Here is a 72,089-nt window from a genome sequence, read left to right on the forward strand (position 1 = left end):
CTTGGTTTCAAACAGACATTCTTCCCAATCACAACTATTTGTGGCTTGATATAAATCACACCTCAAGTGTCTTACATGCAAAGCAGGTTATTCACCAAATCACCGCCATATTTTCTGACTCAATTTACCATTTTTCAACTTAGAAGGAAGTTCTGCATCCCTGGGAGAGAATCAATAGTTCCCTAAACTTACAACATTTCCTCACTGCTCACCTTTGTGGCCCAGACGATGGCATCAGAGTTTATGGTGAACTCCTTGCCTGGGGGAGCCCTGGGATCTACTTTTCCAATTTTCATGGGCACAAAAGATTTATTGAGGAGGAAAACCCAGTTGAGAAGATCAAAATTAGCAGAACCCTGTCGATTTTCTGAAAAAGAGATTTCATCTCCAGCACTGTTGTTAAACTGAACAGCCCTCAGATAGTAAAGAATCTGAAAGAAAAGAAATTTCAGAAATTGCAAAAATTAGCTGAAAGCATCACATGAAGTATCATTGGCTTCTATCATTCATTATTGGCATCAGCTTAGGAGATAGATGTATGTCTGAAAATCTAGAGGAGTTCCATGAGTTCTGATCCATCAGGATTAAGACTTTAAAAAAAACATCTTTCTCCATGAAAGAGGGGGTTCTATTATTGGGACTTTGGATCATGGCTTCTTCCACTTCAGTTTTACCAGAATTATCTCTCATACAAAGATTTTAATGCCATATTCCAAATTTCATTGTATGTTTTTGTTCCTGTGATATTTGGCTACATGCATTTTTAAATGTGTCCTTGGGCTCCAGGTCTTGTAAATGACAGATTAGGGGTCATTAAATCATTCCTATCACAACAATGTAAAAGCCCACTAACTTTCTCTTTATTCATAGTCAAAGACAGCAGAATGCAGGAAGCAGGTCTGACCAGGTGAGGCTATGTGGAAGGAAGCAACTGTCCTCGTTTGTCACTTCACTTTTCCAGAGAGATTCAGCCTTTATCCTTTGATGCAAAAAACCCTCGGATGAATCTCAACCCAGGAGCCCATTTGGATCCCGTTGAGTCCTACTGTGTGTGCTGAGGTTGACAGAGGCTGTTTTCACACAACAAGTTGAACAATACAACAAATAGCAGACTAAACAAATGGGGTGAGGTCAAATGGGACGATAAGCCGTAGAAACATAAACCAGAGTTAAGAGGAATAGAGTCCAGTCGGCTCTTACAGGTGGGATTCAGGCAATGTACTGAGGGAAACAGAGTCAGTTCTGCAAATATACCCATTAGGACTTCAACTGACGTCATGAAGCATCTCACACAAATGCACACTACTGAAGACTGTGTGGAACAGAGGCGCCGGAGTCAACTGAGGTACTTTTAACAGCTTTTATTAACAGAACACCAGCACAGAAGGAGAACATCAACTTCAGCACCTTGCTCTGCTTGACAGCTATTTATACAGGAGCTGTCCAGCAGAGCACCCAATAACCTTTTAAAAGCCTGCTTTCAGCCTGGCACGTCTTGACCAATAGGTGCGAGCCTTTAGTTGCCTGTCAGTCGTAAGTCAAAGACCTGTGGCCAGTCTTAGGTCAAGGACCTAAGACCAGTCACAAGTTGAGTACCTATTGGTCAAGATGTGCCATGCTGTCAGTTGTAAGTCAAGGACCTGTGGCCAGTCGTAGGTTGAGGACCTAAGAACAGTCACAAGTCAAGGACTTCACACACACATATTGTCATTTTGCTCTGGAATGACAAGTCCTCTCTGAAATGTCCACTCCTGGACACCCAAGAAAGACTTTTCAGGGTTTTATAGGGAAACTTTTCCTCCATGGGTCATTTCTCTCCTCTGCCCCCTTTCAAGAAACACTTAATTTTTTATTATAGTTTGCAAATGCTCTTTTAATCTGTACTGAGATCGCAGCACATGGAGGTTGAATCAGTGATTGAAGAAATGCATATGGGAAACTTACTGTCTAAAGATCTAGGGACGAGATAAAAAATCACAGAAATTACCTGCCATGACTGGACTTTTGAGATCCTCTTTCCAAGCCTCATCAGGGCTGGTTGTGGTCCTGAATCATACGTTGTATGTAATGCATGTGCCAGAGCATAAACTGCATTGTAAATATTGTAACTTTCTCCTGTCATGCCTGTTTCAAATACATACATTGGCAGATTCTTTATGTTCTCCTTTCCAGTACATGGATTTTGCTGGGCTGGAGAAATTCCACCTGGTTTGTAGAACTTGCATTCAAAGACCCTTTCCCACCATTGTGGGAGAAAGATGTCCCCTTGTGGGTTGAAAGGGTCTAGAGACAGGAGGAAATGGGTGAATTCTGAAATATCCCCGGTGTGATCCCTAAAATGCAAAGCTCCATGGAAGGGATTTAGACCTTTCAATATGTCTTGAGATCCCATCATACTAACTTTCCAATGGGAAGTTAAGATCCAAACTTTGCAAAATATTGTCTTTGCCCATTGTTCATGAACATTCATCACTGCCAGTATATTTGTAATGCTACTGGAGTCTCCAAAGAGAGTAATCACTTCAGCTTTTGACCAAGTCTTGAAAATATGAAGAAATTTCAACTTTGTAGAAACAAGAAAATCCAATTTTAACTTTTCAGTGAAGGCCAGGCAGATCTCCTTCTCCTTGAGCATTGGCACCAGAGTTGAAATGAAACGTTCTCCATTGTCATCTTCAGGGGCCAGAAGCCCAACCCAGTTCCACTGGAAATACAGGAGCAGCTGGACTAAACCCACATACTGAGGAGATTCCTTGGGATTAATCCGGAAGAAGGAAGGATAAACTCTTCTCTCTCCCTGAGAGAACTCAAAACCAACACCGAGCTGGAGAAAGAGAGATTCCTCTTTCAAAGACAAACTAAAGTATTATGGGGACTTTAGGAGTCACCACTGGGTGGCTTTTGCTCCAACACTCAGGCTGACACACTCTGAGTGGTAGGTTTTATATACTGCCTAACAGTGTTTTACAGAATCAGCCTCTTGCCTCCAACAATTTGGGTCCTCATTCTACCCACCTCAGAAGGATGGATGGCTGAGTCAACCTTGAGCCTCTTTGGATTTTACTGTCAAATTGCGGGGAGCCAGCAGCCAGCAGAAGTAGCCTGCGGTTCTGCACTTTAACCACTGTGCCACTGAGCTTTAAGCTTCTTCCCTTCTTAGGAAGAGCCACCAGTTACACATTATGACTGATTATGATGTCAGAAGAGGAGAAACCATCAATCTGATGTAGAGAATAAAGGTCAGTAAAAGAATGGCTACCCTTTCATGAAGCATAACCTAAGAATCACAAGATCATGATTTGTCCCCCCAAAATACCTTTAGTGTAATCTTTGCCTTCTGTGTGTGTTTCTGATCTTTGCCTACTCCATAACTATATCTAAAGAGGCTCCATTACCTGTGGGACCTCGAAGATGCTGAAGATGGAGGCCATCTGCTTTGAGGATTTGGAGTTGAGACCTCCAATGATGGACAGCAGAGTGTCCTGCAGGTCACATTTGTAACCTGGAATCACTTGGCCTCTTGTGGAGAGCAGGGAGAGGCTGATTAAGGAAATCTCCCTCTCAATCTGGTGGTTGTCATAGATGTGGAAGCCAAGAGTGATGTTGGGGAGGAGAACCAGATCCTTGTTGACTTCTGTGACTGCAAACACCAAGGCCAGAAACTGCTGGTATTTCTTGGGCCTGACTCTATGGTGAGAAAAACATTGAGGAACATTACAGGAAATTTCACATATGCTGTTGGAATTTGTCTTGTCTTTTGTGTTGTTCTTTGGAGCAACACTCAAGTTTCATTGGCTTTGGATTTTTAAAAAGAATTTTCCTTAATTAACCTGTCCATCACAATCACAGATAATTTAATACACTTCATTCCTCCCTTCCTTACATTGCTCCAGTGACTGTAATCCTTCACAATTTGTCCTTTAGCAGATTTTGTTCTCTCCTGGACAAGTTTCTTCAGGACAAGTAACCATTGCTGAGGCCAAACCTCTGGGATAGTGGTGGTGTCACAGCATAGAATTCTTAAAAGCCATTGTTTATGAGCACTACTGATTCCAAAACTGAGTTTTGCTTTTGTATTTTTTATTATTTTATTTTATTTAGGAAATTTATTTGCCAACCCTCTTGTATCCAATGACTCGTATCTCATACTGGATAAGGATTTTTATTTGACTTTTCCACCATAACTTTCTATCCAAATTAATAACTAGACCATCACAATTTCTAAGGTGTTGTCCATCCTCACTTTTTATGCTTCATCCCTTTCATCAGGTGGGATTCTGGAAAGATTAAGGATTCTATCCTCTTTTATGAACTTGGTTCTTTATTGAAAAAAGTGCAAAGATTTATCTAGGACATTGCAAACCTTATCAGGACCAGTATTTTTAAAAGGAGTTCCTGAATCCCAAAGAAAGCAAACATTCATTCTGTATCTTTTGCCTCCATGTAAAACTTACAGAATTGGTAAACGATGCTGGAATGGGTCTTTCTGAAAATGTAGGCTGTTAAAGGATAAAACAATGGTTGCCAGGGGCAAATTCCCACCAATAATGAGATCCCCAGGCCTGTAATAGTCCTTCAGAATCTGCAGAGGCCTTGTCAACACACATATGCTTTGCATCCTCTTAGCAGAAGTTGGAAGCAGGAGCCAGAAGAGCAGGAGGAAGAGGAGGAGAGGCAGCCCAGTCATTCTTCTCACCTTCCCTCCTAGAGCAGAAATCTAGGTTTGTGCAAAAGGTGAATTCCAGATAGCACTTGAAATCTCATCACAGCTTTAGCACAAAAGAGACAGGTCATTCCACCTGGATGGCTTTGTGGCAAATTTATATCAACCATCCTTCCCCTTATAAGTGTTTGGGCTGTGATAAAGGCAAAGATAAGGGCAGCTGAGTCGCATCAAGCCCAGGAGTGAGTTCTTTGCAAGAGAAGGTGAGGTGACACATCCAGTTTTTTAAAGCCGTTGTTCTCTCAGAAGGTTTTTGTGAATAGAAACCCACAGGGAATAAGAATTGTGGCTTCATGGATGATTGCAAAGAAGAGCAATTGTCCTACCCAATTATTCCTAGATTGGTTTGCATACCAGAAAGGGAAAAACATGTTTGTGTGACTCTGAGTTTTTCATTGGAGTTGGGGTTTTCAGGAACGCTGACATAAAGTTTCCTGAGCTGTATTTTTAAGGGCCACTCAGTCTTTCAACCAGATCAAACAATAAGGATCAAAATACGGTTTTAAACCTGTTTACTCAAACCTCCACTTTCTTTAGCATCTTGTAATAATTTAATTTTTGTTTTCCTTGCCATATAAGCTGAAAAATATCATTTTGCTATTGCTTCAATGAAATATCAGTCATCAGTATTGGTAGTTCCTGGAATAAAAACAACATTTTGGTAATACCTTCATTGTAATTACAGAAATTGTACTCAAAAAGGATAATCACAATTTATTCCACCTTCAGAAGTCTTTTTGAATTTCATTCAAAAGAGGCACAAAATTGTTTTGGAACAGGTTAGAGTTTGCATTTGTTAGTGTCACCTCAAGGTATTTGACTTTTTACTTCACCTTAAAACCTGACCATCAAAATTTCATAAGTACTCATATTTTAAAGCAGCATTTTCTTTCTGTTTATTTACCTTAAAACTGGCTAAGTCCCAATATTGGGAGGACCAAGCATCCACGTGTCCTTTGGGTTTTTTTCTAGGATAAAATATGAGAGTTGCTTCATATCCACCAACCGTCAGGCACTAGGAGAAACTTTTGGCAGCCCTACTTGATCAGCAAAAGATATCAGAAGACATTTTCTGGGTCCAACTAGTTTAAATTAATGTAACATCTGGAGAGATCTTCCTGTCTGTTTTTAATTTCTATGGGAGCAATTAATTTCTAATTTCACCCCCTAACAAGTAAAAATAAATTATTATTTGGTATACGTTTTGGAATTATTGCTCAAATTTATTAGAATACAACTCAAATCATTTTCATAGTTTTGATATGCATATACTTGTTTTATTGGATGCATTTATAAGCTAGCATATCAAATATCAATGTACTCATCTTTGAGACAGAAATTGAATGATATTTGCACTTTTAGGGTTGAAATGAGGGGTCCTTGGTGCTCTCTGAGCTTGGCAGTTTTCTTTCAGATTTTCCATTACTCAAATTAGGTAACTTATTCTGTGTTAGGGGGGAGTGCAGTTTGTAGGGAGGAGGAGGACTGCAACATATACGTATATACAGGCTTGTGGTAAGTATTTAAAAGTCATGTTTGACAGAGAATTGGAATGACCAATAAAGGAGAACATTTGCAGTTTAGGGTTGAAATGAAGGATCCTTGGTGCTCTCTGAGCTTGTCTGATTTCTTGTAGACATTTCATTACACAAACTAGGTAACATCATCAGTTCTATGACTGATGAGCTAGCGCTGATGATGTTACCTAGTTGAGGTAATGAAATGTCTGCAAGAAAAAACAGTCAAGCTAAGAGAGTATCTAAGAAGAGGGAATCAAGCCATTCTCCAAAGCACCCGAGGGCAGGACAAGAAGCAATGGGTGTAAACTAATCAAGGAGAGAAGCAACCTAGAACTAAGGAGAAATTTCCTGACAGTTAGAACAATTAATCAGTGGAACAGCTTGCCTCCAGAAATTGTAAATGCTCCAACACTGGAAGTTTTAAAGAAGATGTTGGATAACCATTTGTGTGAAATAGTATAGGGTTTCCTGCCTAATCAGAGGGTTCGACTAGAAGACCGCCAAGGTCCCTTCCAACTCCATTATTCTATTCTATTTGATTCAATTTGATTCTATGACACCCTCAAAGGAAATAGCCAATTTAGAAGAAGCCCTTATTGGAAGAGCTACAGAACCTCTATTCCCATGACTATCTGGAGAAATTCAGTCTAAGATTAGGTGGATGAATATTTGTATCATGCTAAAGATAGAGAAAGGGTGGAAGAATTATAAAGTGTTCAAATGTGAATTTTGACCTTAGAAGGCCATGATCTACAAGCAGGCTGTCATACATTCCTATGGGATGATAAAAACAAAACGCACAAATACTTTCAAAATCATTTAATCAGAAGAGCGTTATTGCAAAAATGGCTCAAAAAAAAAAATCCACTATGTGAAAATCCCGAATTGGCTATCACTAACGGAAAGGACGACCCAAATTTTATAGATTTGAACAAAATGCTAAGATACAGAGACTTAATTGATAGACAGGGAAATTTAAAAACAATTGAAGAATTGGCAGATCAGAACATGAAAGTTGATTGGCTAACTTACCTCCAAATCAAAACTAAATACAATAAAGATACTAAATTATATGACATCAAAACAGAACCACACGAATTGGATAAAATTATTCAAAGCTCAGATTGAAAGATGATAGGGAGAATATATAAATTCCTCCTGAAGTATAAAATGGAAGAGGAAATTGTGAAAGAACAAATGATAAAATGGGCACAGAACTTTGGCTATTATATTGAATTAGACAAATGGGAAAAAATTTGGGAAACAAACTTAAAAATGACACTCTCAGTTGCATACAAGGAAAACCAGTACAAAATGTTTTATAGATGGCACCTGGCACCAACAAGCTTAGCTAAAATCTTAACAAATACCTCCCCAAAATGTTGGAAATGCGAATCAATACACGGAACATATTACCATTTATGGTGGACCTCTGAGGAGGCTAATTTTTTTTGGAAAAGGATCAAAAATTGGCTGGAGGCAATAACTGGGGTTAAAATAGAATGGAAACCTGAAGTTTTTTTTAATTAGGAATAATGTCTGCAAAATATAAAAAAGAAATCCAGTATTTAATGCCACATATAATTACAGCGGCAAGGATTGCCTTTGCCCAGAAATGGAAAAACAAATTAACTCCAAGCGAAGATGAAATAATAAGAAAGGTTATGGACTGTGCTGAAATGGACAAACTAACTAAAGAAATCCAGGGAAAAGAAGAATCAGAATTCTACCAGATATGGGATAAATGGTGTAGGTGGATGGAGGAAAGAAACAGGAATCAATGAAGGAATATAACAAAACTCAAAAAATAATAGTTATGAGTAAAATAAGGGGGTTAAGAATGGTGAAAGCCAAATGAAATACAATAGAAGGGGAAATAATATAAGGTGAGTGGTATCTATTGATAATTGCTATTAGAAAGAACAGGAAACTCCTGTTCGTATTGTATTTTGTAAATGTAGTGTACGTCTAGATTTTGTGTGTGTGTATTTTACATGTTTGTTAATACAAAAACCAAATGTGTGTAGAAACATTGTGGACAATTTGTTTTGAGGAATGAACATTGATGAAGAATCGATTAAGGGGAGACTGAGAAAGTCATGGTGTGAAGGAGATGATGATTGTCTTCCAAAAGAATCTGAAAGAAGCAAAGGCAATCATTTGGTGTTGCATGGGTTTGGTAGAAACAATCACTGTCTTGCAAAAAGCAAAGTCCTAAGTATCTTCTTATTTAACAGACTGAGCTTTTACAAAGACCTTACTTGCCATAGCCAATATATGTGCCTAAGCAGGAGCTGAGAGTCCAGGAACACTCCCAGAATACTCAGCAGTCATGACACTGCAACATCATCAACACTTAGAACAATTAATCAGTGGAACAGCTTTCCTCCAGAAGTTGTGGGTGCTCCAGTACTAGAGGTTTTAAAGAAGAGATTGGATAGACATTGGAATGGTATAGGTTTACTGCTTGAGCATCAGATTGGACTAGAAGACCTCCAAGGTCCCTTCCAACTCTGTTATTCCATTATCCAGGACCAAATAGGAAAAGTCCCAATATTGGAAGAACCAAGCATCCACTGTTGCTTTGTTTGGGTTTCTGCTAGGATTAAGTCTGAGAGTTCCTTCACCTCCAACATCCTTCAAGCACTGGGACAGAACCTTCACAGCATTCCTTGGTCAGCAAAATATAGCAGAACATATTATCCAAGTCCAACTAGTTTAAATTAATGTAACTTCTTGGGAGATCTTCCCACCCATTTTTAAGTTCTATGGGATAAGTTAATTTCTTTTCTTTTTTAAATAAATTTTATTCATAAACCCTTTTTTGAAAAACAGTGCATTGTCAGGATAACATTGACATACAAACTAATAGCAATAATACAGGTATAGTAACAATACTAATAATATAACCAAAGAGCTTTTAGCTAAATTTCTTTTCACACTAAAGTATGTATTATCATTATTTATTTTCTTACCTTCAGAACTAACATTTATGATCTTATTTTTCTCTCATTCCTACCTCTTGCTTCTATCCATTAATAGAATTTATTCCAAATCACATCATAATCTGTCTCTTCTTGATCTTTAATTTTAAAGGTTAATCTTTAAAGAAGGCAAGACGGTGACAAGCAACAGGGAGAAAACAGAACTATTTAACTCATGTTTTGCATTTGTCTTTACATAAAGGGATAAAACAGTCCAACCTATCAAAAACAGCACCACAAAAATCAGATTAGGAACACAAATTGAAATAGGGAAGAAAACGGTAAGTGAGCACCTGTCTACCCTAAACAAATTCAAATCACCAGGACTGGATGGATTATACCTAAGGTGACCAGACGTCCCAATTTCAACGGGATGGCCATGATTTCTAACAATTTGTCCCGTGTCCTGAGCCGTTTTTTAAAAGTCCCAATTTTCTGGTTTCATGTTGAAAGCCCAGTGGATTTGCTTAAGAAATCCTAACCAGGGCAAGACAAAAGACACTCTGTCTAACCTCTCTCTCTGTCTCAGTACTTTCATTGAAGATATTAAAACGTTAAAGCAACAAAATGGACCCCCCGCCCCTTTTACCTCATTTTATAAGAAAAAAATGACCTAATACCATAGAGCTCCAGAAAATACATGGCTAGAGAAGCCTCGAGTGTTACTTCCTGGATTTTCTGGAGGGGAGGGGCATGGAGGTTGGAGGTCAGCTCGTGAAAAAAATGATGGCAAAGTTTCTTTGAAAAATATTTCCCTGACTAATTTCACCATTTCAATTTGCTCAGTTCTTTGTATTAACATCTACATCATTCTTGGTTGACTTGGAGTGCAAGCCTGCTGGTAAGTGAGCTGGTTTTTTTCTTTTATTTTTTTAATTTATTTTAAAATAATATTTTATTTATTGTGCATAGGATTTTTAAAAATTCTGTGTGGATTCTTTTTTTAAATTGTCTTAGACTATTAAAAAAAAGATTCTATCCAAAATAAATTGAAGTGAAATCATGTTTAAAAATTCTATGCACAATACTTTGAAATATATTGTGCATAGAAAGAATAGTTTGAGATGTTTTACTTCAATTTATTTTATGTGGATTCTTTTTTTAAATTGTCTTAGGCTCTTTAAAAAAAGATTCTATCCAAAATACAAAATACCAGCTGCAGTTATTCACTTAAGAACTGTGGCAAGAAAGGTGGTATAATGGGCTTAGTGACCAAAGTTAAAATGGCATTGAAAAAAGTGACTGATGACCATTTTTCATACTTAGCGACCATTTTCACACTTAGTGACTGTTGCAGCATCCTCATGGTCACGTGATCAAAATTTCGATGTTTGGCAACAGTTAAAATTTATATTTGTAAATTGTAGTTATGTTGAAATTAAAAAAATATATTACAATACTATGTTTGCGTTATATGAAAATTTTTGTTGCTCCCCCCCCCCAGTCAAAGGTGTCCCTCTTTACCAATCTGAAAATCTGGTCACCTTAATTATACCCCGGGGTTCTGAAGGAACTGGCAGAGAAGATCTCAGAACCACTGAATTATATCTTTCAGAGATCCTGGAACACTGGGGAACTACCAGAGGACTGGAAAAGAGCTGATGTGGTTCCCATCTTCAAAAAAGGAAAAAAAATAGATCCAGGAAACTACAGACCTATCAGCCTGACCTCAATACCAGGAAAGATTCTGGAAAAAATAATCAAGCAACGAATTAGCGAACACCTAGAAGCAAACAAAGTAAGCCAACATGGGTTTGTCAAAAACAGATCATGCCAGACTAATCTTATTGCATTCTTTGATGATGTGACAAAATTAGTGGACCAGAGGAATGCCGTCGATATAGTTTACTTGGACTTCAGTAAGGCATTTGATAAGGTAGACAATAACCTACTACTAGATAAAGTAGAAGAAAGTGGGTTAGGCAGCATCACCACCAGATGGATTCGTAACTGGCTGACCAACCACACTCAACGTGTAGTCCTCAATGGAACTGCATCTTCATGGAGGGAAGTATACAGTGGAGTACCCCAAGGTTCTGTTTTGGGCCCAGTACTCTTCAACATCTTCATCAATGATTTGGATGAGGGAATAAATGGGGAACACATCAAATTTGCAGATGAGACCAAGCTGGCAGGAATAGCCAACACTCCAGAAGTGAGGCTTACAGAAGGATCTGGACAAACTTGAAAATTGGGCCCTATCTAATAAAATGACATTCAATGGTGAAAAGAATAAAGTCCTACATTTAGGCATGAAAAACAAAATGCACAAGTACAGTATAGGTGGTACCTTGCTCAATAGTAGTAACTGTGAAAGAGATATTGGAGTCCTAGTGGACAATCATTTAAATAGGAGCGTGCAGCAGTTGTCAAAAAAGCCAACACAGTTCTAGGCTGCATAAACAGAGGGATAGAATCAAGATCACATGAAGGGTTAATACCACTTTATTATGCCTTGGTAAGCCCACACTTGGAATACTGCATTCAGTTTTGGTCGCCATGATGTAGAAAAGATGTGGAGACTCTAAAAAGAGTGCAGAGAAGAGCAACAAAGATGATTAGGGGACTGAAGACTAAAACGTATGAAGAATGGTTGCAGGAACTTAGTATGTCTAGTTTAATAAAAAGAAGGACTAGGGGAGACATGATAGTAGTGTTCCAATATCTCAGGGGTTACCACAAAGAAGAGGTAGTCAAAGTATTCTCCAAGGCACCTGAATGTAGAACAAGAAGCAATGGGTGGAAACTAATCAAGGAGAGAAGCAACTTAGAACTGAGAATGAGTGTAGGACGAGAGAGATTTGTTCTCTAAGTTTGTGGGTTGGTTTACGAACATTTCTTTACCAGGCTAAGTAACATCATCACATCTTCAGTGGAATGATATATCTGGGAACCAACCCACACGCTTGGAGAATGAACCTCCACCCTCAGGACTATATGAGCCAGTAAATCTGAGTCAGACTGAGCACTGATGAGAGCCTTTATCAGAGCCTATCTCGTGGCAATATGGGTGGCGAAATGTTCGCATTTTGCCGCCCTTATTGCATCCGCTGAATCATGCCCAGCCGCCTTGTTTAGAATAACCCGCTCCCTCTTGAAAGGGAGGGATGCAGATGACCCTTTACAAGGTAGAGCTGAGGAATTTGTTCAGTATTTAACGGATAAAGTCACTCGGATTCGGACAGAGCTGGACTCCAATTGCACGGTACCAGCTGAGGTACCGAGGGAAGGTCTTGAGCATACTTTATGGATTGAGTTTCAACTTGCTTCTCCTGAGGAAGTGGACAAGGCCATGGGAGCGGTGAGTGCCTCCACTTGTATACTGGACACGCGGCTGGAACCAGACGATAGCTAACATCTCTCTCCGGGAGGGAACTTTCCTGCTCCTCCTAAAGGATGCAGTGGTGAGACCCCTCCTGAAGAAACCGTCTCTGGACCAGCCATTTTGAGCAACTATCGTCCCGTCTCCAACCTGCCCTTTGTTGGGAAGGTTGTTGAGAAAGTGGTGGCCTCTCAACTCCGACGGTCCTTGGATGAAACTGATTATCTTGACTCCTTTCAGTCGGGTTTCAGGCCTGGTTACAGCACGGAAACTGCTTTGGTCGCGCTGATTGATGATCTCTGGTGAGCCAGGGATAGGGGTCACCCCTCTATCCTTGTGCTCCTTGACCTCTCAGTGGCCTTCGATACCATCGACCATAGTATCCTTCTGCGACGGTTGCGAGAGGTGGGAGTGGGAGTCACCGTCCTCCGGTGGTTCTTCTCCTACCTCTCGGACAGGTCGCAGTCGGTGTTGGTTGGAGGGCAGAGGTCGACCCCAAGGCCCCTCAATTATGGGGTGCCGCAGGGTTCGGTCCTGTCCCCCCTCCTATTTAACATCTACATGAAGCCGCTGGGTGAGATCATACGCCGGCACGGGATTAAGTACCACCAATATGCGGACAATACGCAGCTGTATCTGTCCGCCCCGTGCCAACTCAGCAAAGCGGTAGAAGTGATGTGCCACTGCCTGGAGGCTGTTAGGGTCTGGATGGGAGTAAATAAGTTGGCACTCAATCCAGACAAGACCAAGTGGCTACTGATGTTCCCTCCCAAAGATTGGCCAAATATTCCATCTCTCAGGCTGGGAGGTGAAATTATACACCCCTCAGAGAGGGTTCGCAATTTGGGAGTCCTCCTGGATCCTCAGCTGACCTTAGAACACCATTTGTCAGCTGTGACCAGGGGGACCTTTGCCCAGGTTCGCCTGGTGCACCAATTGCGACCCTACCTGGATCGGGAGGCTCTTCAGACAGTCACTCACGCCCCCGTGACCTCAAGACTGGATTCCTGTAATGCGCTCTACGTGGGGCTGCCCTTGAAGAGTGTTCAAAGACTCCAGATGGTCCAGAATGCAGCCGCGCGAGCGATTGTGGGTGCACCCAGGTACACCCACGTCACACCTATCCTCCACGAGCTGCACTGGTTACCCATTAGTCTCCGGATCCGCTTCAAGGCACTGGTCGTTACCTATAAAGCCCTTCATGGCATCGGACCTGGGTACCTGAGAGACCGCCTCCTGCCGATCACCTCCCATAAACCGATTAGATCACACAGGTTAGGCCTTCTCCGGATCCCATCTGCCAGCCAATGTCGGCTGGCGACTCCCCGCGGGAGAACCTTGTCTGTTGCAGCTCCAGCCCTCTGCAACGATCTCCCCATGAAGATCCAGACCCTCACTACCCTCCCGGCCTTCCGCAAAGCCGTTAAGTCCTAGCTGCTCCAGCAGGCCGGGGAGCTTTCGAAATATCCAGGCCCTCGGAAATTGTGACTGTTGTATATTTTAATATGTTGTCTTGTGTATTATCCCCCTCCCTTGTTTTATTGTAAGCTGCCCGGAGTCCTTCGGGAGTGGGCGGCATACAAGCTCAATAAAACAATTAAACAAACAATGTGTCCAGTATTGTCAGCTGGTATAGGAAGGATTCCATCACCCATGGTAAACCCTTGACTGATGGTGGTAATAAGAATGGGTGCAATGTGTTTGTTATGTGCTTCTTTCCTTTCTCTGAAGATGGTTCCAGTCAGTGTTGCTTGGAATGGAGAGTTTGAGCCCAAACTGTGGATTGTTTAGGTTTAGGTGGCTCAGTGAGACCTTCTCAGTTCCAGCTCAGAGGTCAACTGTAGGTTGATGATGTTTAGTTCTACAAGCATTGACTGACAAAGCAATGCAGTCAATGTTTTCTCCAGGTGGTTGAAGTCTGTTGGAAGGGGAGGAAAAATCTCAGTTTGAATCCTAGCAAAACTAAGCAGCTGTGGATGATTGGTCCATTCAGGACTTTCTCTCTTTGGTCCTGCATGATGCTACACTGCCTTGTGGTGTGATATGGTGTGTGTGTGTGTGTGTGTGTGTGTGTGTGTGTCCCACTTGACTCTCAGCTCCTGCTCAAGAATCTGATTCTTTTCTGCTGCTGCCCCTGTTCTCTGGAGGTTTTGTTTTGTCTACTTATTTAAAATATTTATAGAGCCTCCCACCTTCCAGGACACTGTCAGCTTTGCCTGAGAAACTAGATCTGCTTCTTGTGTCCCACAAGCTATTAAAAATAGAATTATTCTGGAATATATTTGGTGTTTAATGCCTTGCCCTCAATCTATACTAGTCTCTATTTATTTCTTTGTTAGTAAAACATAAATTCAACACAAAAATAGTTTGTCATGAAAGCAACTGTCTGTGAAGGCTCCTGGATTGGGGCTGAAAGGCAAAAATAAAAATGGAAGTGGTATGCTCAATCCCATAATTGGGTAGACCAGGTTGCCCTGACAAAAAACATTTAATGTTTCCCCAGGTATAGCCGACAAAGGGAGGATAGCCCATAGCTTAGAGGTTAATACATCTACCTAATATGCAAGTAGCCCGGGTTCAAATCCCAGAAGGGTATGGCTAGCTGATGAGAGCTAAATAGCTTGAAATAGATCTGTACTAGTTTCCCTTTATATCTTTGTTAGTAAAACATAAATTCAACACAAAAATGCTTTGTCCCAAAATCGACTGCCTGAGAAGGATCCTGGATTGGTGCTGAAAGACAAAAATGAAAATGGAAGCAGTACACTCCATCCCATAAATGGGTAGACCAGGTTGCCCTGGCAAAAAAAAATCCTTGCTCTCAATTTCATTGGTTTTATAGGAAATATGGCTAAACTCAGCATAGCTCTTCATACATTTCCCTTCCTTCAGGCCACCATAGTTTCCACCAAATCTGTACAGCACAAAATCATTGCCCTTCCTTCTTTCAGGTTCTTTTGGGAGTCTCCGCTCAATTCCCCCCATCCATGACCTTTTTTTTCCGGATGGCAAATGGGAACTAAGGTTCTGCAACAGTCTGGCAAGGGCTTCTTCTGAATAGTTCACTCCAGAGGTGGTATTCAGCCAGTTCTGACCGCTTCCGGCAAACAAGTAGTGAAAAATTTGAGTAGTTTGGAGAACGAGCAAATACCACCTCTGGCTTGCCCTGCCCTCAACTATCCTCTGCCTCCCAAATCCCAGATGATCTGAGTTCCAGCTGATTGGCTGGGTCTTCTTATGTTGCCTTGCACCAGAGAATGGAGCTGGAAAGCAGGTTAGTGGAGTGGGGAGGGAATGGGGATTTTACAGTATCCTTCCCCCGGAATTGGGTGGAAATGGAGATTTTACAGTATCCTTGCCCTGGAGTGGTGTTGGAATGGATATTTTACAGTATTCTTAGCCTGGGGTGGTGTTGGAATGGATATTTTACAGTATTCTTCCCCTGGGGTGGTATTGCAATGGAGATTTTACAGTATCCTTCCCCTGGAGTTGGGCTGAAATGGAGATTTGACATTATCTTTGCCCTGAAGTGGGATGGAAATGGAGATTTTGCAGTATCCTTTTCCTGCCACACCCACTAAGCCATGCCCACCAAGCCACACACACAGAACTGCTAGTAAAAAAAATTGAATTCCACCATTGGTTCGCTCAATTCCTCTGCCAAATACAACTGTTTTGGTATTTGATATATTAATTTGCAAATACATTCAACAAGTATGTATTTCAAATCTAGGAAACAATTATTTTGACTTCTGAGAAAACATTTATTGTCATTCATGCTTCTTTCCTTTCTTCCATTCATCTCTTCGTCCTTCCTTCTTCATGAATAAAAAGTAGCAACAATTAGCAGGGACATAAAAATATTGTTAATATCTACCTTTAATATCTACTATTGTTATTATCTTATATCTTCATAAAGTATTTTTCAATTAATAGAGAGAAAAACAATGTGGATTATTTGAATTCTATAATTTATTTTAAAAGAACTAGTAATCAGTTGAATGAAAAAAATAAGAAGAAATTCAGCAAACTTTCAGTGATCTATGGAAACAAACGTGCTTAAAAATAATGATAGTAAATCCATCCCAACATATTTTCTTTAACACTTTTGATTCAAATAAATCCATCATTTTGGAAAGGAATGTTTACATATTTAACATCCAGATTTATTTCCAAGATGATCAACTCAAGGGGATCGACTCAGAAGAGAACTGGCATAAGTAAAAAATAAAAGGTGAGGGATTGTTTAAGATTAACAGGTACTTTGTAATGGTTTGCATCATCTGATTATTTCATGGAAAAGCCCTTTCCTCATTTCATATTTTAAAGAAAGCTGATAAAATAAAGAAGTCCAAAAATCAAATAAAAGTTCTCAAAAACTACATTAGTCAGAGATTCTTGGGTCTCATTATGTTTTCTCTACAATTTAGATCAGGTCTCAGTAGAATAATATAACATTTGGGGAAAAAGATGCAAGCCAAGAGACCAGCCCCAGATGCCAAGATGGAGAAGATCTCCACGGCCACCATGGACTTCCCTTTGGTGCTCAGATAAGTGGGGATGAAGGTGATCCAAACACTGCAGAAGACCAGCATGCTGAAAGTAATGAACTTGGCTTCGTTAAAGCTGTCAGGCAATTTCCTAGCCAGAAAGGCAACAGTGAAACTCACAAGGGCCAGAAAAGCCAGGTAAGCCAGGACAGTGTAAAACATTAAAGCTGAGCCTTCATTACATTCCAAGATGGCCTCTCCAGTCAAGGAGTGGAAATCAAAATTGGGAAATGGGGGAGTGGTTATTAGCCAGGTGGCACAAAGAATTGCCTGGATCAGGGGACAGCCTAATACAATGGAGTTGGTCAGTGGTTTTCCTAAGAATTTCCTTGCCCTGTTTCCTGGCTTGGTGGCCATGAAAGCCAGAACCACCATGACAGTTTTTGCCAAGACAGAGGAAACCGCAAGGGAAAACAGAATGGCAAAGGCTGTTTGTCGGAAGAGACAGGTGAGCATCCGAGGTTGCCCAATGAAAAGGAAGGAGCAGAGGAAGCAGAGCAGGAGAGAGACTAGGAGGATATAGGTGAGATCTCGGTTGCTGGCCTTGACAATTGGTGTGTCATGATGTTTATGGAAAACCACCAGGACTGCAGATGTGGTCACAGAGAGAAAAAGAGCAAGAGAAACTAAGATGTATCCCAGAGTCTCTTGATAGGAGAGGAAGTGGAGCATCTTGGCAATGCAGTGGTCCTTGTCCTTGTTGGGATACTGGTCTTCTGGACAGGGGTCACAGTGAGCTGCATCTGAAATCAGGAGTCATTTTGTATTTCATGATGGATCAAAAAGGGTTAATCATCCTTTACGGATGACCCTGATGACAGGTTAGCTAGAGGCAATGATGTTTTCACCTCTTTGGCTCAAATTCTCTGCTTTGTGTTTTGCAATTACACTTTCAGGATTTTGTTGCAGAGGAGAATACACAGATATAGCTGGATATAACTTCTCATTCCCCAACAGGTCTATCAATTATCTGGGACTGAACAATCATAATCTAGATAAGAAATATTGAACCTCACACTCCTTCATGAAAAGATTTGTAGTGGGATTTCCCAATGGGCTGTAAGAGAAGGAGTAGAAAGTCAAGGAGGTAACACATGAAGAGCACTAAGGACTCCTCAACACATGAATTGTGTCCCAACTACCTTGTGTTAAATTGATGAGCATCAGGACAGGTTGTCTCCTCAGGACAACCTCAGGACAACCCTGACTCAAGTGACCTGGGGTGGGAGGTGGGCAGGACAGTTTAGATCCATGAAATAAGAATTTCTGCTGAAAAAACATGACTATGTTGAAGAATGTCAATTTATGAAAAATAACAACAAAATTGATATTTGCTTCTACTGAATGGTTTCCTGGATCATAGAAGAGTTACATTAGAAGTGTTCTCTACCTGTCTCATTAGAAATGGTCCCTTCTGGACAAGGATCACATCGGTAGCAGCAGACTTGCTCTCCCTCTGGAACACTCCTCTTCTCTCCTGCATGGCACCTCTTCATGCCACACCTGCCAAAGGGCATTTTCTAAAAGAGAAAAGAGAGATGATTGAGATGGCATAAGCAAAGAATATGCTTCATTCATTCTTCTCCACATTTCTATATCTACCATCAGAATGTTTTCAAATGAAATGGTGAACTGGGCTCTAGCAAAAAACCTGGAAAAGACACAGGGAGATTAAGGCCAGTTCCATTCCATCTGGAATGGAAAGCTATAGCTTTTCTGAAGCAAACACTGATGGAGATCCAACTGAATGGGAATGGTCCATGGAAACCACTATTGGCTGCTCCATCTGCATCCTGGGTATCAAGTAGAATTTCTTCCTAATCTCAACCCTTTTGGATCTGTCACAAATCAGACCTCAAATATGTTTAGGTTTAGGTTTCATTTTATTTATATGCCGCGGGACTCAGGGCGGCGCACAAACCCAAGGAGGGAAAGGGAAACACAAAAACTACAAATACAGGCATTTAAAAACAACCAACAGCCACACCATTCAAGAGGGGAAGGGAACTCATCAACCCCAGGCCTGCTGACACAGCCAGGTTTCAACGGCTTTTTGGAAGGCCTGGAGAGAGGTGAGGGTCCGAATCTCTGCGGGGAGTTCGTTCCAAAGGGCCGGTGCTGCCACAGAGAAGGCCCTCCCCCGGGTAGTAGCCAGATGACATTGGCTGGTAGACGGAACCCGGAGGAGGCCTGCCCTGTGTGATCTAATGGGTCTTTGGGAGGTAATTGGCAGCAGGCGGTCTCTCAAGTACCCAGGTCCAATACCATGAAGGGCTTTATAAGTGATGACTAGCACCTTGAAGCATATCCGGAGACCAATTGGTAACCAGTGCAGCTCGCGGAGGATAGATGTAGCGTGGGTGTACTGAGATGCACCCACGATTGCTTGCGCGGCTGCATTCTGGACGAGCTGAAGTCTCCGAATGCTCTTCAAGGGCTGCCCCATGTAGAGCGCATTGCAGTAGTCCAGTCTTGAGGTCTGGGGTGGTCATCTGGCAAACTGTTACATGCAAAGTAGTTTTGTCATCAAATGGTTGCCAAAGTTTTGATTCAGTAACCTGTTCTCCAGTAAGGGAGAATCCCCAGAGGAGAATGACTCTTTTGCTGTATTTATTTTAACTTCCAGCTCACCCTTTTTGTCCAGACAATTGCATCAGAGTTAATGTTGAAATCCTGGCCTGGGGGAGCCTCAGGTTCTATCTGTCCAACTTTCCTGTGGACAAAAGATAGATTGGGGAAGAAAACCCAGTTGAGAAGATCATAACGAGCAGATCCCAGTCCACTTTCTGAGAAGGAGATTTCATCACCAGCACTATTGTTGAACTGGACTTTCCTCAAATAGGGAAGAAGCTGAATGGAAAGAAATTGGAATAATTGGTTTCTATAATTGTGTGATGGCCCTCATATTAGGGGATTGATATATATCTGAGAATCTAGAAGAGTTTCCTTGCTGAAGATCTGAACAATCCGGAATAGCATCAAATTTTTAACTACTTCCCCTCCAAAAGTTTCTCTTTTGCATTGGTCATTTGTATTATAGCTTCTTCAGCTGTAGTTTTTATCAGAATGGTATCTACGGTACGTACAAATATGTTACTGCCACTTTTCAAAATTCTTTGTATGATCTTGCTTCTGTGATACTAGGCTCTTTTTAAATGTTGACTTTGGCCCAAAGTCTTGAAAATGAGTAATGCATTTTAGGAACGATTAAATCATTTTTACCATATCAGTGTAGAATCCCAGTGACTTTCTCTAGCTGACAATCAAGGAAAGCAGAATGTGGGAACAAGATATGACCAAGTGGGGCCATGTGAAGAAATTTCCTGCCCCAGTTTGTTATTCTACTGTCCAGAAGAGGCCCAAGGTTTAGCCTTTGATGCTGAATTGTGTGTTTGCTTATTCCCTTCTTGCCATTTTCTTCCATTAATGGATCAATTGTTTCCTTGACTTTTTTCTTCTTTTTAAAATGTTGAAATAAGTTTTTTTTTAATTTTTTTTACTTTTGTAAAGGTTTTGTAAAAGGAAAAGTTCCTTTTAATATGCCAATTAGCAAACATTCCTTCTTTATTTCTGTTTTGCTAATACTCCCTTCACTCTGCTAAGGATTTGTTTTCCACACATTGCCTGCCCTAATTTGTGGCTTCACTGGCCAAAGAGATCCGTTCTTTAGCCTTTGAGGCAGAAATAAAAAACATCTGATGAATTTCAGACTAGGTTGAGTCCAGTTCTGTGTGGTAAATTTGACAAAGGTTGCTTGGACACAACAAGCTGTTCAGTACAACACGTTGCAAACTAAAGACAGGAGGAAGGTCACACAGCGTGCTAAGCCATAGAAACACAAACCAAGGTTAAAATCAACTGAGTTTACTATCTTTTTAAAAAGTAGTACAAGATTGGAGAATGACGAGCGATCTGGACCACAGAATCACCAAAAGTCAGGCATGACGGATAACATCATCATCGTCATCAAGGGCACATCCAGAAGAAAACTGAGGTGGTTCTGCAAATGTGCCCACTAGGACTGTTTAAGCATCTGGCAAAATTGCTATCTTGCTCTTTGTTCTCTCTTGCTCTGGGATGGTGCTTCCTCCCTGGAATGACCACTTTATGAAACTCAGGCAACCCTTGAAGAACTTTTAGGAAAGTCTTTCCTATATGGACCTCATGGGCAACTGGCTTGGATTATTTCTCTTCTCCCCTCCACCTCTCTCAACAAAATATTGTGTTTAATTCACTTTACTGTTGTTTTCTGCTTAAATACTGTTTCAGTCTTGTTTGATGCAGTGATATGATGCCATGCATATATTTGATAAAAGAAATACAAATTGTGAGTTTCCTATTTAAAGATGATGATGATGATTGCAGAAATTACCTTTTATGACTGGACATTGGATCACTCTTGATAATCTTCCATTTATTACTTCCTATTCTGCTCTCAGTTACTTTGTGTTTTTGTTAATAATTGCTGTTTTAATCTGGTTTGATGCAGATTTGATGCAGTGATATGATGCCATAGAATTGTTTAATTCAAGAAAAACACCTGGGGAATTTCCTCTCTAAGCATCTGTGTCCTGTATTAAAAACCTTTATCCAGTCCAAGGAATGGACTGGGCCAAAAAAAAAAAAAAACCCACAGAAATTACCTGCCATGACTGGACATTTGAGATCCTCTTTCCAATCCTCATCATGGCTGGTTGCCCTCTGGATCCATGCATGGCATGTAACACATGTGCCACAGCATAAATGGCGTTGTAGATGTTGTAACTTTCCCCTGTCATGCTTGTTTCAAACACGTAAGATGGCAGATTCCGTAAATCCTCCTTTCCTGTACATGGTTTTCTCCCCTTTGGAGGGATCCTGCCTGGTTTGTAGATCTTGCAGCCAAAGACAAATTCCCACCACGTTGGGAGAAAAACGTCCCCTTGTGGGTTCAAAGGGTCTAAAGACAGGAGAAAACGGCTGAATTCCGAGACATCCCTGGTGTGGTCCCTAAAATGCAAAGCTCCATGGAAGGGCTTTATACCTTGCAATAGATATTGAGAGTTCAGAACATTAAGTTTCCAACTGGATGTAAAGATCCAAACTTTCAGAAATGATGCATTTCTCTCTCTTTCATAAACAAAAATAACTGCCTGTACATTTGCAATAGTATTGGAATCTGCAAACAAAACAATCACTTCACCTATAGACCACGTGTTTAAAATCTGAAATAATTTTGAATCTGAAGTAGCAGTAAAACCAGATTTCATAATTTCAGTGAAGGCCAGGCAGATCTCCTTCTTCTTCAGCATTGGCACCAAAGAGGAGATGAAATGTTCTCCACTGTCATTGTCAGGGGCCACCAGCCCAATCCAGTTCCACTGGAAATACATGAGCAGCTGGGCTATACCCACGTACTGAGGAAATTCCCTGGGATTAATCCGGAAGAAGGATGGATAAAGTCTTTTGCCTCCCTGTGAGAATTCAAAGCCGACACCTAGCTGGAGAAAGTGAGAATCCTCTTTAACAGACAAAGGACATTTTAATGCTGATTTTAAGGGTCCCCATTGTGTGATTTATTGCCCCACCAGTCAAGTTTATCCACTTCAAGTGGCAGGTTTCATCTTCCTCCCTTCTTAGGAAGAGCCGCCAGTTTCCGGTTTTGACTGGTTGTGATAGATCAGAAGTCAAAGGAACAAACCCTAAATCTGACACAGAGAATAAATTGCACCGAAAGGTACAGAAATATGATAAACTTCTATGAAAGTCAGGAACTAATTCCTCTTTCAGAATTATATCAATATGGCTTTGTGGTTATATAAAAATGTATCTTGATATATAAAATCCAGAAATCAATTCAAATATGGGATGGATTATTTAAGTCATATACACCTAATATCCTCCCCTCCCCACCAAAACATTGATTTCATCCTTGCCTTCTCTATGTTTGTCTACTCCATACTGTAATCCCCACTTACCTGTGGGATCTTTAAGATGCTGAAGATGGAGGCCATCTGCCCTGAGGATTTGGGGTTTTCACCTCCAATGATGGAGAGAAGGGTGTCCTGCCTGTCACATTTATAACCTGGAACCATTTGGCCTCGTGTGGAGAGCAGGGAGAGGCTTTGTAAGGAAATGTGCCTGTGAAACTTGCTATTCTCATGGACGTGGAAGCCAAGGGTGATGTTAGGCAGGAGATCCAGATCCTTGTTCACCTCCATGACAGTAAACACCAAGGCTAGGAAGTACTGGTAGTTTGGGGATGTGAGTCTATAATGAGAAAAATATTGGGGATCATTGTATTCTGTGTTCTGTTGAAGTTGGAATTACCTTTGTTGGATGTCCTTGGAACAGAAAGTCACAAGTTTAATTGGGTTTTTTTGGGGGGTGGTGGTGGTTGTTGTTGTTTAAGGATGTTCCTTGACTCAACTTGGGTGGATTTCTGGGTAAAGAGAAAATCCAGGTCTTACTTATCTCAGATCATTTTAACCCCCCCCCCCCACTTTGTTCTCCTTCCTTCCTTCACTTGGTCTGAAATCCTCCCCAGTTGCTCTTCTTCATAGCTAATCATTTTCTTCCTCTCCCAGAGCAGCTTCTTCAGGTCTGAACAAAAGACTCCAGTGAGGGTCAAAACACAGACTCACTAAGGGCCATTATTCATGAGCTCTGCTGATTCCTAGCCTATTTCTTGAATTTGCCTCTTTATTGAGACAAGGACTAAGATCTGAAAATCCCCAGAATGAGTATTTCTTAAAAGAGGCCCTGAATCCAAAGGAAAGAAAATAATCACCTACATCTTTCCCCTTCAGGTGAAACTTACGCGACTATATTACCTAGATGGAATGGGTCCTTTTGAAAATCTGGGATTTTGAACAGCAGAGAGGTGAGCAGGGCCAAATTCCCTCCAATAATCAGATCACCAGGCCTGTAAAATTCCCATGAATATCGAAAATTAAACTGTTTTTGGGATGCACATACGGTTTGAATCTCCTTAGCAGCAATTGAGGGAAGGAGCCAGAGGAGCAGCAGCAGCAGGAGAGGCAGCCCAGTCATTCTTCTCACCTTCCCTCCTAGAGCAAAAATCAAGGTTTGTGCAGAAGCTGAATTGCAGGGAGCACTTGAAATCTCAGCAGAGTTTTAACACAATAGACAGCTTTGGTGCCTTTTAGATGGCCCCAGGGCAAATTTATATGCTGTCTCTTTCTAGTAACACATTTGTATTATGTCACTTTATTCCTTCTTATCTGTCATATTCTGAAATTAAACTATGTGCTGCATTTTATACTATTTTAATGATAAGGTTGCAAGACTAATCAATCAATAAAATACTGTATCAACCATGCTTTCTCTTACCTGTCTTTGTGCTTTGATACGAAGGCCAGCTGAGTCTCACCAAACCCTGGAGTTAGCTCTGTGGTAGACAAGGCAAGGTCTCCCAGCAGTGTGAGAATGTAGAACATATATTTGAAAGCAGAATTAACCTTGGAAATTTTTTCTGGATTGAAATCTGCAGGGGATACAATACGAATTACTGTTATTCTGATAATTGCAAGGAAAAGCCATTGTCCTACCCACTGAGCAATGGATGTTGTTTGTACATCAGATAGGAAAAAACATGTTTGTGTCCCCTGTAGCTAATCCACAGAGCAGATGGACTTGAGAATCAAAGTGAAGTAAACTTGTTGCCCTATCTGAAAGTGAACACCTGTACAGAAGATGGAGTTTGATCTGCACCATAGTATGTTCAGACCGAATGTGTGCTGATGGGGCAGGGTGGCAGTCAGCTGTACCCTAGTAAGGGTGAGCAATCATGCCAACATTTAGATGGAATAAGAGGTTTAGTTATATCCACAAGACAGGGGGCGGGATGGAATGGATGGATTGATGAAGTTTATATCTCATGCAAAGTGATTCTGAGCAGCATACAACAGTCCAGTAAAATTGTTAATAAGGAAGGCAATCATTGGTTAAAACCTTTATACAACATTTATTAAAAAGAATTGAAATTATCAGGGTCCCCAAGGCTATTGCATGACCAGCTCTGAGGGAACTTCAGAAGCTCAGGAGTGATGAGACCACCAATGCAGCTTAGCAAGCAAAGATATAATGAGACCTACCAGAAACATAACTGCTCTTGCTAATGCAGTTTGCACCAGTTGAAGTTTCTGGATACTCTTCAAGGGAAGGACCATATGGAACACATTGCAATAGTCCAACCGAGAGGTGATTAGGGCATCTTTTGTCCTAGAATGGGTGCAACTGGCATTAAAAAAAAAGTTGTGAAAAGGCCCTTCTAGCCATAACTGCCACTTGATCCTCAAGCAGGATTTGTGAGTCCAGGAAGACCACAAAGCTCTCACAGGGACTTTTGGGGGCAATGCAACACCATCCAGCACCATAGATGATATAGTCCTAGAACTAGAGATCCCCCAAACCCAAAGCCATTCAGTCTTTCTGGGGTTCCTTAGAAGCCTGTTTTTCCCCATGCAGACACTCATAGCCTCCAGATAGCAGGACAGGACATGAACAACACTGCTTAATTTATCAGAAGCACCGATGTTCAATTGGATGTCATCAGCATTTTGAGGATACCTCACCACATGGAGATGGATGAGGTTACCCTGGGGTCTCATTCTTCTGGGCCTAGAACTCTACTGTTGTTCCTGGGATCTGCTGGAGCTCCTTTACCAGTTTAGGAGTCACTGCCCAAAATATCCCTATCACTAGGACCACTTTGGCCTTGACTTTCCACATCCTCTCCAGTTCATCCATTAGACCCTGGGACTTTTCCAGTGTCCCACCCTCCTTCTTCCCGATCTTGCTGTCATTTACAGATACTGATTAACAGAGTTGGAAGGGACCTTGTAGGTCATCGAGTCCAACACACCTCCCAAGCAGACCCTACACCATTTTTGACAGATGGCAGTCCATTCTCTTCCTGAAAGCTTCCAGCGATGAAGCTCCCACAACTTCTGAAGGCAACTTGTGTTCCATTGGACACTGCTTCATCTATCCCTACCTCTGTCTACTTCTCCATGACCTCCTTGTCTGGTTCATTGGCTAGGACCTGCCTGTCTGCTTTGATCTGGAAGTCCCAAAGGATCATAGCCCTATTATTCTCCACAACTTTGTGTGGAATATCATAACTGGGGTTTAGAAGGTTTAGCCCATACGCTGTGCTTATGTTCCTGTTCCAACTACTTAGTGGTGTCATTCAGTGTATGCTGTCCCTGCCTGGATCTTATACCCTGTTACTTTATGTATTGGATTCTCTCTGAGGCTGGATGCAATATTGAGGTGTGATCTACCCAATATATAATAGGGATCCATATCCATTGAGTTGGAAATGACTCTTGGGATTCTATGGGTCAGGTCTCTCCACACCTTCTGATCCTGCACTACATTTTTGAGCTGTTTTATGCTCCAGCTGCTGTCACTTTTCTTAGTGTCCAGCCATGGCATTTTTTGGTGGCCTGTTTTTCATTTACCGCTAACTCTTCCAAATATAACTGCTTTCTCAAGTGAATTTCCCTGCATGATATGACCAAAGTAAATGAGACTCCATTTTGTAATTTCCTTCCAGCATCATGGCTGCTGTTATACGTTCCAGTGCTTGCTTGTTAGTCACAGTTACTGTCCAAAAGGTTGTTTAATGTATTATTCTAATTAGTTAAGCATATCACATCAGAATACTGAGACCTAAGGAGAAATGTTTTAATACTCTAAATTGTATTATACCAAATCTGAAATGCAAATAGAAGGAATTTCAAACACGAACTAAAATGATGTGTCTTTGGACAGAATTCATTATAAAATAAAAATAGCAATAGCACTTAGGCTTATATGTCACATCACAGTTCTTTTAGACCCTCTCTAAGAAGTTTACAGAGTCGGCTAACTGCCCCCAACAATCTGGGTCTTCATTTTACTGACCTCGGAATGAAGGAAGGCTGAATTGACCTTGAGATGCTGAAGATAGAATCCCCGGGAATCAGCAAAATTAGCCTGCAATTTTGCATTTTAACTACCGCACCATTAAATATTTGCATGATTTCCAATAATTGGAAGGACAAGCCACTCTCCTATTTAATTATTGTTAAGAAACCACATCAAATTAAAAAAGGGCTCAAGGGCAAAATAAAAGTTACAAGTTTGCATATGAATCAAAGATTCTAGTGCCCCATTATATTTTTTTCTCTGATTCAGATCTGGCTTGAAAGGATAATGTAGCATTTGGGAAAAAAGATGCAAGCCAAGAGACCAGCCCCAGAGGCCAAAATGGAGAAGATCTCCACAGCCACCATGGACTTCCCTTTGGTGCTCAGGTAGGTGGGGAAGAAGGTAATCCAAACACTGCAAAAGATAAGCATGCTAAAAGTAATGAACTTGGCTTTGTTAAAGCTGTCAGACAATTTCCTAAGGCGACAGTGAAATTGACCAGGGCCAGAAACCCCAGGTAGGCGAGGACAGCATAAAACGTTAAAGCTGACCCTTCATTACATTCCAAGATGGTCTCTCCTACTAAGGACTGGAAATCAAAGTTGGGAAATGGGGGAGAGGTTGCTAGCCAGGTGACACAAAGAACTGCTTGAATCAGGGGACAGGCTAAAACAATGGAGTTGGTCAGTGGTTTTCCTAAGAATTTCCTTGCTCTGTTCCCTGGCTTAGTGGCCATGAAGGCCAGAACCACCATGACAGTTTTTGCCAAAACAGAGGAAACTGCAGAAAAGAGAATGCCAAAGGCAGTTTTTCGGAAAAGACAGGTGAGCCTCTGGGGTCGACCAATGAAAAGGAAGGAGCAGAGGAAGCAGAGCAGGAGGGAGACCAGGAGGATATAGGTGAGATCTCAGTTGTTGGCCTTAACAATAGGTGTGTCACAATGTTTAAGAAAAATTGCCAGGACTCCCAATATGATTTCAGAGCAAGAAAGTGTGAGAGAAGCTAAAGCATATCCCAGAGGCTCTTGGTAGGCAAGGAAGTGGATCTTCTTGGCAATGCAGTGTCCTTGTCCTTGTTGGGATATTGGTCTTCTGGGCAGGGATCACAGGAAGCTGCATCTGAAATCAAGAAATCAAATCTTTGCCTGAGGATTCCAGGGACATCTGCCATGTGTTGTTTCCCCTTCATTATTCCTCCCTCCCTCTATTCTGGCATGATTTCCCCTTTCTGCTTTGGCCAGTCCACAAAGAAAGTGATGGAATGACCCTTTGTGTATTTCATCATGGATGAAACAAGTTCATTCTTTGTATATTATTGATGATGCTTTGGATAAGTTAGCCCCAGACAAGGAGGACTTCAGCTCCAGCTGGTCTGGTTTTGTGTTTGTGTTGAGAAGATCTACAATGAAACCAAAAAGGTCATGAAAATGTCTACTGAGTTTTGGGAGAGCGAACGGTCTCTTTTCCTGGTCCAAAGTAGTTTATAGAGAAAGAGGGAAGAGGAAAGAATGATGCAGAAGAACCACAGCAATGAGAGTTATTTGACTCAAGGTCTCTACTTTGTACTTCAATTCTGTTGATTATGATTGTTGCTGCTGTTGTTGTTGTGTGTTAGTAGTTCTTTTCCTCTGACATGTCTATCAACTGATCCTGGAAGATCTGCTTTTGACATTTGCTCTACCTGTCTGATTAGAAATGGTGCCTTCTGGACAAGGGACACATTGATAGCAGCAGACTTGTTGGCCCTCTGGAACTCTTCTCCTCTCTCTTGCCTGGCACCTTTTCATGCCACACCTAGCAGTTACAGTTCAACTCAGTCTACCCAGAATTCTAGGGAAGATTTACCCAGTATTTCATAGTAGCTTGTTGAAACCAGTAATTGGGTCCAGCATAAGATCATTCACCCAAGCTCCCCCTCCTCCTGTAGTGGTAGAAGGAGAAACACATTATGAGGTGAAAAAATCTTAGACTCCAGGCTGTATAGGGTCGCTTACAGTATTTAGTGCATTGGAAGGGGTACCCTTTGTCCGAAGCTACTTGGGTGAAAAGCTGGGACCTAAAGGCAGATAAGTTAGTAAAACGATTCCCTGATAAGTTTCCCGATAACCAAAGGGTGGGGAGAAGAGGTGGTTAATTTTGTTATGTTAACTTTTATGTTATTCTCTTTTCAGGAAACGTTTTTCTTCTGAGGAGAGGGCGCCTGTCAGGCCTGCAGCTGGTTCCTTTTAGGATCTTTGGCCTGCCACACTCTCTCTTATTTTACTATGTTGTTTCATTAGTGGGGAATTGGGAGGGGGAATAATAAGGGGTAGAATGTGTTGTTGTCAAAATAAAAAAATCCTTTCTAGAAAGCCAAGGTCATTCTTTGTCTCCACATCTCTGAGCCTGACCTGAACTGGATGGGTGGAAATGCCAGCAAGGCAGTGGCAGATTGGACCATGTGATGGACTTGTGGGTGTGGGGGCAAGATCATGAAATTTCAACTGGGTGGGAACCCCGGGAAGCTTTCAGATTCAGGTTTCCCACAGAAGTACCAACATGTCTCTCTTAATAAATTGGAACTCTGAGGAAAGCTCTGCCTTAGACTCTGATTTAATTTTGTATGATATTTGGAATGCTGATACTCATTTTGAAACTGTAAGTTTCCTTTCACATCTTGTAGTTTACTTATCAATTTCTTTTCTTTTTCTTTTTTCAATTTGTAGGCTAAACATCTGCCCGATTTATTAGCATTTTCAAAAAAGTTTTGTTTTGCTCTTTTGATTATTGTTGTGCCAATTCTTCCTTTTCTATTAAGTTCAGTTTGTGTTTTATTATTTCCATTCACTAGTAATTCTTACTTCATCTCAGTGGATTTCCAAAGATTAACCCTCCCTTAGCATAAAGAGGTTTGTGTCCAGTCCAAACATGTTTACTTAGCATGCTCTGAATAACATGGCTGGGTCTCTTCAGAGTTGGAGCTGAGATGAATGTTTATCTTGAAGACTTAAAACCTTACTTGAGCCCTCTGAAGTCATGAGAGCATCACACTCCCTACATCATCCTTTCTTGATTTGCTCTAGGAAGAGGGTCTCTTTTTGTGGCCAATGATTTGGCTTTTAATGTTGCTATGGTCCTTGCCTGCAGCCGTCCAGATGGTCCTGAGGCCAAACTGCTTCTGGAGGAGACCTTTCCAAGCACAAAAAGACTATTACAGACCTGGAGATCTCATTATCGGTGCAAACCTGCCTCTCTCAATTTCTGTAGTCCCATTTTTTATTTTAGATGATTGGGATGTCTATTATCTGTAAGTCTTTCCTTGATTGTCTTTTTATTCAGGGCAACATGGAAAGGGCAGTCTTGAAGATGGGGCAGATTTAAATCCCACCTAGCCTCACAATGTTTCTCCTTGATGATTCAATCTCCTTCTAATCCCTTTCTCAAGCCCTCTGACCTTTCAGTGGAGAAGAATAGCTTGTCATACAAGGTAGTCAACTTCTTCTCCATGTTTCTGTAGGTAAAGTGCACATTGCAGAGAAGCCAATTTGGACTGAATTTAGGGAGAAATAACGCCAGGATCCTTTATCTTATAGTTGGATTAAATTCATCTTCCCATCTCCTTATTCTAATGATCTGTAACACCATTCTTCATGCTTTCATTATATCAGATATAGAGAAAGCCTGTCTTTTGTCCCACCATGTCTCACTTACCATAAATCTCCTTTAAATCCTAGGCAAGCCAAGAGAGTTTCTTGGAGAATCCCCAACAGAAAGAGTTCTGCATTCTGAGGCATTAAAAGGGCTTTTTCTAAGTGGATGTCACCCAGATATATCAGCTTAATCGTTACTATCCAGCAAAAAATAATCTGGTCAGGCATTCAATTTAATTCTAATTTAATTTAATTTCAATCTCCTGTTAATCCTGGGCCCTTCTAGGTCAGCCAAGTGAGCTTCTTTGAGAATCCCCAACTGAAAGAGTTCCACCTTCTGAGACACAAAAAGTGCTTTCCAGATCAATTGGGTAAATCATTGCGGGTCAGCAAAAGTCAATCTGGTCAGACTCTAATTTATTGGATTTATGAAGCCACCAAATTGAAAAGGACTCTGATAACATGATGGGTGAAGGGTGGGAATAAGTCCCTGAGAATGCAAGTTGTCAGCCTGTAAAGATTTCCAAGACTGGATATAATAAAGTGTGTAGCTTTAGCAAGATGATCAGCCTCCTTAACTGGAGTGAGAAATACATTTTGGAAAAGTTAATACTGACTTAAACTGAGTTCATGCTGTAAATGATAATTTCTGCACCCGCTCATAGAAAGGTGCTTCAGACTGAGGGAGAGACAACTGATTGACAGCAACCCTGTTTTCTGACAGCAGTAAAATAAATTGTATTGATCTGTTTTATGATTAACTCCTAGAATCCTGATACTGCTTTCTTAACCAAAATCTCCCTCCTGCTCCTGTCTAATTTTTGTCCTCCAACACATCCTCCAACAAAGACCTGTTCCCAAGAACTACCAACATGTCCTGGCCTTGGCATTTGCCATTCAGGAGGTAAACACAGACCCACGGCTTCTCCCCAACATCACCCTGGGCTTCCGCATCTACCAAGAGAACCAGTATGCAAGCATGACTGAAGAGGTCAGCCTGTCTCGCCTCTCCAGCTGGGGAAAATTGTTTCCTAACTATAAGTGTGACACACAGGAGAGCCTTCTCTCTGTCCTTGGGGGTCTCAACTCTAGAACCTCATACCAGATGGCAACCGTGTTTAGCTGTTTCAAGACTTCTCAGGTACCTGGATACGTAACATGATGAAAGGGGGAATGCAAATGTAATGCTGTATATTCTGCCCTGTTTAGTTACTTCCAACAACCTGCAGAGCCAATTCTGTGACCTGTAGAAAACATCTCATGAAAGAGGAAGGTTGTGGGGATGAGGTCTAGAATAGGATAACCTGCTTGTCTAGATAGTAACAAAAATACAGATACTATTTTCCTTGCTTAACTTCTTCCTTTTTCTCCATCCCCAACCTCCCTTCAGCTAGGGTATCGCTTCTCTGACCCTGTTCTTAGGGATAAGATCAGTTCCCCACCTTCTACCAGATCGATCCCCAGTATCACCTGCAGAATGCAGCCTTTGTCCGACTCCTTCTGTATTTCCAGTGGAACTGGATTGGGATTGTTGTTCAGAAATCAGAGAGCAGTGACCATTTCATCCAGACTTTTGATGCCACCCTGTCCCAGTATGATATTTGCATAGAATTTGTGGAACAGATCTTGCCCGTAATCTCAATATTGAATATATTGCACAGGACTCAAATATATATGCTTCAGACAATTTTGAACAGTGATGCTCAGGTTGTGATTATTTCTGGGGACTCCAATGCTCTGCAAAGTGTTATAGTATCCCTCTATACTTATGAAGATGAGAACCAGGCTTCTTCTGGGAAGGTCTGGATCCTGACCACCCAATGGGAATTTTCAGCTATTGGCTATCACTACGATTGGGTGAAATTAAAGTCCCTCCATGGTGCTTTGTCTTTCACGGTCCACACAAACCCAGTGTCAGGATTCAAAGATTATCTCTGGGCTCTGAATCCACACGAACCTCATGGAAACGTCTTTCTCCCCGAATGGTGGGAAGTTGTATTTGACTGTGATATGATGAAGGCAGGTGTGTCCTCACCTGGTGGCCGAAGGGTTTGCACAGGGCAGGAGAACCTTGACACTCTTCCGGCTTCTGTCTTTGATGGAAAGATGACCAGTTTCAGCTACAGCATCTACAATGCTGCCTATTCTGTGGCACACGCATTACAGGCTGCGTATACATGGGAATCACGACGGGTATTGAAGAGGGGCAGAAAGAAGCCACAACTGCTCTCTATGAAGCCCTGGCAGGTAACTCTCATCTTCAGGTCTTCCCTTGACCAAGGAATCTTTCCTTCTCTTGGTCACCTTCACTTTGCACTAAGTGTTTCTTTGTCTGGTCTACCCAATTACGGGGCAGAACATACTGCTTCCATTTCTGTCTTTCAGTCCCAATCCAGGAGCCTTCATAGACAGTGACTTTCATGACAAACTATTTTTGTGTCGAATTTATGTTTTATTCCTTTATTTCTTTGTCTGTGAAACATAAATTCTTCACTTTGCACTCTTTTAGGATTTATGAACTTTTGCCTTTAATCTCCACTGTCTTGTCTAAGTACTTCCCCCACCCTCTTTTTACAAAAATCTCATATCTTGAAATTTTCAGAAATTTCCCCTGTTGTCTCCAGACAATTCGTAAGGGAAACAATAAAGTAAATAAGAATGAGAAAACTTAGAGAAACTTCCAAGCAGGAATATGCAATATTGATGGATCTCATTCATTACTTGGATTAACTGCTTAACCAATGAGATTTTACAGAGGAGTCACCTGGCTCTGCAGTTTTCCTATTAATTTACTTTTTCAAGCACTTTTCTTTCCCCTTCACAGTAGAGTTTAGGTCCAATCCTTGAAGCTGAAGATGTAGCCGCTCCAGAAATGGAACTTTCATTGTCTCAACTTCCATTTCAGTTGGGATTCTGGGGTAACAACAAGTCATAGTTTAAATGGAATTAAGTCTCAAATTTAATAGGAATATTTTGCTCCCTCCATGCTTTCATTTGACATGAAAATTGTTTTTCTTAACCTTAAAGTGAAATATATTTTCCTTATTTGTCAAACGTTATTTTCTCTATCAACTAAGAAAACACTTGCCACTCTAGTTCTGCAGCTGAGTATAATAAAGTAAAAGAAATAACAGATTGTCGCTTTTTTAAACAATTTTTATTTGTTTTTAAACAAAGACAAACAAAGATAAAAATAAAAATAAAAAACCCATCTTCCATTACAAATTGTAGAAAATATGTCAGTTGGTTACAGTATTTCCATGCATCTCTTCCATAGTCACCACCTGCTTTTCATATGAAATTGCATATTTTAAATTCACCTATATTCATGTATATCACAATTATTATATCTCAACCTGAATTTGACTATAATTGTTTTTATGTCCTTTTATATATAATATTCAAAATCTAGAATAGGATTACATAATAACATTCCATTAAATCATCCTAAAATCATCTAATCACAATACATCTTTATAATATATTCTAGATAAAGCTTTTAAACCTCCTCTCATAATCTCCATATATTGTTTATATAAAATTTCATATTATCAAACTGATATATCTATATGTGTTATTATCACTATTAATCATTATTTACCTATAGCTAGTAAACTAAATTTAGCTTAATTTTTATTATACATTTTCATTGCATCAACCTGTATCCCTCCAGTGATAGTACAATCTTATATCTCTTGCCATTTGCAGCAGTAATGTTCTAGTTACTTTCTTAATAAATCTTATATAAACCTCCCTTGGCAACATGCTGTTCCTTTCGTATCTCACAAAAGCTTGAAACCCAATATCTGCTCTGGGTTATCACTAGTTCTTCTATCAAGATTTCCCTCCTTATCTCTGTCAATTTTCTCTCTTTTCTTCTTCTGTGCTTTGAAGTCTGGGGTAGAGTTCCAATCTATCCATCTCTCCTTTCCATATTCTGCTCTTGCCATTACCAACCACGCTCACTTTGTTGTCAGTATCCACAGTTTTCTTATCTCTTTGCTTCTTTTTTCCTTCCATCTTTTGAACTCTGTCCTCCACTTTCTTCATTTGGTAAACATCCTCAATTTCTCCATCCAATTTTTCTGTTTTGTATTCCATATTCTCCATATTCTTTTCAATTCTCTCTGTTACAGCTAATAGATTTTGAATTTCAAACATAATCATTTGCAATGTTACAGTTTCTTATTCCTGCTGGGCCATTCTTTAAATTTTGCAGATAATGCCACTATAGGGTTCAAGGCTATTTAATACACTTCAAAAAGGTTATTATCTTTCAATTCAAAATGTTGTCTTCTCTCCAAAAGCTAGTGATAGAACTTCCAAAAGGCACCTGTATAAGCAACTTGTGCACTTCCTACTATCACTGTCAGTAAACAAGCTGAAAGAATCTTGAATCTCAAGTGATCAAAGAGAAAGAAGGAAAAACAATGTATCCAGCCTCCAGCCTCTAAGTGGCAGTGTAATTGTTTTTCCTCCTATAGTTACAACCCTCTTTAATCCTTCTTATTTTCTTCTTTATATTCCAAGATTAAGAAAGAAAAAACCCTTAAATTGAGATAAAAAACAATCCAATCAATCCAGTCAGGCATTATAAAAAAGAAGGGGAATTTTAACCCATAGATATAAGCAAAAGTGAAAAAAGAAAAAAATAATCCATTCAGTTTAAAAAACAGGGAGCCTCTGAAAAAGTTCCATACGTGAAAAAAAAAGAAATTAGAAACTGGATAACACACTAAGTTCAGTGCAGACCAATCTTGCCGCCTACAGTCTTTTGTCTTCAATTTTAACTTAACTTAAAAAAATTTCTTGGGTAGTCTCTTCCTCTAATAATAAAATTTCCTCACCAATTCGACACACTTTCTCTTTCTGATTTTTTCCCATTCCGGAGCTGTCCCAAATTCAGCAGCTTCATTAGCTGCATTTCTGTCGCCCGAAAAAAAGGGCTATTCCTGGATCTTTCAGGGACTTTGTGATGTCTTAATCACTGTCTCTGCAGGACAGTTTAGGTTCGAATGGACTATCCAGCAGCAGGAATTTGACTGCAATCTCGGAGCACCAAGATTGCACATCATGCCGTTGCGACATCAGCTCTCTTCCCCAGCAGATTGTCTCTTAAAGGCCTATCCAGGAAATGCTGGCTAATCCCATCTCTGTTTCATATCCTGCATTCAGAATAATATTCCTTCAACATATTGCAATTTTAAAAGAAATCTTCTGTCAGTTAGCCTGCTGTTTGCTGCCATAGAAAAGGGGGGAGGGAATCAGTGGATAATTTTCCATTGCAGCTTTGCAACTTTGGCCTGGACTTTGCATATCACTTCAAGGTCATTTCTTCTAGCTTTGGTATGCAGTATCCCTCTGGTTGACTAGCTACAAGGGGGCTGGACTGTACAGTTTGTTTCAAGTTGCTGTTTTCGTGCGCTTTGCCTCAGAGCTTGCCTGGAATTTTTTGCTTTGGGATTGTTCCTAATAAAAGTACTTTTCTCTAAATTTCTGGAGCTGAGGATTTTTCTTCCCTAGGAAACAGCCCTGACAATCTCTTTATATCAGCTCTCTTCCCTTTTATGAGCTTGTTCTTTGTTTGCTTGTTTTGCAATTTCAGATCAACGCTTTCTTGAGAAACATGGTTTTAACAACACTGCTGGGGATGAAGTCTCCTTTTCAGAAACTGGGATGAAATATGAAGGATTTGATATCCTCAACCTGGTCGTCTTTGCAAATATGACGATCCTTCGAGAGAAAGTCGGATGGGTCAATTCCGAGGCTCCTTCAGCTGAAGGTTTCAGCATCGATCCTTATGCCATTGTGTGGGTCAACCAGGTAGGGACCAGACACTGCTTCCAGGGCTAAAGAAAACTGAGAGAAGAGAAGGGGCTGTTGAGGTGGAAACTTTGATCAGAATGGAGCAAGAAGGAAGCACTTTTATGCAGATCATGTAGCCGAGCTGAATGTTTCTCACCTCTCAACACTAAAATCTCTCCTTCCAGACAAATCCTTTCTCCCGATGTGTGAAGCACTGCCTTCCAGGACAGGTCAGGAAAGTGGCAGAGGGGAGGCCCATTTGCTGCTATGAATGTGTTTCTTGCCCAGAAGGGACCATCTCTAATCAAACAGGCAAGTTGCTCAAGAAGTCCCACAAAGCCGAATGAGGAGGTCTGGCAAGGCTGGATGGAGAGGGTTGAAGGAGATCCCAAGAGAGCAAATCAGTTCAGCCAAATCAAGATGATGCAATGTAAAGAGTGGCCCATTGAACTCAGCCTTATTTAAGGGTCTTCTGCTTGAGTGTGGGTTGGACTAGAAGACCTCCGAGGTCCCTTCCAACTATGTTATTCTTTATTCTGGTGCAGAATTAAATGCAGCACTAGATCAGCAGGTCAGCGGTTCAAATCTCACCGGCTCAGGGTTGACTCAGCCTTCCATCCTTCCGAGGTGGGTAAAATGAGGACCCAGATTGTTGGGGGCAATATGCTGACTCTCTGTAAACCGCTTAGAGAGGCCTGAAAGGCCTATGAAGCGGTATATAAGTCTACTGCTATTGCTATTGCTATTAGCAGCAGTTTTTCTAGATTATGGGGGTAAATTTTCCATGTCTTTTAGGGGAATAGCCAGTCTTAGCCCTAAATGAAGGTCTGAGTGAATGAATGAACCAACAATGACATATTATCCCAAGATGAAAGGAAGAAATCTACAAATCAGAAGAATTGCATTGCTGTTCTGAGTTTTCTGCCTTACAAGCTTTCTTCGCTAAGAAAAAAGAAACAATTATAACCATCTTGAAAAAGGAGAAGTGATAGGAAAGTTTTAAACAGCTTTTGATAGTTTCTAGGGTTTCCACAGAAGGCTTTGGAAAGAACCCACAATAACTTTGGTCAAACTTAATCAACCTAGTTAATCTACTTAATCAACCTAATCAAACTTTATCAGCCTTAATCAACCTGTTCATAGGTCTCAGCAGAACTTTTAGTTGATGGTTCTGACCTTTCTTAACCCCATGGACCATCTTCCCACCTCTCAGCTATTAATGCAGGGTAGTTTCATGCCAAAATTTTAAGTTTCCCTACCAGAATTCCCATTCCTGCTGTCACATCACATTGAAAAAAATCCAACTACCCATTTTTCCTGAAGGGGTGTGGTATGGGGTTTAAGCTTTATTATTTGGTGGGGTGGGAGTTGCTTGTTCTTTCAGTATTATGAACCTGCCAGGAAATTGTTAGAACTTTTGGAGAAAACCGAAGGCCCCACTATCTATGTTTGCTGAACTTTCCTGCAAAAATCTCTGAAGGTGAAGCAGATGAGACACATATAAACAAATGAGCAGGATTGCTGGCTGACAGGACTATCGGTCTTCTGTGGGTTCCAGTAGAAACTGGGGTAAACAACAGTTGGCAATCTGTCTCGCAGTAAAAACCACAGGAATCATGGAAGTGTCTAAAGACTGGAGGGAGCTTTTATTTTCCTCCACCAAATTGACCAGCTGGAGCTGAATAGATCTCAGGGTCATCATGAATGAAGTGTAGTTTGCCCTTTATAATGCACTACAGTTAGCACAGTGGGTCATTCCATCTTTATCTTTGTGGGTTGGTCATTGCAGAGAAGGGGAAAGCATGTTCAGACAAAGACTTTTGATTTCAGATGCAGTCCAGTGTGACCCTTGCCCAGAAGACCAATATCCCCATGAGAGCAAGAACCATTGCATTGCCAAGAAGCTCCACTTCCTTGCCTATCAAGATAACTTATGATACGCTTTAGTTTCTCTCATTCTTTTTCTCTTTGTGACCACATCTACAGTCCTTGTGGTTTTCCTTAAACATCGTGACACACCAATTGTCAAGGCCAACAACCGAGACCTCACCTACATCCTCCTTGTGTCTCTGCTGCTCTGCTTCCTCTGCTCTTTCCTCTTCATTGGTCGACTTGGGAAGCTCATCTGTCTCTTTCGACAAACTTCCTTTGCCATTCTGTTTTCCCTTGCAGTTTCCTCTGTGTTGGCAAAAACTGTCATGGTAGTTTTGGCCTTCATGGCAACCAAACCAGGGAATAGAACAAATAAATTCTTAGGAAAGCCTCTGACCAACTCTATTGTCTCAGTCTGTCCCCTGGTCCAAGCAATTATTTGTGCAATCTGGTTGGTAACCTATCCCCCATTTCCCAACTTGGACTTCCACTCCTTGGTTGGAGAGGCCATCTTGGAATGTAATGAAGGCTTAGCATCAATGTTTTATGCTGTCCTTGCCTTCCTGGGTTTCCTGGCTATTATCAGTTTCATGGTGGCCTTTCTGGCTAGGAAGTTGCCCAACAGTTTTAACGAAGCCAAGTTCATTACTTTTAGTATGTTGGTCTTTTGCAGTGTTTGGATCACCTTCCTCCCCACCTACCTGAGCACCAAAGGGAAGTCCATGGTAGCTGTGGAAATCTTCTCCATCTTGGCTTCTGGGGCTGGTCTCTTGGCTTGCATCTTTTTCCCCAAATGTTATATTATCCTACTGAGACCCCATCTTAATTGTAGAGAAAATATCATGAGACACAAAAATCTCTGATTTATGCAGAGATTTGAAAATTTTAATTTGACTTTAGGTTATTTTTGTACTTGATCTGATTTCTAAAAAAAGTTGTGACATGAGAGGATAGCTAGTTCTTTAAATAATTGGAAATGAAGTGATGTAAATAATCACAGACTATTTGTTAATCAACCACATTTTTATTTTTCATTGATGTCCGTTCACCCCAGTGAGGCCCCATGAACAACTTGGAAATATGATTTGATGTTAAAGGTCTATTATCATCAAAAGTAGCTTTATAAATATGGTGGGTTTGTTTCACTATGTTGGATTGTTTTGAAGCATGTTTGTTTGCAACTTGGCTTTGCCAAGTTCCCTGCCAACTTTTTCATTCAAATGTTTATTAGAGTTCTTTTAATTCTGCAGTTTAAATGAGCTACATTTTTTGCTCTCTCTATACTTAATGGAGAACATCATTAATAGACACGATCATGTAAAATAGTTATTAATGGATATATTCCGTCTTCTACTGTTGGTAGTATTTTTTTTATCCTTTTCAAATATTGTGAAGAAGGAAGATGCTTGGTTGGAAGAGAGGGAGGAAGGATGGGGTGGGGAGAAAAAATGAAATACATTGCGACTTTTTCATGTTCAGGGAGGAAGACACCATTGTGTGATATCCTGTTGCTTGTTTAATGAACTGATAGATAAGAATAAAGGAAATGCCTAGAAATTGGTTATTGGGGAAGGCAAAATTCTGCATACTCTTATATATAGACAGTGGTATGTTGTCTAAAATCTCAAATGATTTGCAACAAATTCTCCATAGATTTGATACATACACACACACACACAGACACACACACACACACACACACATATTTGAAAAAAATCTGCATCTTTAGCTGTCATGTTTAGATACAAGGAAAGTTTTTCCCCAAACACCATCACTCTGCTAAACAAATAATTCCCTCACCACTGTCAAACCATTCACTAAGACTGCATTACTATTACTATTAGTCCTCTCATCATTGCTATCACCCATCTCCTCCCACTTATGACTGCAGGACTGTAACTTTATTGCTTATATCCTTATTGTTTATATTCATATTGATTGTTTTCTGATTGCTTATTTGTACCCTATGACTGTCATGAAGTGCCGCACCTTATGATTCTTGATGAATGTATCTTTTCATGTCTTTTGATGTACACTGAGAGCATGTGCACCAAGGACAAATTCCTTGTGTGTCCAATCACACTTGGCCAATAAAGAATTTTATTCTATTCTGTTCTGTTCTGCTCTGCTCTGCTCTGTCCTGTCCTATCCTATCCTATCCTATCCTATCCTATCCTATCCTATCCTATCCTATCCTATCCTATCCTATCCTATCCTATTCTGTCATCTAACTGTCTGACCATATGTGATATAATCACATATCAAACTTCAAGAAAGTTGTGTTTGAAAGAGAAATCTAATGAACAATTCACACGCAGCCCTTGTCAGAGAACTGCAGAACTTTTGTTCCCTGTGACCATCTGGAGCAATTCAGGCCTTAAAAGATGGACAAATGTAGAGCATCCAGTAAAGTCAGGGAATGGGGTGGAACAACGAAGACACATTCAAATGGATTTAGAGACATAGTGGACAATCTCCTCTGAGGAATAAACATTGATGAACAATCAAACATGGTTGAGAAGATACTGAGAAAGTCCTGGTTGGAGGAAGTTTATGAGAGTCCCTCAAAAGAATCTGAAAATGGGAAAGGGAACTATTTTTTGGCACAAGGGTTTGGTGGAAGAAACAACTGTCTACAAGGAGGAAAAATATGGAAAGTTTTAATAGCACTTCCTTTCTTCATTTGTAACAAAAATCAGTCTTCAGTTACTGTATAAATAATTAGACAACTAATAAAATTGAGAGGAAGAGTTCACCAAATGTGTTCCAGAATATTTATTTATAAATACCCTGGGGAACATGGAGCAGATCCAATTTCTGAAGGGAAGCTCCCTTAGGCAAAACAGGCCAGCAAGAAAAGAGCAGGGCCTGAGCACCTTCATAGGCTTCAGTTTTGGACAAAAGTGTTTGGACAAAATGGAATTGTTGGTTCCTCTGTGACAGATCATTCAGGCCTTTCAAGGATGAAACTAATGCTTTGAAAGGTAACCAGATGTTGTATTTCTAAGAAGATTCGAGATCTTGATCATTTCTGGGGTCTACAAATCCCATCCTTTAAAAAAAATATTTATTTATGTGTTTGTTTTTCTACTTTCCAATATGATTATTTTTCTAAATTCCAATGTTGTTATTCTACAGGGCACTTACATATTATTATGAACTGTTACAGGGCAAGTCTCCCCATACATTCTGAACTTGCGTTAATTTTTGAAAAGACACTCAACTCACTTCATTTTAACTTTGGTTTAGTTTCTATGGCTTAGCAGACTGCCTGACCCGCACCATGCATTTACTTTGCAATGTTTTACACTGAATACCTTGTTGTGAGAGGAGCAACTTCTATGAACTTTAGCAGAGAAGAGATTTTTTGTAGGGGAAATTCTTAGAAATTTGGTGTTACTCTAGAATATTAAATCTCTTAAAGTTGGAATTGATCCAGTTTTTTCTTTTAGTCCCACAAACTTTTTTGTTTTTCTTTTTCTGCACACAATAACAAAAATCTGTGCTTTAGCCAAGGCACCCAAACTTCTGGCAGTGGTGGGGGCAGCTTCTGGGCAGCATGATCCCCCCCTCCCTAGTCAGACAGCTCCACCTGGCCTCTTCTCTGAATCTCACCATTCTCCTGCCCCCCCTCAAGTGGCAGGAGGCTCTGTGGGACAACAGGACAGCCCATTTTTCCCATGGCGTGGCATACACTTGCTACCTCTGCTTGTCTGCTTGCAAGCAGCGATCTTCTCTCCCACCATCGTGCCACTCACCCTCACTTCCCTGAATGAAGAGTTGAGGCTGTGTGCTTGAACCCCAGCAAAGAGCCATGCGGCTGATAGTCACTCAATGCCCCACGTAGCATCACTCAGATGCCAGTGGGTACACAGCTGCCAGCTGAGCTTTGTTAGGCTGGCTGGTTGGAGCAGTTCTGCAGCCACGGCCCCCGTGCTGGAGCCGAAAGAGAAAGTGCCATGCAAAAAGATCCTTACGTTGGAATCTATGAAATGGCAGGTCAAGGCAGTGGAGTACATGGTTCAGGGGGCTGCTATCCTGAAAGTGGGCAAGATCAAAAAGGAGCTGTGGAAGGGCCTCAGAAAGCCTTCCACAGAAGTTGTCAGAGCCAACATTGGTGATTCACAGCGAGCACTACTTTAGTTGGGACATTCAAGTTGCCACTGCAGGGTCAGCCGCCTGGCACAAAACCTCACGGTTTTTCTCCTCTTCAGCATCATCCTCTCTGTGTCAGGTTTCCGAAAGATGTCCTAATTAACTTACGAGCCTCGAGCCAAGTTTCAAATGAACTCCAGTCATTTATTAGGAACACCATCTCGGCAATACCCACGTGAAGTCAGATCTGACATCAGTTAAATTATGATAGAACTTTACCCCTGTTTCTCCCTGCCCCTTAGTCTGTGTCATAAATCACATTTGCCAATGATGCAGGTTGTAAAATTTTGTGCCTCACAAGCTGCTGTAGTAATCTGGGATCTGACTCTAGCCGAAGGTATGTGTGGAATTCTCTCCCCTCTTTCCTCCAATGTCAACTTGATAACAGAGATAGAAATGCTTTATAAGTTGACACCCTGCTCAAGCAGCAGTAAAGTCCGTGGGAATCATTCCTGCCCCAGCACAGTGAACTCTGGAAGGCTGGATGAAGTTCTCAAACTGAGCAAGGAAGTACTGTGAAGCCAGGCCCTTCATACCCGCATCCAGCCCACTGGAATTTGCTGCACCTGGGTAGGAATGATTCCTGCAGACCCCACCACTGCTTTCACTGGAAGCTTTCAAAAAGAGATTGAACTTCCATCTGTCAGAAATGGTGTAGGGCCTCCTGCTTGGGCAGGAGGTTGGACTAGATGACCTACAAGGTCCCTTCTGACTCTGTTAATCTGTGATGAAGCTCCCAGAACCTCTGAAGGCAACTTCTGTTCTTTTGGTTGATTGCTCTTAATGCCAGAAAAATTCTCCTTATTTCCAATTTGAATGTCTCCTTGATCAGTTTCCACCTATTATTCCTTTTCTGGCTTTTGGGTGCTTTGTAAAATAGCTTAACTCTCTCCTCTCTGTGGCAGCCCCTGAGATATTGGAAGGCTGCTATCATGTCTCGCCTGGTCCTTCTCTTCACTAGACTAGCCATGCCCAGTTCTTTCCACTGTTCATTGACCATTTTTTGTGATGAGCCACAAAGGTCAGTGCTGTCCCCTTTCCTATTCAACATCTCCATAAGACCCCAGAGTAAGCTCATCCATCTCCATGTGGTGAGTTATCCTCAATATAGTGATGAAATCTAATTGCACATCTTTGCTTCTGGTAAATTAAGTGCATATTCTGTCCTGCTATTGGGAGGCTTTGAGTGTTTGAATGCTTAAAAACAGGCTTCTGATGAACCTCAGCAAGATTTGGGTTTTGTGGGACTCTGGTTCTAGGATTACTCCATCTATGGTGCTAGTTGAAGTTTGCAATGCCCCAAACAGATCCTGTGCACAATCTGGAGATGCTCCTACATTCATAACTCCTGCTTGAGAATCAAGGAGAAGTTCTTTTTAGGAGTCACAACTTTGCTTATGTGCTAGTTGCACCCGTTCCTGGGTGAAGGATTCTTTGGCCCCACTCTTGGTTGGATTATTGCAAGGTGTTCTGTATAGGCAGTGGTGGGATACAAATAATTTAACAACCATTTCTCTGTCCCAATGATTGGCTGGGTGGGTGTTGCCATGGTGGGCCACAGGGGGTGGGAAGGCTAGAGTGTGTGACAGGCAGTACTTGGCCTCCTGGATACCCCCAATGAGCAAAAAAAGGCCAGGGGGGGCTCCCTGCAACCCCCCTGCATCCTGTTTTGGGCCTAGCAGGCCTCCCTGCACTTATCTGGAAGTCAAAACAGGGCGTTTGGGAACTGCAGGAAGGGGCAGGGCCAGCCAGTCATTTAATAACTGGTTCACCCAAACTGGTCCAAACCGTCTGAATCCCACCACTGTGTATAGGTCTGCCCTTGAAGAGTATTGCTATACTTCATCCGGTATAAAATGCAGTAGCAAGATCAGTTATGATGTTTCTGGTAGACCATATTATGCTTCTGCTTTCTCAGCTGCATTGGTTGGCTTTGTCACTCCTGACCTTCCGAAGTTCCCTCAGACCTGGTTATGCTAGCTGGCTTGAGGACCCCAATAGGCAGTTGAAGTCATGAGTTGGTTCTATTATTATTAACATACCTCCATCTGTTAATCTTGTTTCTGTTTTAGTTCTGCTCTTATAATTTCCAATCCTTTTATTCTGTAAAGGTTTTCAACATATATGGTTTTCTCTACTTACAGTTTCATTAGATTATTGTACACTGCCCAGAGTGACTTTGCCTGAGATGGGTGATCATATAAATTGGATCACTCAACCAATATCGTATCCTGTCTTGTGGGTATAACCCAGTGGTAGGATTCAACTTTTTTAACTACTGGTTTTGTAGCCATGGCTTGGTGGGCGTGGCTTGTGGGTGTGGCAGTGGAAGGATACTGACTCGGGAGTCAGAGAATAGATGGGGAAGGGGCCAATCAGAGGTGGTATTTACCAGTTCTCTGAACTTCTCAAAATTTCCACTACCAGTTCTCTAGAACGGGTCAGAACCTGCTGAATATCACTTCTGGTATAACCAAGTCAGTCATTGTATCTAAACATTGGTATGATTTCTCACAGTCCCTAGGGTACAGCTGATGCCACCACAGCTCATTAGCACCCATTCTCTCTGAACATACTATGACTCAGGCCAAACTCCATCTCGTTTAGAGGTATTCTCCATTGACTTTATATAAGTCAAAAATTCAAAATGCATCCTGTTCACACTGGTGTAATGGGACTGGGTGTTTGTTAATATGATTTATTGGGTCAGGGATATTTTTTCTTTGTCTTCACTGTGAGTTCTATTGTCTTGGGGGGGGGGGGTTGCATTGTGGAAGCTTAACCAATCTCATTGTATATATGTTGTGCACTGACAATAAAGAATTATTATTATTATCCCAAGTCCATCTGCTCTGTGGATTAGCAACAAGAGACACAGATATGTTTTTCCCCCCCTGTCTGGTGTGTAGACAACATCTATTGCTCAATGGGTAGAACAATTGCTCTTCCTTGCCATTATCAAAAGAACAGTAATTCTTTTTTATTCCCTGTGGATTTTCACCCACCAAAATTTTCCAAGGTAAAAACCTGCTTTTAAAAATATGTTCTGAATTCTGCCAGTGGTGGAGGACGTTACCTGGCCTTGCAAAGAACTAATCCTAGGGCTTGGTGAGACTTGGTTGGCCTTCGTGTCAAAGCTCAGAGACAGGTAAGAGAATGTATGATGGATGTCATGGTAGTTTATTGATTGATAGGTTTTGCAAGCTTACCATTAAAATAATATTAAAAGATAATGTAATAAAATAAAATAGCAGAATAACAGAGTTGAAAGGCACCTTGGAGGTCTTCTATCCTAATCCTGTGCTCAAGCAGGAGATCATATACCATTCCAAATAAGTGACTGTCCAGTCTCTTCTTAAAAGCCTCCTGTGATGGAGCAATTGGAGCACTTCTGGAGGCAAGTTGTTCCACTGGTTAATTGTCCCCTCTGTCAGAAAATTTCTAGTTCTAGATTGGGACTCTCTTTGATCATCTAGAAAATGAAATACAGCACATGGTTTAATTTCAGAATAAGATAGATTGGAGGAACTAAAGTGATACAATACAAATGTGTTAGGGGAAAGAGACAGATACATTTGCCCTGAGGCCATCCAGCTGGCAAGGCAGTCTCTATTCCACTGAAACTCTGCTGAGATTTCAAGTGCTTCCTGCAATTCAGCTTCTGCCCACACCTTGATTTCTGATCTAGGAAGAAAAGTGAGAAGAATGACTGGGCTGCCTCTCCTGCTGCTGCTCTTCTGGCTCCTGCCTCCAGCTACTACTAAGAGGATGCAAAGTGTATGTGTGTCGCAAAAACATTTAAAGTTTCAGAATGGACGGGAATATTACAGGCCCAGTGATCTGATTATTGGGGGGAATTTACCTCTAGAAGCTTCTGTGCCCTTCAGTCTCCCAGATTTCCAAGGGGACCCATTCCTGGTTTTGAATCATAGAGCGTAAGTTTCACCTGGAGGGGAAGATTGTTTTCTCTATGTCTCTCAGTTTCTGTCTCTGTCCCTGCCTTCCTCCCCCTGCTCTCAGTCTCTCTGTCTGTCTGTCTGTCTCTCTGTCTCTCTGTCTGTCTGTCTGTCTTTCTCTCTCAGTCTCTCTCTCTGTCTCTGCCTCTCTATGTCTATGTCTGTCTCTCATTTTCTCTCTCCAGAGGCTACTTTCAGAGATATTTCTTCTAGTGGTCTTTACATCTTTGTCCCATTCTCAATAAAGAGGCAAAGTCAAGAAATAGTTTAGAATTCCCAGTTTTTCCCCGAACTGTTTTCCTGAGGAAGATGGCATAAAACTCAAGAAGGACAACATCTAAAAGACTCTGCTAGTCTAATGAAGAAGTTGGCATAATATTAATTTGGACATAAAGTCATAATTTAAAAAACCAACCCTCCGTTTATGAATCAGCAAAGCTCATGAAGAATGGCCCTTAGGAAGTCTGAGTTGTGGAGTCTTCTCCTCAAACCTGTAGAGGCTGCTCCGAGAGAGGAATAAACTGATGAGGGAGGAAGAGGAGCAATTGAGGAGGATTTCAGCCACTGGAGGAAAGTGAAGAAAGGACGGAAAATAGAGGGGTGTAAAATGATCTGGGATATAGACACACAGACTTGTCTCCTTTCTCAGAAATCCACCCAAGTGCAATCAAAGAACATCCTTATAAAAGCCAAGACAACCCAATGGAACTTTGTGACTTACTGCTGCAAGGACAGACACAAAAGTCAAAGCCAACTCCACCAGCAGACAAGATCTTTCCTATAATGTTCCCCAATCTTTTTCTCACTATAGATCCCTACCCAAAAACTACCAGCTCTTCCTGGCCTTGATGTTTGCTGTCACAGAGGTGAATAAGGATCCAGTTCTCCTCCCCAACATTACACTTGGATTCCACTTGCATGACAATCTGAAGATGGAGAGGAATATATTCGCATTCAGCCTCTCTCTGCTCTCCACCCAAGGCCGAATGGTCCCAGGTTATAAATGTGACAGGCAGGACACTCTGCTCTCTGTCATTGGAGGTGACAACCCCAAATCTTCAAGGCAGATGGCCTCCATCTTCAGCATCTACAAGGTCCCACAGGTAAGGAGGCTGACCTGGCTACTGTATGGAGTACTTAAATAGCAGAAACACAGAGAGAGTCTAAGAATGAAAACAAAGGTGTTGTGGGGTAAAGGACTTAGATAATCCATTCTACAGTTGAATGTCTATGGAGATTCTCAGCCATCCAGGTTCACGGTTGTCCCAAAAATGCTTTTTCAAAAGGTAACTGGACTTTGTTTTTCCTTGGAAAAGGTTTTGCTTCTCATGCAAGAATCTTCTTCAGTTTTATAGAAGTATGTACAGGAGACAAACAACAGAAAGAGACACAGAAGCCAAAGAAGGTTTTTTTTTAGGGGGGTGGGCATTTGGGGTATATGACTTGGATAATCCATGTTCTAGGTGAATTGATTTTTATATTTTATATGTTGTCAAGATATCCATAGCCATAGCAATACCACTGAGAGATATACCATTTCACAGTCCCTTACAGCCCTCTCTAAGCAGTTTACAGATCCTCAACAATTTGGGAAGGACACTCAGAAGCCAAAGATGAAGACATGAAGTGAGGGGAAGCGACACATCAGGGATATTTGACTTATATAATCCATGTTATGGATGAATTGATTTTTATATTTTATATGCTAAGAAAAGTATTGATATAACATCAAAGAGATATTGATATAAATCCCAAATGCTGCACTTGCCAAGAGGAATCACATCCTAACTTTTGTGAAAGTTTATCATCTTCTTCCACCTTTCAGTGCAGTTTATTCTCTGTATCAGATTTAGGATTTGTTCCCTTGACTTCTGATCTATCACAACTAGGGAAAACAGGTAACTGGTGGCTCTTCCTAAGAAGGGAGGAAGATGAAACCTGTCACTCATAATATAATAAAATAACAGAGTTGGAAGGGTCTTTGGACATCTCTAGTCCAACCCCTTGCCTAGGCAGGAAGCACTACACCAATTCAGGCTAGCTAAAATCTTCTTAAAGAGTTCCAGTGTTGGAGCATTCACAACTTCTGGAGGCAAGTTGTTCCACTGATTAATTGGTCTAACTGTTAGAAAATTTCTCCTTAGTTCTAAGTTGCTTCTCTCCTTGATTAGTCCTTCTTTTCATTAAACTGGACATGCCCAGTTCATAATGAGATAGGTTGACTATTCCCGGGTAAACTAGACATAATGAGACAGGCTGACTAGTGGGGCAATCAAGCACACAATGGTGATCTCTAAAGTTACCATTAAACTGTACTTTCTCTCTTAAAGAAGATTCTCCCTTTCTCCAGCTTGGTGTTGGCTTTGAGTTATCTCAGGGAGAGAGAAGAGTTTATCCTTCCTTTTTCCGGATTAATCCCAGTGAATCTGCTCAGTATGTGGGTTTAGTCCAGCTGCTCCTGTACTTCCAGTGGAACTGGGTTGGGCTGATGGCACCTGAAGCTGACAATGGAGAACATTTCGTCTCATCTCTTACACCAAGGCTGAAAGAAAGGGAGATCTGCCTGGTTTTCACTGAAATGATTAAATTGGATTTTCGTGGTTTTCGAGGGTTCTCTTATATTTTCAACCTTTGGTCTAAAGCTGAAATAATTATCTTGTTTGATGATTCCAGTATCTTTAAAGACATACAGGTGATATTGTTGGCTTATCAAAAGAAGGAAAATGCACCACTTCTCAAAGTCTGGATCTTTACATCCAATTGGAAAATTATTTCAATAAGCTCTAAATATATATTGCAAGCTATAAAGCCCTTCCATGGGGCTTTGCATTTTAGGGACCACACTGGGGATGTCTCAGAATTCAGCCGTCATCTCATGTCTTTAGACCCTTTGAACCCACAAGGAGATATGTTTCTCCCAGTATGGTGGGAACTGATATTTGACTGCAAGATCAACAAACCAGGAGTGAGATCTCAAACAGGGAGAAAACAATGTACAGGAAAGGAGAATTTACAGAATGTCCCACCTTATGTGTTTGAAACAAGCATGACAGGAGAAAGTTACAATATTTACAATGCCATTTATGCTGTGGCACACACATTGCATGTAATGCATGGATTAGGAGTGCGACCAACAATGATGAGGCTGGGAAAGAAGATCTCAAATGTCCAGTCCTGGCAGGTAATCCCTGTATATTTTTTTATCCATTTTGCAGATCTTTAGAGAGGAAGTTTCCAATGTGTATTTCTTCAATTAAATATCTGTACCATATCATATCCCTGCATCAAATCTGCATCAAACCAGATTGGAATAGTAACTTCAATACCAAAACCAAAGTGAATTAAATATAATATTATTTTGAAAAGACATGGGAGGAAGGAGTGAAGAGAAATAAACCAAACCAGTTGTCTATGGGATTCCTGTAGGTGTTCTGACCCAGGCTTCCTTTGAAAGCAAGAAGCAAAGACTTGGTCCCGACAAAACCTCTTTTATTTAGATGGCTGTGAATTCCTTTCATTCACAGCCAGCAAGGCTTAGCAAACAGTCTTTCAGAGGAACGTTTATCCATATGGACTAGTTTCCAAATTCAGGGCAAGGCAAATTTGGCACAGAGTCTCTTATAGTCACAAACAGAAGTTTCCACTCTTGAAACGACAGAATGAATTGTTTCCTGCAAAAGCTCACTCTCCCTTCGCTCCTCTTGTATTTCCCATGGGAGGGGCCAATGACCTCCAAGGTGTGGCTTTACTCTTTATACTTTATAAACTTTATTGTCATTGTACGTATATACACAGTATACAGATACTCATCTTTCTATACCTTTCAGTGCAGTTTATTCTTTGTACGAGGTTGATGATTTCTTCCTTTGACTTCTGATCTATCACAAGGCAAAATAGGTAGCTGGTGGCTCTTCCTAAGAAGGCAGGAAGATGAAGCCTGCTACTCATAGTATAATAGAATAACAGAGTTGGAAGAGACTTTGGAGGTCTTTTGGTCCAACCCACTGCCTAGGCAGGAAATCCTACACCACTTCAGGTTATCTTACTTCTTCTTAAAAACTTCCAGTGTTGGAGCTTTTCCAAGTTCTAAGTTGCTTCTCTCCTTGATGAGTTTCCACCCCTTGCTTCTTGCTCTACCCTTAGGTTCTTTGGAGAACAGCTTGACTCCCTCTTCTTTGTGGCAGCCCTGAGATATCAGAACACTGCTATCATGTCTCCCCTAGTCCTTCTTTTCAGTAAACTAGACATACCCAGTTCCTCCAACCGTTCTTCATATATTTGAGCCTATAATCATCTTTGTGGCTCTTCTCTGCACTCTTTATAGAGTCTTCACATCTTTTTTACATCGTGGTGACCAAAACTGGATGCAGTATTCCAAGTGTGGCCTTACCAAGGCCTTAGAAACTGGTATTAACACTTCACATGATCTTGATTCTTTTCCTCTGTTTATGCAGCCTAGAACTGTGTTGGCTTTTTTGGCAGCTGCGGCACATGGCTGGCTCATATTTAAAGGTTGTCCACTAGGACTCCAAGATCCCTCTCACAGTTACTACTATTGAACAATGTACCATATATACTGTACCTGTGCATTGGGACTGGAAACAATTTCTTGGGAGGAAACAATTCTTTGTGACCTCATGGCTGTAACTGGTCTACATCTCAGGAAAGCTTGTAAGATTGAAAGGCTCAACTACATCTTACACAATGTGGTAGCTTCAGGGTCCCATTGTTAACTTGACCAAACACCTCATCCTTCTTTTAATTCTCTACTTCCTTCTTCCTCCCATCTCCTGTGCTCTTCAGTGTTTCTTCACTATGGAGTTTTGGGTTTTTGCTTGCCATTTGTTGTATTGCCATTCTTCTTGTGTGAAAAGCAGATTTTGTAACCTCAGAACACGCAGCAACATTTAAAGAAATTAAACCGACTGTTCTGCATCAAAGGCTAAAATGTGGACCTCTTTGGATAGTGAAATAACAAACCAGGGCAGGGAATTCCTTCCAAATGGCCCTACTTGTTGGATATTGTTCCTGCATTCTTTTCTCCTTGACTTTTGGCTAGGGAAAATCATTGGTATTGTATGTTGTGGTGATAGAAATTACTTAATTAACATCTTAGGGAGATATTTACATGAATGAGCTTCAAACAGTTTGACACAATGGTCAGCTATGGAAGATTCCATTCTATACCCTACAATGAGTGTGTCTGCATTTGTGGAGCAGCAGAAGTAAAAGACCTGGCTCACATCCTATTTAATTGTTGCTTGTATAAGGAGGTGAGAGACACGTACCTTGGTCCATATACCAAATGAATGAACCATTGGGATCTCCATATCAAAACAACTTCCCTTATGTGCAGCCAGAATTGGAAAATAACATTTAACACAGCACAGCCCTTAAACAAAATGGTTCAGTTGAGATCTGCATATGTGGGACTGATTGGGGTTGATTGCAGGGGTGACACAGAAATATAATTTTATCATGTTTTATCTATAACTTAAATTATTATATTTGATACCAATCCCATTTTAAATCATATTTGATTCCAATTCCATTTTGAATTGTATTTTATCAAATGGAATTTGATAAAAGCAATATAAAATCCAGATTTTATATTGCTTTTATAAATTGTAGTAAGAATTTCTTTCTGGAACTTTGCATTTTTATATGGCCCAAAGACTCATCAATGTAGACTCAATGTCAATGTGTACAATGTCATTATTCCTAAATATGTCAATTTCAATACCCTGGGCCAAAGTCAAGATTTAAATATATATAGTTAAACATCACAGAGGTAAAAACCACGCACTGAATTTTGGAATGTGGCATTGGAATCTCTGTCTGTAGATATCATTCTGACAAAACCGTGGTTGATGATGCCAGGATAAAAAATGCCAAATGTAGTTAAAATTTTGTAGTATTCCTCATTGTTCAGAGCTCCACCAATAAAACTAGATTCTCAAACATAAATGCATCGCTTAAGAGAATGACAGAATGATAGAAGCCATGATGTCTCATTTGTGACTTTCAACCAATTACTCCAATTTCTGAAAATCTCTTTTCTTTCAGCTTCTTCCTTATTTTAGCCATGTGAAGTTCAACAACAGTGCTGGAGAGGAAGTCTCCTTCTCAGAAAATGGACTGGGGTCTGCTGGTTATGATCTTCTCAACTGGGTTTTCCTCCCCAATCTATCTTTAGTCCCTGTGAAAGTTGGGCAAATAGACCCCAGGGCTCCTTCAGGCCAGGATTTCACTATTAATTCTGACGCAATTGTCTGGGGGGGAAAGGTGAGCTGAAATGTTCCCTAAATTTACCCCCCCCCAAAAAAAAATCATTGTCTTCCAGGGATGCAAAATATCCTCCTAACTGGAAAACAGGCCTATTGAATCGGGGGGGGCGGGGGGGGCAGACACATTTGATGAAAAACTTGCTTTGCGTGTAACTGATTTGTGATAGATCAAAAAGGGTTGAGATCAGGAGGAAGTTCTGCTTGAAACCCAGGATGCAGTTAGAACAGCCAACAGTGGTTTCCATAGACATTCCTATTTTGTTGGACCTCATGATTGTTTCTTTTAGAAAATCAATAGCTCAATTCTAGTCATCTCATTGTTCCTATCAGAGGTGGGTTCCTACTGGTTTGGACCAGTTCAGCCGAGTAGGTAGTAACGTGGCCTGCCACGCCCCTGAAACAGTTCTATTGGCCGCGGTGCCATCTTGATTTTTGGTTCTGTGCATGCGCAGAACAATCTTCATTGCAAAAATGTATTTTTTTCCCTTTTCTAACATGGAGAGTGCATTTCACGTGCGTACAAAAAAAATAGCATGCCAAACTGCCAGTAATGCAAGCAGCAACCCATCCCTGGTTCCTATCCCCCAACTCCTCCTACTTATGACTGCATGACTGTAACTTTGTTGTTTGTATCTTTACGATTTATATTGATATTGATTGTTTCCTGATTGCTTATTTGTACCCTATGACTATCATTAAGTGCTGTACTCTATGATTCTTGATGAATATATCTTATCTTTTTATGTACACTGAGAGCATATGCACCCAAGACAAATTTCTTGTGTGTCCAATCACACTTGGCCAAGAATTCTATTCTATTCACAAGCCTTTTTGCATGCCAAGTCCCAGTTCCAATCTTCAGCACTCATTGGTAGTTTAGAGTGGGATTGACCTTAATCCCCCTAGGAGCTTTTCCTAGTTTCTAGTAGACCCTACATAACAGTAGGAAGAAACAGAAATATACAAATGAAAAAATGAAGCATATTTGTCACCGAGGCCAAATATTTCTCTCTTCTCTTTTAGAAAGTGCCCTTTGCCAGGTGTGGCATGAAGAGGTGCCAGGCAGGAGAGAGGAGAAGAGTTCCAGAGGGCAAGCAGGTTTGCTGCTATCAATGTGCCCCTTGTCCAGGAGGGACCATTTCTAATCAGACAGGTAGAACACACTTCAAAAGTAGATCTTCCAGGATCAAGGGAGCCATTCAGTAGAAACAAATATCCATTTTGTTGAATGTCTATGGAGATTCTCAGTCATCAAGGTCATGGCTGTCTCAAACATGCTTTTTCAAGAGGCAACCAGAATTTCTGTTTTTTCTTTGAAGATGTGTCACTTCTCATCCAAGAAACTTCTTCAGCTCACAAAGAAAAGCCAGAAAGTCCAGTTGTCTCTTGAAAAAGCACCTTTGGGACCATCATCTGGTCAGAGCTGACGAAGCTTCTTGGATGAGATGCAAAACATCTTGGGGACAACCATTTTTTTTTTTGTCATTTTTGGTATATTCACATTCTTCAAAATATTCACACTTTTCAGCAGAACCTCTGAGTTCATGGATCTAAACTGCCTGCCCATTCACCCCTTCCATTCTTTCCTTCTCCTCAGCAATTTAATGCAGGGCAGTTTCAGGGCATAATTTATGACTTCCCTGCAAGACTTTCTAGTCTTTCACTTAACAACCCACTGGGAAATCCAGCTACCAATCTTTTGATGAAGAAGAGGACTGTGAATGTCAAACTTTAATTTTCATTATTTCAGATGTGCTTCCTCTGTCAGCACTATCAGTCTCCCAGGAAATTGATGGAGAAATGGAAGATCAATCTAGCTATCTCTGCCTGCCCTTCTCTGCCAAAAAGGTCTGAATGGGTAGATGCAAAAGAGGAAGCAGGGAAGTTGAGCCTAAAAGCATTTTTCCCTCTGGCTAATGTATCCTCGGAGTTACCAGCATTAAGGAATGATTGACCCTTTTTGAGATACCATGTAATATAAAGTGACTATTGATTTCAGATGCAGCTTCCTGTGATCCTTGCCCAGAAGACCAATACCCCAACATGGACAAGGACCATTGCATTGCAAAGAAGATCCACTTCCTCACCTATCAGGATCCCCTGGGATACATTTTAGCTTCCCTTGCACTTTCTCTGTCTATGATCACGCTGGCAGTTCTGGCAATTTTTCTTAAACATCGTGACACACCAATCGTCAAGGCCAACAACCGAGATCTGACATACATCCTCCTGGTCTCCCTTCTGTTCTGCTTCCTCTGCTCTTTCCTCTTCATTGGTCGGCCCAGGAAGGTTACCTGTATTTTCCGACAAACTGTCTTTGCCATTCTCTTTTCCCTTGCAGTTTCCTCTGTGTTGGCAAAAACTGTCATGGTGGTTCTGGCTTTCATGGCCACCAAGCCAGGGAACAGGGCAAGGAAATTTTTAGGAAAACCACTGACCAACTCCATTGTCTTAGGCTGTCCCCTGATCCAAGCAATTCTTTGTGTTGTTTGGTTGGCAACCTCTCCCCCATTTTCCAGCTGGTTGGAGAGGCCATCTTGGAATGTAATGAAGGCTCTGTTTTAATGTTTTATGCTGTCCTCGCCTACCTGGGTTTCTTGGCCCTCATTAGTTTCACTGTGGCCTTTCTGGCTAGGAAATTGCCTGATAGTTTTAATGAAGCCAAGTTCATTACTTTCAGCATGCTGGTCTTTTGTAGTGTTTGGATCAGCTTCCTCCCCACCTACCTAAGCACCAAAGGGAAGTCCATGGTGGCTGTGGAGATCTTCTCCATTTTGGCATCTGGGGCTGGTCTCTTGGCTTGTATCTTTCTCCCCAAATGCTACATTATTCTACTGAGGCCAGATCTGAATTGTAGAGAAAATATAGTAAGGAACAAGAATGTATAACTAAGGCAGGCATAGGAAAGCTATTTATTTAGTATCTGATGACATTTCTAAAACATGATGGCAGAGAAACAGGAACATGTCCATTAAATAATGCCTTATCAGGTGCTTATTTGTTATAATAAAAGTCTCTTGTTGAGTTGGATGGTATAGAAATTCAAACAATATATCTATTGTCAGCAAGCATCATGTGGCCTTTTTCATCCCATGTCTTCCAGTTCTCCCCACTGAAGTCCAGGGCCCTATGTAGAAATAAAAGCTGTTGGTAAATATATGTTCTTTATTTCAATAGGGGTACTTTCTTATGAGAAATAACTTGTATCTTTTCCCCCAAATGATACATTATCCTACTGAGGCCCCATCTTAACTGTAGGAAAAATATGATAAGACTGATAAAATCTGGAAAGTGTGCAGAGAAGAGCAACAAAGATGATTAGGGGATTGGAGGCTAAAACATGTGAGGAACAGTTGCATGAACTGGGCATGTCTAGTTTAATGAAAAGAAGGACTGGGGGAGACATGATAGCAGTGCTCCAATATCTCAGAAGCTGCCACAAAGAAGAGGGAGTCAAGTTATTCTCCAAAGCACCTGAGGTAGGAAAAGAAGCAATGAGTGGAAATTAATCAAGGAGGGAAGAAACTTAGAACTAAAGAGAAATTTCCTGACCTTTAGAACAATTAATCAGTGGACAAACTTGCCTCCAGAAGTTGTAAATGCTCCAACACAAAATCTTTAAGAAGAGGTTAGATAACCATTTGTCTGAAGTGGTGTAGGGTTTCCTGCCTGAGCAGGGGGTTGGAGTAGAAGACCTCCGAGGTCCCTTCCAACTCTGTTATTCTATACAATACAAGCTCCAAACACCATCCACGGGAAACCTCAAATGAAATGGAGTTAAAGGGCCACTACCTACTCCCCTTTGTCTCTCTGCTTCCCCCCTTCCAGCCAGCAGCTCCAATCAGCAGCCATAGGAAAGTTCAAATGAAATTCTATTCTAATAAGGAACAAAAAGAACAACGGCCAATAAGATCATACAAGATCATACAGGATGGGCCTTCTCCGTTGACCAGACAATGTTATCTGGTGACTCCTTGGGGGAGGGCCTTCTGTGTAGCTGCTCCGACCCTATGGAACGATCTACCCCCAGAGATCCAGACCTTTCCCACTCTCTCAGCCTAATCAAACCACCTAATCGGTTCTTCCTCCCTACAGTGGGGGTTTGGTCTCCGAAAGTCAAGCCTCAGTAGGTAGTGGTCCGACCATGACAGGGGCAAGATCTCGTTACCCCTCAAACCAAGATCACAACTCCACAGCTCCGAGAGGAATATGAGGTCGAGCATGTGACCCGCCAAGTGAGTCGGGCCCCGAATTACTTGGGTCAAGCCCATGGCTGTCATGGAAGCCATGAACTCCTGCCCTCCATCAGAGTGTTCACCGAGCGAAGGCAGATTGAAATCCCCCAGAACCATAAGCCTGGGGAACTCAATTGCCAGCTCAGCTACTGACTCGAGGAGCGAGGGGAGGGCTGCTGCAACGCTGTTGGGAGGCAGGTATGTTAACAGCAAGCACACTTGAACCTTGAGGTCCAACTTCACCAGCAAGGACTCACACCCAACAAGCTCTGGAGCAGGGATCCTATGAGGTACTAGAGACTCTCGGATAACAATAGCCACATCCCACCCCTTTTTGGGGTCGCGGCTGATGAAGCACCTGAAAACCCTCTGGGCACCTCTCTGTGAGGGGGACTCCTCCCTCCGGGCCCAGCCAGGTTTCAGTAATGCACAGTAATACAGAGATCCAGACCCTTCCCACTCTCTCGGCCTTCCAAAAGGCTACTAAAACCTGGCTTTTCCGGCAGGCCTGGGGCTGTTGACCTCATGAATGAGGTCCAACCCCGCCTAGATTGAGTGCATGAAGTATTTTTTACTCTGCTTTTCTTCTCTATTTTTTTAACTTTTATCTTTTTTAGAGATGTATTCTGTAAACCGCCCGGAGTCCTTAGGGATTCGGCAGCATATAAATTCATTAAATTTGAATTTGAATTTTGATTCATACAGGGACTGGGAACTTTTGTTGTGAGTTTGGAACTTTTTTGTATTTGATGTGATTTATTCAAAGTAGAGAAATAAGTGAGGGCCATTTTCTTTTACTATTGGGAAATCAAGTGAAATGACTACTCACAAAATTCCTGTTAATCATCAATAATCACCCACACTTTCAATTTTGATTGATACCAATTGTCCCCAGTGAGGCCCCATGATCAACTTGGAAATTAGCTTTGATATCAAAGTTGTGGATAATAATTTGCTTTGCTTATTTTAATCAAAACAATCTTAACAATGTTTTGGGTTGAGTTCTCTATCAGGGTTTTTAACTATGTTTATAGAATTGTGTCATCAGCATATCAAAAGTTTGTAATGTTTCTTCCTTCAGTCTTTACTCTGATTTTTTATTCTTCAATTTCCAGCTTCCTCATGACCACTTTGACTTAAAGGTTCATCAGGCACAATCACTTCAACATAAAATTGGAACACAACCTTGCCATGTTCCCTTCTCTGTCTTGAATAAACAGTGTGGTTATCAGGTCCATTATTGTGTCCTGCTATTATGTTCAAAAGGAAGGGGGGCTTGCTGCCTTTCTTCACATGTTTTTGCTTTTGCTGTAACCACTTGGGAATGAGGGAGGGGGATTGTCTTTGTAGACAGAGCAGACTCCCTCTCAGCCAATTCCAGCCTGGTTCCAAGGCCATCGTGCTCTGAAAGTGAACTGTTATCTGCCTAATACCTCAGCATTCTCAAAACAATCTTGCATCATCATATTGGCTGCCAATGTCCTGGTCTTGGTGTTTGGGGTTTGGGGAAATGGAAGAATTGCTTTGTGCTTTGTGTGGGACCTTCGGATTCTTCAGATACTTTTCTGCAACCACTTTCTCTCAGTAAAATTTCTTTTGATTTAATGGAGTCAAGAGTTTTGCTTTCTAGATGGACCAACTGCGGAAGGTCCTTGCAATGGTATTTGCACAATGACTTTCCAATTTTTGTGCAGAATTGCACCAAGTTGACCAAATGTGTTAGCACCCCCAGACCTTTAAGGGGTCTCCACCACATGTCACAATCAACACAATTGAAGACTTTCCTGCAGATGTGGATATTCCTTTGATATTCTTGAGATTTTCCCATGAGAATAGATTTGCAATATGGTCATGGTTGTCATGACCACTTCTGAAGCCAGCTGGAAAATCTGGTAATTCCATTTCATTGGTCAATGCCAAACATTATTGTACGTTCTTAAGGAGCCTCTTCCAAATGTGAGGATCAGGATAATTGTGTGGTAATTGCAGCAGTCCTTAGAGTTGGCTTTTTTGGCCCTGGAATGGACACTGGTTGGAAAAACAAGAAAGTCCAGTTGTCTCTTGAAAAAAGCACCTTTGGGAATACCATGTGGACTGAATATTAAGACTTATCCTGTCCCTGCTATTATTTATCCTGTTAATTACTTTGAGGCTAGGTAGATGGGTGTTCATTGGAATAGAGAGGTTCAATCTTGAGTAGAGAGAAAGCAAGACAAAGTTGTATGATATGTGTTTCATGAACTTTCAAGAATGGTTAAGGGTAGGGAGATACCCAACCCTACAGCATCCCACAGACTTGAGCTCAGAGGTCAGACTTCTCATTTCCTGCCACAGTGGGCACTGCAGTGGACAGCAGGGTCTCCAATCCCCAACCTCCATAGGTGGCTCAGTAAGGTACCCCACATGATGCCAAGAATTCCTTATGGATGATAATGATGAGGAGGATGTAAAATTGGTCATCATCATGTCTTAGGGCAAGATTTGGTCTGCTAAGGTGATGAGTGGGTATTACCCTTGTCAGTCAAGAAAAGATAATTCATGCTGGTTCAAACCACAAAGGGTGGTGACTAAATAATGGTGTAGAACAGAATGGAGCATCTGAGAGGAGCTCTGGATCCCGTCTTTAAGAATTCCTCCAACAGTCAAAGTGATTGGATTTGAATTACATTTAAAATATTGATGACCCACTAAAATAAGAGATAGACTGAAGAGAATACAACTAAGTCATAAAGAAAAGAGGAAAGTGTCTGCTTATTTTTTTTTTAAAAAAAAACATCTAGGTCTCCCACAACTGAAATGCATCTCCATTGCCTGGTTATAACTAAACCAGTTGTTCCATGTATATTAACAGAGTTGGAAGGTACCTTGTAGATCATCAAGTCCAACCCCCAACCCACCCAAGCAGGAGACCCTACACCATTTCTGACAAATGACAGTACAGTCTCCTCTTGAAAGACTCCAGTGATGAAGTTCCTACAACTTCTGATTGCAATTTCTGTTCCATGGGTTGATTGTTCTCACTGCCAGAAACATTTCTCCTTATTTCTAGGTTGAATATCGACCTGTTCAGTTTCCTTCCATTATTCCTTATCTGGCCTACAGGTGCCTTGGAAAATAGGTTGACCCCCCCCCTGTCTGTGACAACCCCTCAAACACTGAAAGGCTGCTATCCTGTGTCCCCCTGGTCATTCTCTTCACCAGACTCGCCATGCACACTTTCTGCAACTATTCATCATATGTTTTAGCTTCCAGTCCCCCAATCCTCCTGGATGCTCTTCTCTGCACCTTTTCTAGAGTCTCAACATTTTATAGTGTAGTGACCAAAAATGGATGCAACATTCTAGGTGTGGTCTTACTAAGGCTTCATAGAGTGAATCAATACCTCACTTGAGCTTGATTGTATCCCTCTCATAATGCAACATAGGACTGTGTTGGCTTTTTTGGCTGACACCACACACTGCTGGTTCATATAAACCATATAAACATTGGTATGATTGTTCACACTTCCTAGGATACAACTGACTGCCACTGTATCCCTTTAGTACCCATTCTATCTGAAGATCCTTTATCACAGGCCAAACTCCATCTTTTGTGCAGCTGTTCATGTTCATGTAGAACAAAACCTCAACTCCCAAGTCCATCTGTTCTGTGGATTAGCAAGAAGAGATGTGTTTGAACTATCTGCGGTGCAAACAATATCTATTGCTCAGTGGATAGGACTATTGCTTTTCCTTGCAATTATTGGAAGAACAGTAATTCTCATTGAATTCCCTGTGGATTTGAACTTACAGAAATCTTCCAAGGTAAAAACCTGCTTCAAAAATATGTTCAGAGTCTCCCAGTAGTGTTTGAGGGGGAGAACCTTGCTTGGTCTAACAAAGAGCTAACTCTGTGGTTTGTTGAGACTTGGCTACCCTTCGTGTCAAAACCAAACACAGGTAAGAGAAAGCATGACTGATTTAAGGGGACTTTATTGATTGATTGTTGAACTCATTTCAGAATGAGATAGATGGGAGTGAATAAAGGGATAAATTGCAAGTGAGTTACTACAAAGAGGCACTAATCAGATAAAGGAACCAGATCAATTTGCCCTGATACCTTCCATATGCCATGACCAATTTCTGCTCTGCTAAAGAATCCACTTGCTACCTACAAGTTTCTGCACAAATCATGGTTTCTCATCCAGGAGAGAAGCTGACAGTGTCTGGGCTTTCTTTCCTGCTGCTGCTCTTCTGCCTCCTGTCTCTAATTACTGCTAAGAAAATTCTATGTGTGTTAAAAGACATCCAGATTCAGGATAAATGGGAACATTACAGGCCTGGGGATCTCATTATTGGTGGGAATTTTCCCCTGGTAGCTCTTCTAGCTTCCAGAGTTCCAAACTTTCAAAAGGCCCCATTCAAGCTTCCTGTCCCAACTGTGTAAGTCTCACCTAGAGGGGGAAAGATGAAGATGACGGCATTCATTGTTGTCTTCTTTGTTTTGGATTCAGGACCTCCTTTCAGAAGTGCTAGAGTGCTCTCTCCCTCCCTCCCCCCCTCTCTCTTCTCCTTTCTCCAAAGCCATAGATGTTTAATCAAGGCAGGTTGATTTAAAGTCCTCAATTGAAGGAAATAAATAAATAATAAGTTACTCTTTCATATAAAGTGTAAAATGTAACACAAAGGTGTAAGACTCTTGGCGCTGTAAATTAAGCACAAATATAAGCAGTAAAGAATAATACAGAATGACTTGCTAAAATTCCTTTGACACTGAAATACAGACAAGCCCACCAATTGGTGAGATGGTAACATCCACCACCTAAATTGAAATAAAAAAGAAGCCCAGATAAGAAAGGGTCTGCAAGAAAAGTCATGCTGTCCCCTTGAAATGCGAATTAACCTCAAGGAATGATCTTGGAAATGGGGAGGCCTTCTTCTTAGGCATCAAGCGTAATGAAGCAGAAACATATAAATTGTATTACTTGAAATCTGTCCTTGCGCTCCTTGTACTCAAGACATTGGGAAGAGTCTGGGAGGCCACACTTGAAACTGCTTTTTCAATTTCTTTGCAATAAAACTTTGAATTGTGAACCAGACTTGCCTTTTGAATTGTGAGTATAAGAATTGGGTTTTCATATCTCATATCAATGAAACTTTGGATTTGATGTTGCAAAGAAAACCAAAAACATGTCAAGGGAAACTCCACCAGAAAACACTAATTTCCTTGTAATGTTCAGGCCCCATCACTGGAGGCTTCTAAGGAGAGATTGGACAGCCCCTTCTCTGAAATGGGATAAGTCCCCTTGATCCTTGAGGAAGGGGGCTGGACTAGAAGATCTTTAGGTCCCTTCCAGCTTTGTTATTCTATGTTCTATGTTCTTTCATTATAGGCCCATACTCAAGAATTACCAGCATTACCTGGCTTTGATGTTTGCAGTTACACAAGTCAACAAGGATCCGGCTCTCCTCCCCAACATCACCCTTGGCTTTATCATCAACAACAATAACCAGATGCAGAGGAAGATTTTGTTTTACAGCCTTTCCATGCTCTCCACAAGAGGCCAAATGGTTCCAGGTTATAAATGTGACAGGCAGGACACTCTTCTCTCTGTCACCAGAGGTCTCAACCCCGAATCCTCAAGGCAGATGGCCTCCATCCTCAGCATCTTCAAGGTCCCACAGGTAAGGGGGGATTCACTGGATGCAGTATGGAGTAGACAAAGAACAGAATCACACAAAGAAACTAAAGAAATTGGGAGCGGGGAAACATTGTGAGTATGTGACATAGACAGTCTCTCCTATAGTTGAATTCATTTTTATTTTTTATGCATGAAGATACATTTTATACAACCCCAAAGAGATAATGAGATAAGGCTGAAATGCTGTAAAGAAATCTCTTCATAATTTATTCTTCATAAAAGTGTAGTGACCTTTTCAGTACAGTTTATTCCCTGTATCAGGTTGATGGTTTCCTCCCTTCTGTTACAACAAAGTTAAATATGTAACTGGTGGCTCTTCCCAAGAAGGGAGGAAGATGAAGACTGTCACTCAATGTGAGTCAGCCTGACTGGTGGGGCAATAACCACACAATGGTGGCCTCCAAAGTCACCACAAACTTTACTTTGTCTATGAATGAAGAGTCTCGCTTTCTTCAGCTTGGTGTTGGAAATGAGCTCCCTCAGGAAGACCCAAGAGTTTATCCTTCCTTCTTCCGGATTAATCCCAAGGAATTTGCTCAGTGTTTGGGTTTAGTCCAGCTGCTCCTGCATTTCCAGAGGAACTGGGTTGGGCTTCTGGCCACCGAAAGTGAGAGAGGAGACCATTTCATCTCAACTCTGATGCCAATGCTAAAGGAGAAGGAGATCTGCCTGGCCTTCGCTGAAATGCTGGTATCAGATCATTATCTTTTAAAGATGAAATTTATGTCTTCTACAGAAATGTGGTTGGAAATTGAAGTTATTATACTGTTTGGAAACTCTGGTGCAATTGGAAATTTGTTGGTGTGGCTGTATCTGTACCAAGATGAACTTAAGATATCATTTCACAATGTTTGGATTCTAACTTCTCATTGGAAATTTGTCGCATTTGGAAATGCTCTCAAAGCTAGGAAGGTCTTGGATAGGGCACTGCATTTTAGGGACCACATCAGGAATGTTTCAGAATTCAGACATTTCCTCCTGTCTTTAGACCCTTTGAACCCACAAGGGAATGTATTTCTTCCATTATGGGGGGAATTGGTCTTTGGCTGCTATCTCCATAAACCAGGAGAAATCCCCCCAAAAGGAAAGAAACAATGCACAGGCAAGGAGAATTTACAGAGTCTTGCAGCTTTCCTTTTTGAAACAGGCATGACAGGTGAAAGTTACAACATCTACAATGCCGTTTATGCTGTGGCACATGCGCTACATGCCATGCATGGATCAGGAACCCCACCAGCTGTGCGGATGATTGGAAAGAAGATATCAAATATCCAGACGTGGCAGGTAATCTCTGTGTCTGGTCCACAGATACTTAGAGAGGAAGCTTCCCATCTCAGAACAAATTAAATATTGGGAAACTAGTCAAAGAGAGAAACTACCTGGAATTAAGGAGAAATTTCCCAACAATGAGAACAATTGACCACTGGAACAGAAGTTGCCTCCAGAGGTTCTGGGTGCTTCATCACTGGAGGTTTTTAAAAAGTAACAGGACAGCCACTTGTGTGAAATGGTATAGGATCTCCTGCAGAGTAGAGGGATAGACTGGAAGACCCCCAAAGTCCCCTCCAGCTCTATTCTATTCTTAAGCATCAATTGTTTTAAAAAAGAGTCACATGAATTAAGCATAATGTTTTGTTGAAAAGGGGGAGGGAAAAGAGAAGTAAACAAAACCTGTTGTCCATGCATTCTACAGAGGAAAGACCTTCCAATAAGGTCCTGAAAGGTCTTCCTTGGTTGACTGAGTTTCAAAGGGTGATCATTCTAGGGGAGACACGTCGGCCGGGAGTAAGATTACAATCTGGGTGTCTTTATGAATGGTCCTTCAACAGGTCAATGGGCCTATTTGCAGAACCAGCTCAGTTCCCCTCAGAATGTAGCTTGAACCCAACCTCTAGAGAGATACTTTTAAACCGTGATTTATGGTTCTAAGGCTAAGTGGCCCCACCTTGTTCAGTTTGTCATCTTACATGCTTGTGTGTGACAGCAGCCTCTGTCAACTTCAGCACACAAAGTAGAATCAAAGTGATCCTAATGAGTTCCTCATAACATTCTGCCTCAAAGGCTAAACATTGGACCTGTCTGGACACTGAAGAGACAACCCAGGGCAGGCACTTCCCTCCGCTTGACCATGCTTGCATTATTTCTCTCTCTGACAATCAGCTAGAGAAAGTCAGCAGAATTGTTCATTATTCTGATGTAAGTTGTTTAATCACTCAGAAAAAAAATGCAAATTGCCGTGTACAAGTTGGGTCAAAGTAAACATTTAACAATATATACATCCAAGTATCACAGGAGCAATAAACTTTGGAATGTGGATTTAAAGTAATTTGCATATGATAAATCTTTAATTCTATTAAAATTGGAGTTGAAATACCATACTACAAATCTTCAATGATAAAAAAAAATCTTTTCTAATGTCCAGGAAGGAATCAAATAATTGTTGTCAGAGTTCGAAGTAATAGACCTGTACCAAGCAAAACTGAAGCATATGAATTCCTCAAAGAATAGCTTTATTGAATATCTCGTATTGGCACAAATTTGGTGAAAACCGACTCTGAAGCTTCCTGCGGTTTTTCACCGAATTGAAATTAAATGTTTTCCTTCAACCCAAAACAATCAGTAACATAGTCCAATCAAAGCTCTGCCTGGTTGCCTGGTGACATCACTCCTCCTTCCTCTGGCCAGGTGTGAGAATGTCCTTGGTTCCCAAGAGAAAGTATTTTATTTTGGCTACAAAATCCCAGCTATCTCGAATTCACCCCTCCCTATCCCTCAGCTCCAGTGTGGCAACACTGAAGCTCCAAGATGGCTTTGGTCAGGTCAGCTTGGAAGTAGACAGTTGTTACATCTGATTGCTTAGATCTCCACAGTGGGAGCACCTTTGGTGACCATCTCAGAGTGATAGAAGCCACAATGTCACATTTGTGGGTCTCAATGAACTTCTCCCATTCAAGGAGGTCTCTTTTCTTTCAGATTCTTCCATATTTGAAGAATGCCCAGTTCAACAACAGTGCTGGAGATGAAATCTCCTTCTCAGGAAATGGACTGGGATCTCCTCGTTATGATCTCCTCAACTGGCTTTTCTTCCCCAATCAGTCTTTAGTCTCTGTGAAAATTGGAGAACTAGATCCCAGAGCTCCCCCAGGCCAGGATTTCACCATTAATTCTGACAAAATCACCTGGGCCTCAAAGGTGAGCTGGAAGAAAATCTTGAAGATTCAGGGAAAGGTTTGTTCCCTCATGAGGACACTAAACATTATTCTAACTGGAAAATGGGTCTATTGAATAAAAAAAAACAGGTCAGCCATTAACACATTGGCGGTCTGACTTGTGGCAGGTCAACCAATGTTTAGGGTTGTGAAGTACTCCTGCTTGAAATCCAGGATACCGTTGGAGCAGGCAACAGTGATTTCAAGGAGCCATTCCCATTCAGTCGGATCCTGAGGGGTTTTTGTTATAGAAAAGCTGTAATCAATGACATAAGAATTTCCTTGCATTCTGAGGTCCCAGATCCAATCTCCAGCTTCCCTTTGTGGGCCAGGAGTGTCCCTGGGTGATTTGAATCCTGGTCCTGGTGATTTGTCTTCAGAAGTTATAGGCACTTTACCACTGGAGGTTTTTAAGAAAAGACCAGACAGCCTCCTATTTGAAATGGTGTAGGGTCTCCTGCTTAAGTGGAGGGTTGGACTAGAAGACCTCCAAGTTCCTTTCCAGCTCTTTTTGTATTGATTGATTGATTGATTGAACCTTTCTAGTCTGAGTCCTTTTATCACTTTCTTGCAAATTTTGTCTGCCATTCCTTTTCTGTATTTTACAATTCTGGTTTTGACCTGCTGGAGTATTTTATTTCTTTTTTGTATAAGGATAGATTGCAAAGAATGAATCCAGCAGTTCTGCTTTTTCCTGCTGTTTCCTCCTTGCTATCTTCTCCCCTGTGAATCATTTGCCTTTTCCCTTTTAGAAGGTGCCCTTTGCCAGGTGTGGCATGAAGAGGTGCCAGGCAGGAGAGAGGAGGAGAGTTCCAGAGGAAAGGAGGTTTGCTGCTACCAATGTGCCCTTTGTCCAGAAGGCACCATTTCTAATCAGACAGGTAGAGTGCATTTGAAATGTCGATAAACAAGGATTAAGGAAGCTATTCAGTAAATCAAAATCTTTGTTGTTGTTATATTTGGTAAGATTGATATGCCTCAAAGTGTTCATAGTTTTCAGAAGGACCTTTCAGTTTGTGGATCTAAGCTGTCTTTCCCCCAAAGGCCACTGTTCCCATCCCATCTTCTCCATCCCTTAGAAATTTACTGCAGTGCAGTTTTAAGGAACAATTTTCTGGTTTCCTGCTAGCTTTTCTAAACCAATTGCCAAATCCAATTGGGAAAACCAGCTTCCAGTCTTTCCTTGAAGGGTTGTGCTTCAAGATATTTAAGTGTGCCTTCTTCTGTCAGCACTATTAAACTCCCAGGAAATTGATTGACCTATATAAGAAAGAGGACATTTGTCTATCTATGTCTTCCAACCCTTCCCTACAAAGAACAGATGAACAGATAGATATGAAGTACAAAGCAGAGATGTTGATTAAGAGATAACCAATAAATAATGTACATCAAAACAGAAAGGTTCATGGCTGACATATTGTCTTCTTGAGATCCCAGTATAAAGTGCTTTTCAAATCGAAAAGTCCATTAATAATGCAAGTTCCCAGTGACTGGACAGAGTGATTTCCTTCCCATAGCTAGGTGAAAAGGCCACCTGGAGCTGAACAGACTTTGGCCTCTTTGTAAAATCTCATCAACATGAATGAAAGATGATTTGACCTTTTTGATGAAATGAAATTCAATAGTGAAAAAAGTAAAGTTTTACATTTAGGCAAGAAAAACAAAATGCACAGGTGTAGTATATGTGGTATTTGGCTCAATAGTAGTAACTTTGAGAGGGATCTTGGAGTCTTAGTGGAACACTATTTAAATAGGATCCAGCCGTGTGGAGCAGCTGCCAAAAAAGCCAACACAGTTCTAGGCTGCATTAACAGAGGCATAGACTCAAGATCCCGTGAAGTGTTAGTACCACTTTATAATGCCTTGGTAAGGCCACACTTGGAATACTGCATCCAGTTTTGCTCGCCATGATATAAAAAAGATGTAGACACTCTAGAAAGAGTGCAGAGAAGAGCAGCAAAGATAATTAGGGGTCGGGAGGCTAAAACATTTTTATTTTATTTATTTATTTATTTGTTTGTTTTGTCAGCGTGTAAAAGATAATAGATTTAAGTACATACAAGATTATGAATACATGAAATGGATACAAATGAATGGAGTTGTTAGGACAGCGACAGTTAGGCACATTGGTGAACTTATGCAGGCCCCTTACAGACCTCTTAAGAATGGGGTGGAGGTCAACAAGTCTAAGGTTAAAGTTGCGGGGGTTTGGGGAAGAAACCACAGAGTCAGGTAGTGCATTCCAGGCATTGACCACTCTTGCTGAAGTCATATTTTCTGCAATAGAGTTTAGTACAGTTTACCTTAAGTTTGCATCTATTGTGTGCTCGTGTATTGTTGTGGTTGAAGATGTTGTCATTGACAGGTAGAACATTGTAGTAGATACTTTTATGTACTACACTTAGGTCAGGCCAGAGGTGGCATAGTTCTAAGTTGTCTAAGCCCAAAATTTCAAGCGGGTTGGCATAAGGGATTCCGTTGCGAGCAGAGGAGCGGAGGACTCTTCTCATGAAATATCTCTAGGCTCACTCAATTGTATAAATATCCAATATGCAGTGTGGGTTGCACACAAATGAGCTGTATTTGAGAATTGGTCTAGCAAATGGTTTGTTTACTCTGGTTAGTAGTACAGTGTTACCAGACAAGAAGCTACGCAGGATTAGGCTAACAACTCTTAGTACCTTTTTGGCAATGTTACAGTGAGCTCTGGCACTCAGATCATTAGAGATGAGTATTTCAAGGTCCTTGACAGAGTGGGGGGGGGGGTCATCTATGAGGTATCTGGCTAGCTTATATTTTGTATTCTGATTTTATTTTTTGCTGATGTGAAAGACAGGGCATTTTTATTGAGATTTGAAGTTGCAAATTGTTTGACCATTCTGACACATAGTCAAGGTCTTTCTCAAGAGTAGCAGTATTGTTGGTTGAATGGTTTTAAATCCTCAGTGAAGAGAATGCAGTTGCTTATATGATGGCAAAGGTCATTTATGTAAAGAACAGTTGCTGGAACTGGGTATGTCTACCTTGATGAAAAGAAGGACCAGGGGAGACAAAACAGCAGTGTTCCAATAACTCATGGGTTGCCTCAAAGAAGAGGGAGTCAAGCTATTCCCCAAAGCACCCGAGGTTAGGACAAGAAGCAATGAGTGAAAACTAATCAAGGAGACAAGCAACTTAGAACTATGGAGAAATTTCCTGAAAGTTAGAAAAATTAATCGGTGGAACAGAAGTTGCCTCCAGAAGTTGCGAATGCCCCAACACTGGAAGTTTTTAAGAAGAGATTGAATTACCATTTGTTTGAAATGGTATAGGGTTTCCTACCTAAGCAGGAGGTTGGACTATAAGCCCTCTAAGGTACCTTCCTGTTTATTATAAGGAAGTCATATGACCCATAAACTGCACACCTGATCATTCATCGCTGTCTTTGTGGGTTAATCAAGGCAAAAATAGAAACTGATCATGGCAAATGCCACTGTAATCATTACACAAATATTCTTGATTTTAGATGCAGCCCACTGTGACCTTTGCCCAGAAGACCAATACCCCTTCAAGGACAAAGACCAATGCATTGCAAAGAAGATCCACTTCCTTGCCTATCAAGACACCCTGGGATACACTTTAACTCCTCTAGTACTTTTACTTTCTCTGGTCACATTTGCAGTCCTGGTGATTTTCCTTAAGCATCGTGACACACCCATCGTCAAAGCCAACAACCGAGATCTCACCTACATCCTCCTGGTCTCTCTCCTTCTCTGCTTCCTCTGCTCCTTCCTCTTCATTGGTCGACCCGGAAAGCACATCTGTCTCTTCCGACAAACTGCCTTTGCCATTCTCTTTTCCCTTGCAGGTTCCTCTGTCTTGGCAAAAACTGTCATGGTAGTTCTGGCCTTCATGGTTACCAAACCAGGAAACAAAACAAGGAAATTTTTAGGAAAACCAGTGACCATCTCCATTGTCTTAGGCTGTCCCCTGGTTCAAATAGTTCTTTGTACCACCTGGTTCGTCACCTCTCCCCTATTTCCCAACTTTGACTTTCACTCATTGCTTGGAGAAATGATCTTGGAATGTAATGAAGGCTCAGCTTCCATGTTTTACACTGTTCTCGCCTACCTGGATTTCTTGGCTCTCATCAGTTTCACTGTGGCCTTTCTGGCTAGGAAATTGCCTGATAGTTTTAATGAGGCAAAGTTCATTACTTTCAGCATGCTGGTCTTTTGCAGTGTTTGGATCTCCTTCCTCCCCACTTATCTGAGCACCAAAGGGAAGTCCTTGGTGGCTGTGGAGATCTTCTCCATCTTGGCCTCTGGGGCTGGTCTCTTGGCTTGCATCTTTTCCCCCAAATGCTACATTATCCTACTTAGACCCAATCTGAATTGTAGAGAGAATATAATGAGACACAATAATCTCTAATTTGAAACTTTTATTTTGACTTTGGGGCATTTTTTTACTTTGTCTGATTTCTTAAAAATGATGAATATTGAGTAATTGGTATTCAGATAATTTGCTTGAACATAAAGTATCAGTTAATCATCAACAATCACCCATTGTTTTATTTTTCATTTAACCTTTTTGTCTCCAGTGAAACCCCAGAGATCAACTGAGAAGTACACCTTGATAGCAAAAATGTGGATATTAGTGATAAGGGTTTTAAGATTAAAATTATAACTTTGAAAGGCCTGCAGAATTTGTATATTTGATATCAGGAGATTTGAAAGCTCTATCAATTGCCAGTTCTGAAAATCCCATTGACAGTTGTGAAGATGACATGGTCTCGTATCATCAATTTTGTTGCTGAATTGTTTTTCCTAAAGCCTCTAACCCTGGTTGTGGGCTTCAGGTGGGTTAGATGCAAGGGGGGAGTTGGTGAGGAGTTTTAAATGGTGGCCCCAGAAAAGTACCATATGGATGTGAGAACGGTGGGAAAAGACATTCTTGGAACATTCCCTCCCCCAACTTTGGAAAAGGCAAAGTTGCAGGAACTTCCTCCAGGAGTGGGGAGGGAATGGGGATTTTGCAGTCTCCTTCCTCCAGAAGTGGAGAGAGAATGGGAATCTTGCAGTATCCTTCCCCCAGGAGTGGGGAGGGAATGGGGATTTTGCACTATCCTTTCCTCAGAAGTGGGGAGGAAATGGGGATTTTGCAGTCTCCTTCCTCCAGGAGTGGGGAGGGAATGGGGATTTTGCAGTATCCTTCCTACAGGAGTGGAGAGAGAATGGGAATCTTGCAGTATCCTTCCCCCAGACGTGGGGAGGGAATGGGGATTTTGCACCATCCTTTCCTCAGAAGTGGGGAAGAAATGGGGATTTTGCTGTATTCTTCCCCAGGAAGTGGGGAAGAAATGGGGATTTTGCTGTATCCTTCCCCCAGGAGTGGGGAGGGAATGGGGATTTTGCAGCATCCTTCCTACAGGAGTGGAGAGAGAATGGGAATCTTGCAGTATCCTTCCCCCAGACGTGGGGAGGGAATGGGGATTTTGCACTATCCTTTCCTCAGAAGTGGGGAAGAAATGGGGATTTTGCTGTATCCTTCCCCCAGGAGTGGGGAGGGGGTGGGGATTTTGCAGTATCTTCCTACAGGAGTGGAGAGAGAATGGGAATCTTGCAGTATCCTTCCCCCAGATGTGGGGAGGGAATTGGGATTTTGTTGTATTCTTCCCCAAGAAGTGGGGAAGAAATGGGGGTTTTGCAGTATCCTTTCCCCATTAGTGGAGAGGCAATGGGATTTTTGCAGTATCCTTTCCCCAGGAATGGGGAGGGAATGGGGATTTTGCAGTATCTTTCCCCTGCCATGTCCACAAAGCCATGTCCACAAAGCTACACCACACCCACAAAGCCACACCCAAAGAACCAGCAGTAAAATTTTTGAATCCCACCACTGGTCGGTTTCTCTATCGACGCAGAAGACCTTTGAACCAGCTGGGCTCAAAGGAAAGAATTCCTGGTTTTATGTGCTCCCCTCCTTTCTCTGAAGCTGTTCCCGGTCAGTGTGGGTTGGAGGGGAGAAACTGAGCCAAACCCCCTGCTTGTTTTTTTCCTTGCTTTTTTACAGTTTTATTGAGGTTTACTAGAACATAAACGACTGTGAATATAAAAGATTTAAAAATGGGGGAATTGGAGAGAATGTAGGTGCTGGTGGTGGTTTGGAGAGGGGAAGAAGTCCCAGTGAATAAGTGATTGGACATTCTGATCAGCACACACTTTGTGACTGCGTGGTGACTTTGTAAGCATTAACTGCCCTGTGTCCCC

General features: G+C 41.3%; 2 protein-coding genes across 2 annotated transcripts; one reads left to right on the forward strand and one right to left on the reverse strand.

Annotated features, from left to right (window-relative positions):
• Window positions 1-16,937: 16,937 nt before the first annotated feature.
• On the reverse strand, window positions 16,938-27,771 carry LOC148049938 (vomeronasal type-2 receptor 26-like). The gene is made up of 7 exons (XM_087705601.1): window positions 27,579-27,771; window positions 24,432-24,585; window positions 23,233-23,348; window positions 21,743-22,599; window positions 19,731-19,949; window positions 18,490-18,619; window positions 16,938-17,842 (listed from the first exon to the last, which is right to left on the reverse strand). The coding sequence occupies exons 1-7, from the start codon at window positions 27,769-27,771 to the stop codon at window positions 16,938-16,940; spliced, it is 2,574 nt and encodes an 857-aa protein (XP_087561727.1).
• LOC148049939 (extracellular calcium-sensing receptor-like) lies at window positions 27,770-37,263 on the forward strand. Its single transcript, XM_087705614.1, has 6 exons — window positions 27,770-27,841; window positions 31,508-31,636; window positions 32,098-32,838; window positions 33,473-33,563; window positions 36,251-36,468; window positions 37,246-37,263. The coding sequence occupies exons 1-6, from the start codon at window positions 27,770-27,772 to the stop codon at window positions 37,261-37,263; spliced, it is 1,269 nt and encodes a 422-aa protein (XP_087561740.1).
• The last annotated feature ends 34,826 nt before the right edge of the window (window positions 37,264-72,089 follow it).

Source organism: Thamnophis sirtalis, unplaced genomic scaffold, assembly GCF_051295495.1.
Source record: "Thamnophis sirtalis isolate CommonGarterSnake01/CBP01778 unplaced genomic scaffold, rThaSir2_p1.2 scaffold_1, whole genome shotgun sequence".
In the NCBI taxonomy this organism is placed as follows: Eukaryota; Metazoa; Chordata; class Lepidosauria; order Squamata; family Natricidae; genus Thamnophis; species Thamnophis sirtalis.

Bases quoted from the DNA above. Each gene is read 5' to 3' on its own strand.
- LOC148049939 (XM_087705614.1), top strand. From the start codon at position 27,770: ATGACAGTTTTTGCCAAAACAGAGGAAACTGCAGAAAAGAGAATGCCA. The intron at 31,637-32,097 runs GTCAGCCTGTCT...ACCTTCTACCAG, and splicing joins ATGCAAGCATGACTGAAGAG to ATCGATCCCCAGTATCACCT. The intron at 32,839-33,472 runs GTATTGAAGAGG...CCTTCACAGTAG, and splicing joins ATACATGGGAATCACGACGG to AGTTTAGGTCCAATCCTTGA.
- LOC148049938 (XM_087705601.1), bottom strand. From the start codon at position 27,771: ATGGTGGTTCTGGCCTTCATGGCCACTAAGCCAGGGAACAGAGCAAGG. The intron at 24,586-27,578 runs GTAATGAAGGGT...TATCCCCTGCAG, and splicing joins AGGAGAGACCATCTTGGAAT to ATTTCAATCCAGAAAAAATT. The intron at 23,349-24,431 runs GTAAGAGAAAGC...TTCTCATTATAG, and splicing joins GTATCAAAGCACAAAGACAG to ACTCACATCCCCAAACTACC.